Source organism: Ziziphus jujuba, chromosome 12 (assembly GCF_031755915.1).
Source record: "Ziziphus jujuba cultivar Dongzao chromosome 12, ASM3175591v1".
NCBI lineage: Eukaryota > Viridiplantae > Streptophyta > Magnoliopsida > Rosales > Rhamnaceae > Ziziphus > Ziziphus jujuba.
The window spans coordinates 8,491,557-8,548,486 of NC_083390.1; the positions used below are offsets into that span (position 1 = coordinate 8,491,557).

The 56,930-nt window shown below is 31.6% G+C and overlaps 1 protein-coding gene and 1 pseudogene across 1 annotated transcript; one reads left to right on the forward strand and one right to left on the reverse strand.

Moving 5' to 3' along the window:
• Nucleotides 1–20,790: 20,790 nt before the first annotated feature.
• On the reverse strand, nt 20,791–21,330 carry LOC107428747 (PRA1 family protein D-like; annotated as a pseudogene).
• A 29,106-nt stretch (nt 21,331–50,436) lies between these two features.
• Nucleotides 50,437–52,876, forward strand: LOC107428770 (probable inactive receptor kinase At1g27190). The gene is given in 2 exon segments (XM_016039360.4): nt 50,437–52,489; nt 52,491–52,876. Coding segments are annotated over 2 exon segments (1,821 nt in total). The 5' UTR covers nt 50,437–50,693; the 3' UTR covers nt 52,516–52,876.
• The last annotated feature ends 4,054 nt before the right edge of the window (nt 52,877–56,930 follow it).

Here is a 56,930-nt window from a genome sequence, read left to right on the forward strand (position 1 = left end):
TTTTATTTTTACACAGGGATTGGGGTAAAATATATATATTTATTTTTTTCCTTACTAACAATAAAAGCAATGGAAATGGATATGTTATTTTTATTGGTTTGATCTTAATTCAATATGATTTAAAGTTTAATGTGCCCTTTTAAATATGAAATTAAGCAGATGTTTCATTTGCTAATTGATAATTCAATTAGATTTAAAAATCTAAAACTGTAAACAACTAAAAATTTTTATTTAACAACTAGTGCAAATTAAAAAATAAATTGATGGGCTAATATTAATTCGATTGGATATGATAATTTTATATAGTTTTGGTTGATTATATATTTTAATACAAAGGAAAAGATTAAATATGAACATCAATTTGGCACATTTTTACATTGTCCAGCGCTAAGCAAAAATGGTCTAAAGATAAAATTTCCTTCTTTATCATTTGGATATGATGATACTCTAGGTTTTATTATTTGGGTTAATTTTTTTTCCTTTTTCTTTTTGAGTTAAAAAAAAAAATATATATATATATATATATCATAATCTGCCTATTGGGAGCCCAAAATTGTTCCCCGGCACCACGAAAGAACATGAATTTTGCAAAAGTTCTCTATGTTATCATAATGGCAATAGATCAACGTTAGACTCGCGAAAATTAATGTCAACCTTTTTTCCAAAAAAGTAAAAGCAAAGTTATACTAAACATTTAATGTTTTAAATACAAACCTTTTAATTTGATGTTTTGCTGATGGATTAGATAATTGAAATTCGTTTTCTTTTATTTCTTTTCTCCAATTTAAAAGAAATTTATTCATAATTTATGAAAGCATGCATATTTTAGTCTGCTTTTCGTTTCACCTTTTTAAAACAGAGTTTATCTCTTTTTCTTTCTTTTTTTAATTTCTTTCTAAATAAAGTAATTGTGAGTATTAATTTTAATATCCATTTTTTCTTTTTGACTTTAAGTAAGAAAGCGAATGGGAGATGAACAAATGCATAATAAATGGAAGACTCAAGGGGCAGTTTACTCGTTTGTCTGTTTGTTGTTATTATAGTTTTTTGTTTTTTTCTTTGTTCTTTCGTCTATTTTTTTTTTAATTTTTAATTTTTTATTTTTTAAGTAAAGCTTAATAGATATACGCGATTCTTGTTATAACTAATAATAGTGGATCAATTAATTATTATTTGATAAACTATTTTACATCCCACTAATTAATTATTTTAGAACTAAAATATCATTTACAAATCTAAAATGATACTTATTACCTATTTTATTACCACCAAATATCTTTTACATAAAAATTCCAACACTAAATACACCATACAAGGTGCACTAAATACAATAAACTTAAACATGTAACATTTTGTATTAAGTGTGATTGATTTGATTTTAATGTGCATTGATTAGTTGCCTTTCAAGTTTTCAAAACGTTTGTTTTGGCAAAAATGAGTTTTTAACTAAAAAGAAATATAGTGCACAAAAGACTGACACACTCATGTTGGTTTTTTAGAAAAAAGAGAGGAAATTGTTTCTGCATTTTGGCATAATAGTGTAGTAAAGTGAATGTGCATATAGGTTCAAGGGAAAATCTTGGTGGTGCCATGCCCGAGATTTGAGAATCTGTTGTATCCTGAAATACGACCATCAAAAAACACCCGCACCGATGGGACGGAAATAATCTTAAGGAGACTATGGTAACACACAGGCCTATGACAAATCGTTTAACTAGCAGATCATCAAATCGAAAGCACGCAGGTTTCATTTCTAATTTATATTATTTATTTCCCGTATTTTTGTTTGACTTATCATTCCACATTTAAGTACATATATTATCCATACTTTTTTAATAGTCTTATGACTATTTCCGAAATATATGTTTATATATGGCGAGATGTGATTTTGTATATTTTTTAATTTTAGATCTGTGTGTTTTAGGTGGAAAGAAAGATTTTAAGGATTTTATTTTTTTTTTTATTTTTTTTACTTTACTTCACACCTATTTGTAAGAATTTGTAATGGGCATTTGTTTATTTTGTTGATCAAAATTGTTTTCAACAAATTTACTAGCCCATGATATAATTTATATGTATGTTTGAGTTAAAAAAAAAATTCAAATTTATTTTTTGAAGAACTAGTGTATAATATTGTGGGTGAGTTTCTATTTATTTTTTGTTTTATCATAAATATTTTCATAAAAATGCTTGCTCATGATATTATGAATTTTTTGTTGATTTTTCAGTATTTTTTGGTGGCCAGAACAGTGAAAAAATGATGAAAAAATTCAAACCGGGTTGGTAGACTCATTTATCAATTAAACGAGTCGAGAAAACTCAGCTGGAGGTTGAAGATGGGTCAAAAAATGGGTTAACGGGTAAAAAAAAATGGATATGGGCAGGTTCTGGGTTATTGGAATTGAATTTTAAATTCTGATGGACTTGGCGAAGTTCCAAAGCCCAGCCTAAGGTTAGAACATGTTACTGTTCAGTTCAAAACCCAAGCCTAATCGTGATGCCACATGTCCCCTAATCGTGATGCCACATGTCCCCTAACCATGATGCCACATGTCATGCACGGAAGGGTGACATGTGTCTACCTGTGACAGATTACATGTGTTCAATTCTAAACAGTGCCACGTGACGTGCTAAGGAGATGCCACGTGTCGACCTGATATAAGTGGCACGTGCTGGCCTCTGCGAGTAACACGTGTCTGTCAAAGAGCACGCCATGTGTTGGACGACAGCTGATACGTCGGGAGCCACATCAGCAACAGTGCCATGTGGGAGGCACCACGTTAGTATGGTGTGACATGTGGTAGGTGCCACATCAGCATGTGGTGCCATGTGGCAGTGCCAGAACAATGACATGCAGTGATGATGTAATCGTTGTGCAATTGATGATGTTAGTCTGGTGAGTGTGCAAAGTAATTTTGTGAGTGTATATAGCAATTTTATGGGTGTATACAGAAAATTTTGTGGTGTATATAGAAACCTTAAAAAATTACATTTTTTGTGTTTTTCTATTTGAAATTGGTTGTAATTAGTTAGTTAAGATAGAAAAGAACAACTAATTGATTTTCAGTTTTTGTGATTTTACAGAAATGGCAAGTGGAGATAATGAGACTGTGTGTGTTGCACAAGTGCCCACTTAGACTCCTGTGCTTCAAGTGCCGCCTTCTGCAAATCATGCAGAGAGACCAGAAAAGTTCGATGGAGCCAATTTTAAGAGCTGGCAATAAAAAATGCTGTTCTACTTGACTACATTAGGCCCTTACGAGGTTCTTAACTGAAGATGCACCACCAAGTAATGAAGAGAGTGATTAAGAGACACTTATGGTGGTGGACGCGTAGAAGAATTTCGATTATTTATGTCAGAGTTAATATTATCATTTTTAACAATTATTATTATTATTATTATTAGACTCACTGTCATTAATATTGTTATTGTTTTTATTGTCATTATTATTGTTGTTGTGTTTGTTACTATTATTTTTTGTGATTATTTTTATTATTATTTTCATTATTTTTATTATTATTATTATAATTATTTTCAATATCATTATTATAATTGTTATTGTTACTATTTTTATTATCAATGGTATTTACCAATAAAATTTATTTCTATTATTATTGTGGTTGTTATTATTAATTGTTGGGATTTTTATAATCATTATCATTTGTTATTATTATAATAATTATTATTTATTTATTCATTATTGTTACTTATTATTATCATCATCATTAATATTATTTTTATTGTTATCATTATTGATTATTATTATGATTATCATTATTATTACATGTGAAAGCCTTCGGGCAAGTGTAAGCTTACGAGCAAGTGTGGAAGCCTACAGGCAAGTTATAGTGTTATTGTTATCAATATTATTATTTTTGTTGTGTTATTACCCTCTTTCCTCCATTATGTATTGGTACATTTGTTAAACAGTATTGAAATGTAATATAACACTAAGTGGGTGGTGTGGGCGGACATGACTAATAAAAGGTATTTCGTGTTTATTAAATTATTTTTTTATATGCGCATCTATATCTATATCAGTTGTCGAAGTGCTGCAAATTATGAAATTTATTATAGTAAGATGGGAAGAATAAGATGGTATGATATAGGAGTGCGTTTTCGTGTAGATAATGTTTGGGGTATGCTCTATCTTTAAGGGAAATGCTATCGGATTTTTTATAGGATGGATGAGTAGGATTCTTCCTCTTAAGATTCCAAAAATTGATCCTGGATGGGTTCAGACAACATTTAAGAGTGCATAAACAAGCATCATAGAACCTAATAAGAAATATCCTTCATCAAATTCCAAAAAGATTACAGGAACTAAATGGGCAGCAGGCAAATTCAAAACGTTCCACCATGTGAAAATGAAAATTTTCATTTAAAAAAAAAAAAAAACTTTCTTTTTCTTTTTTTGCGCAAAACTGCAAAACTGCAAAAGCGCAAAACCATAATATTAATAGAAATTTAATATTCTATATGATATAATCTAATATAAAATTTTGACACTATTGTAAATATTTATATTATTTACGGAAGCAAACTTCCTATTATAAAATGAAATATTTGACTAATGCTTAAGGACTATATATATATATACAATTTTTTTTCTGGCAACATACAAATTTACTCTTTTTTTTTTTTTTCTTTTCTTTTGGACACCGTACAAATTTGTTCTTTTGAAAAATATATTTACTTTATAAATCATAAACCATAATATTTGCTATTTTGCTACATCAATATATTTTCCATTACAAAATAAGAGATGACTCTATTATAAAAAATGAAAAAAAATGCAAATCTTATTTTATCAAATTCATAAAATAATATCCATAATACCAATATATCTATATTTTTAATGTGTATGTTAAATCTAAACACGTATATACCCTTTAAGTTATCTATTTTATAATACCTATTTTATCTATATTTTTAGTTAATTTATATATATATATATATATATTTTTTTTTTTTGTATTTTCTGTATGTATATACAAACCAACTCTTACCTATAAAATTAAGTGCTACCCTTTTTAAATTGTAAAGTTATTTTTTAATTTTTTTAAATCAAATTGAAAAATAAATAAATGGTGCTCTCCAATCCAATTAAAAGTGGTATCAATATTTTTAACATTGATTAGTCATTATGTATTACCTTCACGTGTTTATCCTAGCTTTTAACAATAAGACCAATAAAATTTCTACCTTTAAATTTTATTATGGTAGTTTTTATTTTTATTTTTTTTGAAAAATCGAGTATGGGGATTTAATATCAAGCCTGATCGAATCGGAACCTAGAGCTTTCACTTGTAATCCTCGTCAAAGGAAAATTCATTACTGTATTTTTTTTTTCCTTTTTTCTTTTTAGAGATATTAGTACTATACACTTCAAACAATATTGTTGATTATGAAAAATTGAATATTTATAAATTTATTTTTCACCTATACCCTACAAGAATTTATTAAAAATTATGGTTTGACTTATTCAAGATTATATATTCTTTAATTACAATTTCTTAATATAAGTAAATCCCTTTAATTTCAATTATATTTTGAAATAATAGTTCGAAAATATTTTTGCAACTGCATTCAGTTGCAAATACTAAGCAGCCTATATACCCTTTTTAAAGGGATCAAGCTAGTTATAATTATTAGAAAAGTTTTGTTGTTTGTTGGAAAAAAAGTATAGAAGATTTGGATTTGATTTGAGAATTTGGAATTTGAAAAATTGGATGATTTATTTAGAAACTAGACTAAATTTTAGCATTAGACTAAACTGTCTGCTATTATTGGCGGAATCAAATCAGCAATAGTTCATTAAAAAAAATGATTTTGGAATTAATTGTTAGAAAATCATGGCATTGTTAGCTATGGACAAGACAAACTCGAGACCAATCAAGGTGCCTTGGCCAAAGGTCACTTTTATATTTTGTTTTGTACTTTGTAAAGCCATTTTGTGTAATCTAGGCTTGTTAAATTGGTGCACAAAAACACCAAAATGTGTTAATGAAAGTGTATTAGCCAAATTAGGGTTTTAGGAAGTTTAGGAAATTTAAGCACCTTAGTGACAAGGATGGTGACATGGAGCCTTACTATTCGGCCAACCTATCCTCCAGTACATGTAAAGATATGTGGAATCATGCATGAGGACTACTTCACCATGAAGTACCCAATGAGACAGCAACACTTGTCAATAACCTAAGATGCATGTCATGAAGTTACTTTACACATGTGTTTTGCTTCACCATGAAGGACTTGTTTAACATTGGAGCATAGAACCGACCATAGTGTGCTTTCACACCTCTTTTGTATGCTATAAGTATGTATGACATTTCAATGAATAATGAGTTCATTTGTCGGAGAAAAATACCTTAGTTTCCTTTTGAAACCAAGAGAAAATAGAACCGGCTTTGTGGAAAATTTTCCAGCAGCTTATTCAAACAAAGCCGAGTACAATACCATCCATAAATCAATTTCCACCAACTTATAAAACTTGTTCTCTTTAGTTTAACCTTGCCCTCAACCTTTCATTAATTAACTTTAAAACATAAAAATGCTTGTTTAGATGATTGGATTTGGGAAATTTTTGAAGAAATAATTTCTTTAATATTTAGGCTAAAAGATTTATTTATCACAATAACAAATAGACTTCCTAATTGCTTTGGTACCCATTACAATATCAATCATATGCAAACATGCCTTAGTATTTATTTAACCATTATTGATTTCATGAAAACAGTTAAATAATTTTAATTTCCAAAATTTATTATCTAACAACTCTTAATTTGGTTTTTTTTTTTTTGGCTAAATAATAAACTCGTAGTTATTTATTTTACAACAAGAATTGCTATTTTATTATTTAAGTAATATTTATTTGATATGATTATTAATTTTTAAAAGCTTGAATTGTTATTATATTTAATAATCTTTTAGTTTTATTGGACTATTAAAATATTTAATAATTAGTAATCATATAAATTTAATTAGATATTTTTATTTGATATTTGATTTGGTTGTATGCTAAATTAGCTAACCTTTTATGATGGGTTGAAAGCCAAATAATTTTTAAATGAAAAGTCCATGAAACTTATTTAGAACAATCTATTCATAAAATGCATTTTAATTAATTATATAAAATTAAATTAGGCATTTAGATCGTGGTCTATTAAACTAATTAGATTTTTAATTTATTAATGGCTCAGTATTTGTTTGGGCTACCAACAAAATTCTAGACCTCCAAATGATTAATGATTTTTTAGATAACAAGCCAACTAATTAGGCCCAATTAAAATTGAATTGGTTTAAAAGGACCAATTTTAGGGTTTTTTTGAAAAGTAGCCACTTGTCTGATTCACAATTGAAAAATAGCAAAAAATTTTTTTTTTTTTTAAAATAACCAACTTTTAACACATTTGGACCAAAATATCCTTTATTATATTTTTTTCTTGGTTTCCCTTTCCCTTTCCCTTTCAAAACTTAGCTAGGGCTTTCTCTTTCTAATTTTCCTTTCAAAAAACACCATTGCAGTCACCACCAAGAGTCAGTCATCACCGCAGCCACATCATTGCCATAGCCATCAAGAGCTAGTCATCACTGCAGTTGCACCATTATTGTCGCCACCAAGAGCCAGTCGTCGCAGCACCAACACCATTGCCATCGCCGCATCTGCACCATTGCTGTCACCACCAAAAGCTAGTTATCGCCATAACTGCAGGTTGCGTCTGTGTTGATGCCGCCACAACCACCTATTCCTTCTTTCTCTACTTTTTTTTTTTTTTTTTTTTGGCTAGTGGTTGATTATTTATGAACTGTTGTAATATTGGAATTTTGCTATAGCAGGGTAATTAATCCAAGAAAATTTTATATATGAAACTCATTGAAAAAAAAAAAAAAAGGATTTAGACATGGCCATTGAAGATTTGGAAGTAGAAGAGGAGGACCCATTTCTTAGATTCATCGAATATGCCAGATCCATAATATCCCCTGAAGAAAAAAAAGAAGAAGACCAAGATATAGATCCCAAAATTGGAAATGGAAAAGAGACCAAATGACCCAGTTGAAATTGGATTGCTTCTCGAATCCTCAAGACTTGTACTGCTTATTCCAGTGATGCTACCCCAGCAATTCTTCTCTTTGATATCACTCAGGAGGTACAGAGCTTTTTTTTTTTTTTTTTACACTTAATTTCATATTTTTTCAATGTATTCTCTGGTGTTTGGTTAATGAGAAAATTGAGGGAAAAGAAAAAAAAAACCAAAGTTTGAACCTTTGTTTTGGGTTTTTGGTTATGGAAATGGGTAAAGGTAAAGATTTTAGATTGGCCAAGTTTTATTTCTACTAATGGGGAATTGGGGATGTGTGGAATGTTGTAGGCATGGAGTGAGCAACATAGAGATGGGACTACTAAGAAGAGGCCTGAATATATCAACCAGTTGAGGAAGAAATATAGAAGAGCAAAGCTTCCAAACACTATTATGATTGACTTCATTTATGAAAAAAATTTCTTGTCTTTGAGTAGTGTTTTGGAAGGTATTATTGTCAATGCTTATTTGCTCCCAGGTACTCTTTGCAAATCTAAAAATCCTCATGTTGTTTTACTTCAATGGAGGCTTCGTGTGGCTAAATAATAAAGCGAAGTGGAATAAATCTATTATGCAAAAAACTTTCATTTAAAAGGAAAAAGATATATAAAAGTATACATTTAGATTCTTCTTCTTCATTGCTCCAATTGATTTCCTTTTTCCCTTTAGGTTTTTTCATCTGTACTTCTTTTTCTTCTTCCATGAGTGATCTGGAAAGTGAGTTCTGTAAACTAGATAGTTGACTCATAATCATGCCATTGATAAATTTGGTTCCTCATGTTAAATTTGGTTCCTACTTTAGAAACTTATTTCAAACTGAAAAAGGAAATTTCCTATGGTTGAATGTGGATATCCTATTGAAGAAAAAGAGTAAAACTTACAACAAAAAATTAAGCATATGAACTGGGTGGTGATACTTTTTTTTTTTTTTTTTACTTTTGTCATGTTTATAGATGCATATTCTTTATTATATTAGATTTTTAATTGTAAAGATAATGGTGGCTTATAATGTTCATTTAACTAAGATAACGATGTGTTATTGATGTAAGGATAACTAATTGACCTTAAAGAAAATGTACCACGTTTATTTATTAGAATTCCATTATGCACAAACATATTACGAGCTCAATTGCAGATTCTGAAAAATTTTCCACTTGTTGGAAAAATTTTCCTCCTGGAGGAAAAATTTTCCTCTAGTCGGAAATCCCATATGGAATCAATTGAAGCTTCTGGATAATTTTCCGCCAAGCAGAAATCGTTTTCCTCCTGTTGGAAAATTTTTCTTTCTGTTGGAAAATTTTTCTTCCAAGCAAAAATTGTTGAATAATATTTACTTCTATCGGAGACTAATTTCCTCCACTTGGAAAACCAATTTTTAATAGATTATTTAAGTTAATAGTGGGGTAAAAAAATTGAAAGTGGAGACAAATATTATATAAGATGAAGATGGATTTAACAAAAAATATATTGATATTTAAAATCAATAACCATTTTAAAGAAAAAAAAATGATATATATTTGTTTTTCTTTTCAAAATCATTTGGACATTTCATAAAATGAGATGTAAACTAAAGATTTAAAATCAACTCCAAAAAGCCTCTTTTCATTTGGGATTAAATTCTAAAAAAAAAATTGCTAATAAATCTTCCACCGTCGAGTAGAAAATATAATATCCAAAATATGAAATAATTATCAAAATATATTAAACCATAACACTAAATTAAAACTTCCTAATTCGAAGCATAAGACAATAGATTCGTACATTTTTGCCTATAATGTCCAACATCACCGCATCGGCTACATCTACGTCCAATAACATCTTCACCTTCGGATGGTATGCGTTGCATCCTTGACCTAGCGGCTGGCCTACGTGCCCTTCTCGGTGGAAGAACAATACGACTTGCCACGTCATCTGGAGCATGCCACTATTTTTCATCTAACACAGGGTAAATGGACTCAACATAAGCTGCACGATATGCATCCGCAGTGTAATAATAAGAACACATTCTATAAGGAGCAATTGTTATTATCGTCTGTTTTGACACGTGTAAGAGTCTCAGGGTTCTGCGATACTAACTCATAACCATAGGCAGGTAACTTAGCAAAATTCTCCTCTGGAGATCCCCTAACACTGTTAAGTGTATACTCTTTACCTCTCCATGCTTTGTTGTAGCTTATATTCACCCCATATTTCTGTAAAAAATCATGTTGAATTTCTTTGGGTTTGTAAACACGTGCAATCCTTTCATATTTAGATTTGATACATTGCCCGATAATCTAGCTACTAGCCTGCTTATGTTCTCGATGCACGATATCTAACGAGCAACTACGTACATTATCAAAACTTCTCATAACAAATATTTCTCCATTTTTAAATGTGGTTGCACGTAATCGCCATTTACAAGTATTTTCCAAGCATACAACCTCATACCGTTGTGTAGTTGACCGTGTCACCTTGAACTCCTTATTTTCTTGCATGCAATAGATACTCAGTTTATTCTGTAAGTCACATTTTTTGTGAAATAATTGTCCAACTACTATGCTTTCACAGCCAGTGAACTTTGACGAGAATATGACCATAGAACCACTTCTGTTGCTCGATGATATGTGGTTACTTGTAGCACGATGAACCCTAACATCATCAACTCCTTCATTGTTCGGCAACTCATGATCAAAATCTACATCATTATGATCAACTTAATCCCCTGCTGCATTGTAATTCTCATCATGCTCAATATTATGCAACTGTTCATACTCCTCATCGTTAGGAAACTGTTCAGCATAGTCACCTCCAACATCAACTCCTTCGTGGATGTTAAATGATGTCCAGGCCCCACGAATATCAACTTAATCTCTAAATTGAGTTTCTTGAACCATAATTTCCTGAGATGTAGCCTGAATAAGTTCAGTACCGGAAACTTGTGGTAGACGAACGCCAATTGAAAGACAAGAAAAAGAATGAAGATTACTCCCACTATCCGAAGCAAAGGCTGTTTGATGAACATTTCTACATACATGTTCAACTTTCAAAATCACCTCAACATACAATGGAGGCCGCATCATTGTCATCCCTCCATTCCTCACTTTTTGAAGAAAGCATTTCACATCCCTACCACAGCGTATTTCTATAGGATCCAACTTTTCTGCACATCGTCCATATATCCATTTTAGCTTTAGCAAATATTTATTTTGATCTATCTCAATAGAATTGAAAATCTCATTTTCTAACTCTGATTTTATGCATCTCTTGCTGATGGAAAGCATTATATTTTTACCATTTCGATATTCCCAATCACCACCATCATTTTGTAACAATGTTCCATTGTATAAAACTGCAATTACAATATCATCATCTTCCATTTTACTACAAAATTAAATAAATAACGTTAAACTAAATCAATAAATATATAAAATTTTGAATAATACTAAACAACCATATTAACTGTATTAAAAAAGTTGATTCTATTTTTTCTTTTTTCGGCTAAATATAGCTTTTTCCTACTGGCGGAAAAATGGCAGAAACTTGGCAGAAAATTGGCAAAAAATTAGTGGAAAACTTGCAAAATCTGACAAACTGGAGGAAAATGGCAGAAGTTCATCTTTTTCACCAAATTTCCTCCGTTTTTACTGTTTTTCGCAATTTTTCAGTTTTACACAAATTTTCCCACATTTTCAAACCATATGCCACCTAAGTATCTTTAAAATCACATATAACAGCTCATAAATTAATTTCTTGCATACCCATATTGAATAAAAAGCTTAAAAATTCCAAAACTAACAAAAAATACAAGAAAAAAGAGAAAAAGAAAAAAAAAACACATATTTCCTTACTTTCATCTAATAAGATAAAAGATAAAAAAATTTCCTGAGTTTAGTTTCAGATATGAGAAAATACAAAAAAATGAGAGTGAGAGGAGATGAGATGCAAAGAATGGCCTGTTAGAGAAACCCTTACATGAACGGCTATGTAGAGGAAGAAGGAAAAGGTAAAAAAAAACCTTTTGCGTAATTTTCAATTTTATCAAGGGTATTTTTGTCCCAAGATGGCTAGTTTTTTTTTAAAAAAAATTTTGCTATTCTTAAAAAATCATGTTACGGGGTGGCTATTTTTCGAAATAACCCCCAATTTTAAATTTGATTGGATTAAAGTAAGTGAAATTTGGCTCAATGCCCTTTTTGATAGGCTACCCTAAGGAAATTTACCATCTCTTTTTAATCTTTTTTGTTTTACCCCTTTTATACATATTTTAACCCTAATAAAAATTGTAAATGATGTGCATATCTTTTTATTTTTCCCTTCATCTAGCATACCACTAAAGAACTGTTTCTTGCAAAGCTTTCCATTCAAAACAAAAACCCTACTTTCTTCCTTTTATTTTTACTCTCAACTTTTATAGTATCAAGATTGCCAAAGAGCCATCAGTATTACGATAGAAGTCATCGGTTATTTTTTCAAAATTTGAGAGGCTTATTGGAAAAATTACTGACAGCACCTATTGATAATATCGATGGTCCTTCGGTAAATTTTTATACTATTTTTTAATATAAATTACCAAAATTCATTCCAACTGCTTGTATATTATGTATTGCATCATGTTCCATGTTGAGTACCACCCTCTTTTATGATAAAAAACATAAAAAATAAAATAAAATACAATAAAATGTTAAGAAACGAACAAAAAATTTTTAGTATTGAGATCACGGAATGGCTATTGGTATTACTGATGGGTGTTGTCAGTAATTTTTTCAAAATTTGACAAGGTTGCTGGAAAATTATTGACGGCTCCCATCAGTAATATCGATGGCCCATCGGTAATTTTTCATTTTAATTTTTTTTTAATATAAATCATCAAAATTCATTATAGTAATTTTTATATTATGTGTTGCACCACAAAATATGTTGAGTGCCACTTTCTTTAATGATAAAAAACATAAGTAAGAAAAGAAAACACAATAATACACTACCAAAGAGCAAAAAAATTCAAAATATCTTAATTATTGAAGGACCATCGGTATCACCGATGGGAGCCATTGGTAATCTTTCCAAAATTTGTCAAGCTTATTGGAAAAATTACCAATGGCCCATTGATAATTTTACGTTTTAAATTTTTTTTTTTAATACAAAGCATCAAAATTCATGATATATTGCCCCATAGAACATATTAGCAGCCTTTTGGCTAAGATCAAGTTATGGCATCGTTTCTTATCAGTTTAATATGATATTATTATTATTATTATTATATTTTTGAACTGGGAATTTCGTATATAACTTGTTCTACATCCTCTGGCATTTATATCAAGCTCCTTGCTTTTGATAGTTAAGATCATTGCATTTCTTGGTAGATGTTATGATAGAGAAAATAGAGCAACCTTTATTGCATCAAATAATTGAAAAAAAAAAAAAAACAACAACAAAAGGATATAACTGAAGATCATTGTCATGTTTTCTTTTCTCATTTTTGGAGGTTGAATTTGTTTTGCCACTGTTAGGAAATTGAAGTATAAAACTCACAATTGTAGATGAAGTAGAAATGAGAAAATGAGAAATTGTTGCATAAAATTTACAAATAAAATACACATAAACTAACTTGCAATTGTAGAAAGATTTTATTATAGCAAAAGAATATAACAATTTCTCTATAAAATAAGGAGAGTACAATTAGCAATAAAATCTCTCTTATAATAGGAGAAAAACACAAATATTTAGGAGAAAATCCCTTGTATAATTCTCTCTCTAATACTCTCCTCTTTCTCTTTGTTTTCCATATTTTTCTCTTACCAAAATGGAATCCATTTGCTTCAAAATGGGATGGATGTATATATAGATGTTGGAGGCGATAATGCTAGTGAAATCAAAATTGAACTCCTCTTGTTACAAGCTATCAACAGTTGCTACTTTTCATTGATTGTCCCTCTTTTTTTTTTTTTTTTTAATAGTAAGTCTCCACCCCCTTAAAAGAAGAATGAAGAAAAAAGAAGAAGCTTGCTGTAATAGCAGCTATAATTATAGCACCTCCTTTGACGGAGTCAATTTACTTAATTGATAAGCAAAGGTGGCTTTACCTGCCGCCACATATCTCCCACTTAAAATCACTTTTGCTATAACCATCCTATCTTTTCTACTTGCCATTTCATTTTCATGCTTGCTTATGTTTCTACTAGGCCAATAGAGGAGCTACTCCACACAAACTTGTCAATATTAATTGGCTTTGTTAGAAAATCTATCAGGTTGTCTCTAGTATGGATTTTCTGTAGATCCACACTACCTTCTTCCACCTTCTCAGGGGCCAAGTGAAATGGAACTCATATGTGTTTTGTCTTAAAGTGATATGCTGGATTCTTTGCTAAATGCAAAGCGCTTTGACTATCACAAAACAAAGTTATCTTCTTTTGTTTGTGTCCAAGCTCCTCCTGTACCATTTGCAACCAAATTACTTTTTTGCTAGCTTGCAAAGTTGCAATATATTCTGCCTTTGTTGTAAAGGTAGCTACGACGGACTGTAGTTTCGAAACCTAGCTTACAGCTCCTCCAGCAAGAGTAAACAAGTATCCCATGGTGGACTTGCTTTTGTTAAGATCACCTACATAATCTGAATCAACATAGCCTCTGACAGTAAAGCCTGATCCTCCATAACATAATGCAGCATTTGAGGTACCCTTCACATATCTTAGGATCCTCTTCACAACATTACATGCTTTCTACAAAGATTCGCCATGGACCGACTAACAGCTCTCACTGCTTGTGCAATGTCTTATCTCGTGCATACCATAGTGAACATTAAACGACCCACTACTGATGCATACAGTACTCGAGGCATTTCCATCCTCTCTTTTTCATTGCTAGGACTCAATACTTGAGGATAAATTAAAATTAATAGGAAGAGGGATAAGAATTGGCTTACAATTTTGCATGTTGAAACGCTGCAAAATTTTCTTCACGTAAGTTTTTCTAAGAAAGACATATCTTCCTATTATTTCTATCTCGGTAAATTTGCATCCCTAGAATCTTGTTTTCCGGTCTCAAGTCCTTCATTTCAAACTCCCTAGCAAACTATGCCTTCTTTAGTGAGATCTTTGTTGGGGCCTGCTACCAATATGTCGTCAACATACAACAGTAAAATAATAAAATCACCATCACCAAATCTCTTGTAGTAAGCACAAGAATCTGAACTAAGTCTGTTGTATCCATGGCTCATGATGAATGAATCAAATCTCTTATAACAACATCTCGATGCCTATTTGAGACCATATAGAGATTTGTTCAACCTGCAAACTAAGTTCTCATTTTCCTTTTCTTCAAAACCTCCTAGTTGGAGCATATAAATCTCTTCTTCAAGTTGTCCATGAAAAAATACAGTTTTCACATCCAACTGTTCTAAATACAAGTCAAATGTAGCACACATCGCCAAGACCACACGAGCTGTTGTAAGTCAAACAACAGGAGTAAATATCTCATTGAAATCCTTCTTTCTAAGCAAATCCTTTCACTACCAATCTAGCACGATACCTCTCCATTTGGTCATTGCTATCTCGTTTGATCTTATAAAACCATTTGTTATCGATAGCCTTCCTTCTTGTGGTAGGGGAACAAGATTCTATGTCTTGTTTTTGTGGAGCGCTTCAACTTCTTCTCGCATTCCTGTCATCCATAGAGAAGCTTCTGGGCTCTTGGTAGCCTATTGGAAGGTTGATGACTCTCCATCTTCTGTTAGAAGGCAGTATGCAACATTATCCTCCATAACGTATTTTGAGTGCCAAGCTGGTTCTCTTCTCTCCCTGGTTGACCATCAAACCTGTGGAGTTGCAAACTTAGCTTGCTCTTGTTCTTCGTACTCTGGTGCTGCTTCAGAAGAATGCAGAAAATTTGTTCTTATCTTTCTTTGACTTAAACGATAGTAGTCTCTCATTTCTCTTTCGAAGTGCTATCATTTTCATTTTCTTGTATTTTGTCATCTTTAAATATCACATCTCTACTGATTATCACCTTGTGGGCAGTGAGATCCCACAGGTGGTACCCTTTAACTCCATCAGCATACCCTATGAAAATACATTTTCTGAATTTTGGATCCAGCTTTTATGTTTCTTGGGTGTTGTACATAACATAAACAAGACTTCCAAATATATGTAAGTGAGAATAATTAGCCGGCTTACCAGTCCATATCTCCATTGGCATTTTCAGATCAATTTCAGTTAATGGTGACCGATTGATCACATAGTAAGTGGTCTTAACAGCTTCTTGCCCAAAATGACTTGGCAATTCCTGACATCGCTCTTATCCGTTCCAATAAGGTTCTATTCATCTGTTCTGCTACTCCATTTTGTTGTGGAGTGTACGCCACCATGAACTACTTCTTGATACCTTCTTGTTGACAGAAGCTATCAAATTTTACACTAGCATATTCTCCTCCATTGTCCATCCTCAAACACTTGATCTTCTCCTCAAATTCAAGTTCCACCCGCGCTTTGAATATTTTGAAAACTAGAAATACATGTGCTTTCTTTTTGATTGGATACACCTAACATCGCCTAGAGTAATTATCAATAAAAGAAACAAAGTATCTTGCACCTCCTAAGGACAGAACTGGTGCTTGCCAAACATTGGAGTGGATCAACTCTAAAATAGCTTTGCTTCTAACGTTAGAACTGCTAAACTTTAATTTATGCTGCTTACTAATAACACAATGCTCACAAAATGGTAATGAAACCTTTTTGAGCCCTGGAAGATGCTTTTATTCAGCAAGAATCTTCAACCCTCGTTCTGACATGTGGCCAAGCTTATGGTGCCACATCATCGTTGATTCTTAAGGAGAGCTTGCCGACACTATAGATGCTTATCCTTCTTGTTATGTTTCTCCTTTAAGCATGTACAGATTTACAGCTATCTTTTCCACTTTCATCACCACAAGCGCGCCTTTAATAATTTTCATGATTCCATCTTGAATATGGGTTTTACACCCACTCCTATCTAATTGTCCCAAAGACAATAGATTTTTCTTTAGGCCTTTTACATGTCGTACCTTCTAGATAGTGTGAATCATACCATCATACATCTTCAATTTGACGGTACCAATATCAGCAATCTCCAAGGCATGATCATCTCCTATGAATATAGATCTTCCTGAGATAGGTTCATATAGGTGGAACCATTCTCTACAGGGGATCATATGCCATGTTGCTCCTCAATCTATAAGCCAGACATCGGCGAATTTTCTTCTGCCTTCAGTAACTATTGTTGCTTTGCTGTATAAAATATCACCATCATCTGAGGTACTTGCCACACAACCATGAACTTTTGATGACTTAGTACCTTTTCTTTTGGCTTCTTCATTCTTCTTAAGATGCCAACACTCTGTTTTGTAGTGCCCTTTCTTGCCACAGTAATGACACTTGACATTCTTCTTACTTCTGGATTTTGATCTACTCTAATTTTGACTCTCACTGGGACCACGTTCCATTGATCTCCCTCTCGTCATCGTCAAAGCTTCAACTTGTTGTGAGCTTCCTGATCTGTCTTCTTTGCTTTTGTGCTGAATTTCTTTCTCAAGAACCATAGATGCAATATCATCGAAGACTAAAATTTCTACGTTGTTGGTTATGTTGACAATGAGTTGATCATACGAATCAGGTAGACTTTGAAGCAGATTTCCAACACGTTCACCCGTATTGATGTTATGCCCCATTGCTGTGAGCTGTGAAAATAAAGTATTGAGAGTGTTGATATGGTTAGTCACAATAGTTGATTCCAATATCCAAAGAGTGTAAAGCCTTTTCTTTAAGAAAATTTTGTTGTGTAGTGATTTAGCCTCGTACAATTTGGTGAGAGTGTCCCAAATTTCTTTTTCCGTCTTTTTCTCCACCATGCTTGACAATACTTCATCGGCTAGCACTAGATGCAGATTAGCAATCGCATTGTCATCCATCTCGTTCCACTTATCATCGTCAAAGAACTCCACGGGCCTTTCGCCAATTGCTGCCAATCAGTTATCTTTTCTTAAAACTGCTTTTATTCTCATTTTCCACAATGAAAAATTATTCCCATTGAATTTTTCTATTTCATACTTCGCCGCCATTGTTACAAATACCTATGAACCGGGCTCTGATACCACGGTTAGGAAATTGAGGTATAAAACTCACAATTGCAGCTGAAGTAGAAATGACGAAATGAGAAATTTGTGTATAAAATATACAAATAAAATACACACAAACTAATTGGCAATTGTAGAAGGATTTTATTATAGCAAAAGAATATACTAATTTCTCTCTAAAATGAGGAAAGCACAATTAACAATATCCTCTCTCTTGTAATAGGAGAAAAACACATACTTTCTCTTACAAAGGAAAAATACAAATATTTAGGAGAAAGTCCCTTGTATAATTCTCTCTTTAATACTCTCCTTTTCTTTTTGATTTATATATTTTTCTCTTACCAAAATGGAATCCATTTGCTTCCAAATGGGATGGATGTATATATGGATGTTGGAGGCAGTGGCGCTGGTGAAATTAAAATTGAACTCCTCTTGTTACAAGCTATCAACAGTTGCTGCTTTTCATTAATTGTCCCCCTCCCCCCCCCCCCCCCCCCTCCTTTTTTTTTTTTTATTTAGTAAGTCTCCACCGCCTTAGAAGAAGAATGAAGAAGAAAGAAGAAGCTTGGAAGCTGTAATAACAGCTATAATTATAGCACCTCCTTTGACTGAGTCAATTTACCTAATTGATAAGCAAAGGTGGCTTTACCTGCTGCTACAGCCATGACATGAGAGTTTTCCAAATTTTTCCATCACTTTGGAGAATAATTGTAGTGTTGATTGTAATAACACATAGAGTTGTGAAAAAGCTCATCTTATTGAGTAAAAACCAATGCATTTATACAAAGCCAATATACACGATAAACATAGAAATAACAACCAATACAAGGTAATAAAAGAGTACAACATCACAACAGATAAATACAACAAAGATTGCTTTTTAGCCTTTTGATTACCTTACTTTCTGAAATAGTATTGTTATATTTGTGATAATTTATCTACTAAGAATTCGATGCTTCTTATTTGGAAATAGAATTCATCTTGGCAGAACGATCTGGCGTTTCCGGTCAAACACTCTAGTATGGCCTTCCTGCTTTGCCATGCCAGTGAAAACTGTGATGGCTAACATACAAGCCGAAGTGATCCAAACATAGGCAACAAAGTAATAATTGAAAGCAACTATCTCGCAAGCAATATTGCTAGTGGGCTCAAATATTCATTTGGTCTGGGGTCCGTTGATGCATGATGGATGAGGAATATGTATATGTTTGGGCACGTACATGGATATATATATATATATATATATATGGACTAAAAGATAATTGCATAGTACAAGACAAAGTCTATGCTTCACAAGAAAACGGCTGTTGGATCTGAATTCATCCACCATATCAACAAATAAAATAAATTTTCAAAAGCTGTGAAAGTAACTCAATTGTCCTTGTCTTCATTGGAAGCTTTGCCTTTGAAAAAGAGAGGGAGGGGGGGGAACTATGTTAAACTAGATGTAATCACAAGTAATTTTTTATATTAAACACCATGCGAACCTATATGACACTTTAAACACATATTTACATAAAATGCCTGGTATATGAAATCTAAATGGTAATGAGCACCATGCAGGACTAACTTACTAAGAATATAATGGATGGAGAATTTCGAAATTACAGTACAAGCAAGAAATCAATAGTTCAGGGAACTCAACATGAGTTGATATCGAAATAAAGAAAAAGAGCCAAATAGTAGACAAATCAATCTCCAAATATAAGGTGTAAGCGAAGAAGAAACAGAACGATTTGAAATTTCAAGTAGTAAAATCAACAATCAGCTAGTTTCTGCAAGTGACTTAACAAATATCATCTCAAGAATTTAAACCATTGAATATGGGAAAAACATACACACACACACACACAGATTCAACAACCATGTGCACAGTTAGCAAGCAATGTCAGCCAAATCAACTTAGCAACAAGCACACTCTTTTGAAACAAGTTTAACTTTGATAACTATAACATTTAACTTAGTTAAACTAACATCCTCCAAATTAGATACAGAAAAAACTGAATTCCATGTTTAAGCTGATTTGGTGTGATCACAAAACTATCAAATCAAGTGAAGATAGATGATTGGGATAATGTCATCAACTTATCTCCACACTATAACAATTTACAAGCCATTGGCACAAATAAAGGAACTGCAAATCTATGCTAAAAATCGTCATGCCAAACGGGCAGTGCAATAGAAAACAATCATATTTTCCTTTGCCTAAGCAAAGTAGTAATAGTACAAATCCTAGAAACCTTAATTCGATCATTTCTATTTGCTTTCTACAACTCCAGAAATGTAAACCAAACCTCCTTAAAATAGGGCTTCTCTAGAAATTATATACTTTGACAATAATGATAAAAATCAATCTATCTTAAATGCCCATATCTAGACTTTATACAATTCGTATCAATTTGAACAAATGTACACCCAGTTGGCTTGCAGTTTCACTTTCACCAACACATGATACTTAGCTTAAAATCTAGCTAAAGCAAACCAAAAACTACCGGCATTACAAACAAAAACCAGTTTTCATAAACAAACAAAAGTACGATTTTTCCAAAATTCCAATAAAGCTAAGAAAACGTTAAGACCAACCCACCTTCTTAAACATTAGGGATATCGCAGAACCGCTACTGTCATATAATGGTATAATTACCCTGAGGATCATCTGAGAGTAGAGCACCAAAAGGTGATTCTCGGTCCTCCATTACAAGATCCTCGATGCCCCTTAACACCGCATGCAAGCAAACCAACACGACCACAATCGTAATCGAAACAATGACCTTATCCCACACTCCCGTCAGCAAAAGAGTTGCGACCGTGACCACCTACAGCCCCACCACGACGATCCCGTCGTCAATGGAGAAACCAAGCAGAATGAGAGCGTAGTCATGAAAAAAGTAGAGGAAGAGCCAGGCAACGAAGACGAGCAAGAAGACGATCATGGAGATTGGGTGGAAGATGAGGCTAAGGTAGAAAGCAAGCAAGAGGACCAGAGTCTAGTTTAAGCGAAAATGGGTCAAGTTCTAGGTGAGTCGGGTCATGGCATCGGAGAGACTAGAAGGGATGCTCAGTGCAATGGGGTCCAGGTGTTCACCCCACGGCCGACGCATGGCGAACACTGATTGGCTCACTTCCATGAAACGGGACATCAATCCGGTGGTGTGGCTGGGCATTGGTTCACTGATCTTCGGTAGCTCAAATTGGATGATAACAAAAACCATAGGGAAATTGAAGGTGAAATGTGGAAGGTGGTATATTAGTAAAAGAGAGAGAGAAATTGTACATGATGGATAGATAAAAAAAAATTTTGAAACAAGAAGGGTAATTTTTATTAACGCCTTCAAAACAGAGGTATTCGGCCAAATTCCCTTTAAAGTACGTTTGATTTGGGTTTTGGGCTTATAGGTTTTATTGGATTTTTGAGTGCTGCGAGGAATAACATTTCCCGCAACAAATTTATTTAAATTACAAAAAGGTCCTTTAATTCTCTTTTTTGTGGTTTTTTCTTTTTTCAACCCGATTTTTTGAGGTTTTTATGGTAGCTTTTTCTTCGTTGCATGGCCAACAGATTCCTGCCCTTTGCTGATCTGGCCATGATCCAACACCTTCAAAAGCTCGACATATTTCTTTTAATGGATCTCTTCTACAGGAGCTCTTCAACGCTTCACGACTTCAGTTTCTTGATTGATAAACAATTGGATCTCTGACGACATGTCCGAGGATGTGACATTAAATTTTGGCTTCTCTTCCACTAAAACTCCCATCATTAAAAGTATGTTTTTATTTTTATTTTTATTTTTATTTTTTTATGAACCGATTGAAAAGATATGCACAAAATTTTTGCATTGATAACATGTCGCTCTTTCTTGTCAACTTGAACAAGATCAATCGATGATAACAGGGCTCGATTAAGGCATAGGCCACTAGGCCAATGCCTAAGGCCCCCATTTTATTGGGGCTCCAAAAAAATAATTTATATATATAATATATACATATATTTATTAAATAGAATATAATTATTAGTTTATTTTGAAAATATAAAAATTTTGATTTAAAAAGAATTCTAAATTATCTTTTAATTGATTATTTAATTTTTTGAATGAATTCTAATTGACTATTTATTGTAATAATTATCTTTAATTATTTTTATTTTTGGAAAATAACATTAATTGAGTTCAATTAAACATTTTATATTCCATAATTAATTAAATTTTAATAATAAAAAAATATTAAATATTCTTCTTGTTTGTACACTTTTTCTCATTTCTTTATGTATTTTTTCTCATCTAACTCACTTATTTTCATTAATTATCATTCGCTCGTCTTTTATATTTGTCTACTTTTTGTATGTGATCCAAATGGCTCTAAAATAAAAGGTAAACTTATAAGTTAATATTTATTTTAAATTTCAAATATATCTTATTTTTTCATATAAAAGATTTAATTTGATTAGATAAAGAATTTGATTTAAATTAAATAATTGTATTCTCACAAATCTCTTCCACTATCTAATATACTTTTTTTAAAAAAAGTTAGGTATTTTTCTTGTTATATAGAAAGATCACTTTCATTATTAATTAACATATATTAATTTTATTATTGGCCAATCAAATTACATTTATTACATATCCATATATAAATATGTATTAGTGTATAGAGATTTTGTGTAAAATATCGTTAATAATAAAAATATATTTTATTACATACATGGTTCTTTATCTTATCTTTGAAAATTTTCAAAAAAAAAAAAAAAAGAAGGAAAAAAAAATCTCCTCTTACCGAGTTTCGTTCCACACCAACAATAAAATCTTCGTACCCACATATGATGGAAATTTTCAAAAATGAAAATTAATTTTTTCTTCCGAGCTTTATGAAGATTGTAGAATTTTTATTTGTGGAAATATTATTTATGTAATTTATTTGTGGAGATATTATTTATATAAATTATGTTAAAACCATCATATATTATTATAAAGATTGATAGTCAAATCTTGATAATACCCACACATTATGAAAATTTTCAAAAATCAAGATCAAATTATTTTTTTCAAGTCTTGTTAAGAATATAAAATTTTCCAAACAATTTTATTTCTAAAAGGAAATAAAATAAATATAAGGATGATATATGACAATGATTTTAAGATAGTGAAATTTTTAAGAAAATTTTTTTTTAATTTTTTTTTTTTTTTTTTTGGTAATGCTTTTGTAGAAAAAAGAATGAATATTATATAGATTATTATTATTATTATACTTGGAGATTAATATTTTGAGATCCTTCACAATTATAAGGTAATTTAGGAAAAAATAAATAAATATTTTTGGAGGTTGAATTCAGTTTATTTTTCAATTACACAGGCACCCATATAACCCTAAGGTCTAAGTCATTGAGTTTCATAGAAATACTCTAGAATTAAGATACTAACAATGAAAAATATATAGTTTTAAAAAATTAAATTAAATTCACCAGCATCCACGTAGGACTAATTAAAGTAATTTCTAGGTCATTAATTCTCCAGATTTTTTTAAGGCAAAAACAAATATAACCATTGTTGAGATGATATCATAGATGTGAAAATGGATGGTGCTGCTTTGGCATGGCATGGTTAAAGGTTGGCCCGTTCGTACTCGTTCCAATCCATTTATTTATTGTGTTGTGTGCTTGTGTCGACCCATTTAGTCATCATGTCATACTCATTTCGGCACATTCGTGTTTCAAACCAATCGATTTTATATTGATGCCAATTCAAATATGAATACGAATAGAAATTCCTTTTAAATGAAGTGAAATTAGAGGAATTTCAATCCATATCATTTTTTATTAGTATAAGATCATTATTTCACAACTAATTAATGTGTCAAATGGCTATTTAATTAGTAATATGAAGTCATTTAATTTGCTTTAATTAGTTATTTAATTATTCAAGGTACATTGATAGGTGAAGCCAAAATTTTATTTAATTAATAGAAGTTATCAAATCAAAATTGAAAGTGTTAGAATGTGCAATCGCTTGATTAGCGTAAATTACTCTAACTAATAAAATAGAATTTAAATATTTAAAAGGAATAAAAACAAATAACATATATATATGACATAATTGTTCTTGGGGTTCTTCTTGAACACCAAAAACGATCATGTCTAGGGATAATCTCACCGAACATTTTATTAAAAATTCAACAGAATGTTTCTATAAATTTAATATAATCCTATTTGTACTTTTGGATAAGAATATTTCTAATAGTACTCAACAGCAAATCACAGCCATAATGGCTACACAACTCCAACTATATACGTACACATATTTTTCAAATATTATAAGCAAGAAATCTTAGACAAGATCATCCCAAAAAAGGGAAAAATAAGAAATTTATAATTGTATACATCATAGATAGTTCACTAGAGAGTTCAAGTGTCTACACAAAGAAAGAGAATATATATACAAGTATATGTTCATTAGAGTAGCAAAAGAAATAAAACATATACCATCAGTAGTAGAAGAATGGATGTGATGGATGTAACACTCCGTCTCAAAATATATCGGAAATTTTCTCATGTTAACCGAGTTTGACCGTCTTTCACCAAATATGGTCATTTTGACTTTTTGCTCGGATGGAATTTTATGTTAATCGAGGCACCATTGTGGAGTACACATTGAACCGAGTTCTTAGACTAGTGTAGCATGTTGAAAACAGAACTATGGTTTGAAAGTTATGAACGGAACAAGTTGCAGTCCAAACTGTCCGAGGCTGTCGAGTTTGACTTTTTATTGTTGTGAAATTTTGCTTTGACTCATGTATGGTGGTAAAGTACTCATCGAGACGAGTCTGTAGACTTATGGCACACTTAATTTGGATCTACTGTTGAAAAGTTATAGATCTGTAAAGTTGTATCCATTTTTTTTTTAGATCAAGTTCAAAGGGGACTTTAAAGTGCGTCATGTGTTGCATTTATAAAGCACCATGTGTCATTCCAAATATAATATAATTTTATTATTATTTATTTTTCTTTTTTTCCTCTTTTTCTTTTCTTTTTCTTTTTCCCCCATTTGGGGAAAACACCCCAGCCACCTCCCCCATTTTACTTCCTTCTTCTTCTTCCTCTCCCTCTCTCCCTCTCTTTCCTTCTCCCTCCCTCTCCCTCTCAAGTCCTTCCCCTTTTTGTTTTCTCCAACCACCAAACTGCCACACGCACTGGCCAATGTGAAAGCCCACGACTAGGTGATGCTGGTGGCCAAATTCCCTTTTGGCCACTGGACACACCGAGATTGACCATCCAAAGCTGATAGTCGATGAGCCTCCGATTGCCATTTGACCAGTCCTTCTCCCCAGTTTTCAACACTCTGACCTCAAAAATGACCTTCATTTGTCCAAATTCCAAGCCATTCATGAGATACATAGAGGGGAGGTTTGGCCGAAACGTTCCGATCATTTTTCGACCAATCCCGAGTGCTTTGAGTTCAACTAAGGTTGGTTTCGTGTTCCTTGTTCTCCTAGCTTTTTATTAGTACCTTGTTTGTGAATTATGGTGGACTATTTAGAATGATGCCATTTTTGAATAAAATACTATTTTAAAGGTGGAAATTTGACAAAATGTACATGTTTAATATTTAAATTTATAATGCCAAATTTATGTTGAATTAAATAAGTATGACATTGAATTATTATTTTCAAAATTTAGGAAGCTGTAGTTTAAATGACTGCTAAATTATTGTTAAATTTGACTATTGAAATTATGGTACATAAAAAAATATTTTTATATTTTGTTAGATGTGAAATGGCATGTGATCTTAAATGATATTTTGGTATAAATTATTTTGGAGGTTATAAAATAATTATATTAAATTACTGTGACAAAAAAATATATCCATGCAATTAATTTTTTATTTATTTATGAATTTGGTTTTATGTTGGTGAAAATTGAAATATTTAAATTGATGGATTTATGATGTTTTGTATACATACATTTTATGAAGTAAGAAAAATATTTGTATTAGATTATGGAGTCCAAAATGTATTTAGGTAAGTTTAAATGCTTGTGTATATATCTGTATGTGTATATATTTATATATACACATAATTGTTAAAAGGTTGTAAATACGTGTTTGTGCGTATGAAAGCATATTGTGTTATTTAGAATTTTGGAAAGCATTATGTATTTTTGAAGATTAAGAAAATTATGATTTAATTTTATTATGCAATTTGTGTGATTTAAGCATATTTGTTATATAATATGTATTCTATAGTTTGGAGAAATTGATTATATTTATTGAATATTGAATATATTGTTATATTTATTTTGTATGATAAAATGTAATCATGTGAAAATTAAATTATATGTGAATTTATGTTTTTGATATAATTTTTACATAAAAAAATTTTAATGATTTAAGAAGAATACTAAGTATGAGTGTATAAAATATATGGTGTATTTGGATAATCGTGAAATTGAATTCTTATGAAAGAAATTAATTTTATGAGATTGATCGATTTATTTTGATGATAAGAGAAATATGGAATTTGACGGATTTAGTAATAGTATATAAATTTGAATGTATTTTATCTAATTTCGGTAACTATAATATTATAAAATTTTATAAAATTATACTAGTTTTTAAGATGCATCATGCAGTACTGGTGTTCTATACTGTATTATTATTAAGCGCACAAGTTTGTATGATCGTCTTGTGGGATGCCATGGATCTTAGGGTTAGCAAGTATTATAAAATGAGTATAAGCCACTCCCTCTATGGTCAGGATGATTTTTCATTATATTTTGATCATTTTGTGGTTGCCATAGACCTGAAGGTTGATAAATATATCTATACAGTGAGCATCAGCCACCTCTCTCCTTGGCCGTAGGATGGATGTTTATTAAGAGTGCAAGTTATATTCATAGTCATTCCTGTGAAGATAGGCAAGTATAATATAGAGTGAGCACCAACCGTCTCCCAGTTGGCCACGGGATGACTGTCATTACGAATCAGTATGCATATATGTATGGCCATTATGTGGGAGCTTTGGGTTCGAGGTATGGCAAGTTTAGTGCACAGTAAGCATAAATCGCCCTCACAATCGATTGTTTAGCCATGGCAGATTGTAAGCAATCAGTGCTGCATGACGCTAAGGTATCGATTGCAAGTTTTTCTCTTTAACCTTCCCGTCAGGTGGTGCTTGGAACGCTAGGTACCGTTAGACACAAGTGGCATACAGTATGATGCATCAAGTATCTTTTCATATACACATGTATCTATATACATATATATATATATATACATATATATATTTACTATGTTATGTTTGTATGTTCCACACCACAAGGGCAACGAGCTGACGTAGTCCATGAAGAGCTAGCCACGCAACTATGTTGCCTATGAGTCCAGAAGAATCAGATAGCCAATATGGGCAACCACCCCCAGTCTGTATTGGTAGCCAAGTGTCATCGACAGCTGAAATCATAGATCGCCCAGTATGCTAGTTGGTATCATATGCACCTCCGATACGAGTGTGCATATTTCCTAATATGTTTTAAATTTAAAATATTATTTTATTTTATTTATTTTATTTTATGTTATGTTACCTTTTTTATTCATAAATTAACTTTTTTTAATATTATTCTTATTTGTCTTTCTTGTTATTGCTATTATTATATTAACATTATTGTTGTTATTAACATTGTCATTATTATTATCTTTATTATTGTTTATTTACTTATCTATTAATTAGTATCATCATTATTAGTAGTCATTATTGTTAGTATTCATTTTTTTAACAATTATTATTATTATTATTATTATTATTTTATCATCCTCACTATTTATTATTATTTTCATCATTTATTATTATCATTATAATTATTTTCATTATCATTATTATAATTATTGTTATTACTATATTTATTATCAATGGTATTTACCAATAAAATTGCTGTCAATTATTATTAGGGTTGTTATTATTAATTGTTGGGATTTTTATAATCATTATTATTTGTTATTATTATAATTATTATTATTTATTTATTCATTATTATTACTTGTTATTATTATCATCATCATCATCATCATCGCTAATATTATTTTTATTGTTATTGTTATTATTATTGATTATTATTATTATTATTATTATTATTATTATTATTAGTATTATCATTATTATTATATGTGAAAGTCTTCGAGCAAGTGTGAAAGCCTTCGGGCAAATGTGTAAGCCTTCGAGCAAGCATGTAAGCTTACGAGCAAGTGTGGAAGCCTATGGCAAGTTATGGTGTTATTGTCATCAATATTATCATTATTTTTATTGTGTTGTAAAACAGTATTAGAATGTAGCATGCTACTAAGAGGGTAGTGTGGACGGACATGGTTAATTAAAGGTATTTCTTGTTTCAAAATTATTTCTATTATATGTATCTATATTGATATTTTGTTATCAAAGTGCTGCAAAATTTGGAATTTATTGAAGTAAGGTGGGAGGGATAAGGTGGTACCATATAAGAGTGCATTTTCATGCTAGAAATTTTTGGGGCATGCTCTACCCTTATGAGAGATGCTGATGAATTTTCCATAAGACAGTCCAGTAGAATTTCCCCTAGGATCAGAGCTTATTTAGGGTTTCGAGAAGGGATCCTGGATGGGTCTTGACAATAGAGATGCTTGGATGTGTGGTGAGGACCTAGCAACAATATTTTGAGGTAATAGTTGAAAAGATACAAAATGTGAGACAATAGTATATAGAAATATATATACATACATATATATATATATATATATGTTCAAAAATCTATCTCTCCAAGCCTTACTCCCTCTCTTTTTAAAGATTCCCCAATTTTGAAAAATAATTTTAGAAGACCTATAGAACATGTTCCCAAAATAAAAGAAATTTCAAAGCTCACCGAACATCATCAAATCTATAGAAAAGTTTCAAAGGTCATAATACACTATCGAAATTCATGGAAACATTTTAAAATACAAAGAATATCATAAAACTTCAAAGAGAATCAAATATATAATTATAAGGATCCTATCCAAGATCACTTATCAGAATCCTAGATAAGCTCTAATCTTAGGGAAACCTTACCAAACCTTCTAATGGAAAGGCTGATAGCATCTCCCTTAAGGGTTGGACATGCCATAAAATTTTCTGTAAAGAAAATACATTTCTAAATGACACCCCCTTATTACTCTCATCTTACTATAAAGATTTCCACAACAACAGCACTTTAAAATAATACAATACATGGAACAAGCATAATAATAATCCAACACAGTATATAGAGTATCATAGAGTTTACAAATGAATACAGAGTTTAATACAACATAAAGGAATAAAGAAGAAATATTACAAGAAAGCAAGAAAAAGAAAAAGGACTTCTTAGGATTCTACACGAACAAAAAATGTTGAACTTGTCTTCGAACGGTCAACGCCTACTAACCTGAGCCTAGGGGAACGAAATAAAAAATATGAAATGCTAATCATCCTAATGAGTTATCCAAACCACTACATAAATTATAATAATGTAGATAAATAAAAGTAAAGGAGATTAATAATAAATAAATAAATAAATAATGAGTAGTTAAAAATAATGAATGAGTGCAATAAGAGTTTTCTCTCAAAACACTTACAGTTTCACTCAGTTGGTAAAATTCTCCTTTTTAAAACTATTTTCGCAAAACCATCATTTTATACGCCAAATATCAAGGAAATAAATAAACAAGTTAAATACAAATAATTTAAAATCAAAATCGACATTGAAAATAATTTGATAAGAAATTATTAAATTTAACGTAAAACATCATAAAGTAAAATAAAATCATAAATAACATTTATATTTGAAAATTTTTATAACAAAGCAAAATTAGCCTCAATATATAATTTATAAAATCTTAATGAAATGATTTAGTTAAATAATAAAAGAAATATTTTAATTTAAAACATCAATTAGAAATGAATAATTAAAAAAAATGATAAAATTCATTTAAAACGTCAAATTGAAATAAATAATAAAAATATGATAAAATGCATTTTAAAATATCAGTTTAAAATAAATAACAAAATTTTGATAAAATACATTTTAAAACATCAATTTAAAATAAATGATAAAAACATGATAAAATACATTTTAAAACATTTTATTTTGAAAAACGTGTCAAGAAAACAACTTGATGTACCACATTACATATCAAGTGGTGCCAACCTGTACCCAACATTCCAAAAACCATTCTGATGGGGAGGTTAAATAGAAAACTTGCAAACAGTCACGTTAGCGTCCTAGTAATGCCAATGTTTATAACAATCAACCTGGCCATGGAAGGATACAGCTGATGCTCACTATGCATTATATTTGCTAACTCTTAGGTTGATGACTCTTAGAAGAAGACAATATATACTTCTGCGCTAATCAACAGAAATAATACAAAACACACCAGTATTATATGATACATCTAAAATCATAAAATTATAAACCTCATGAGTATTGAAAATCTCATAAAATGCCTTCGAGTTTAGTACATCTTTTTAAGCCCATAAAATTCCACATTTCCTTTTAAACCATCATGATACATTCATCAATTTAAATACACCAATATTTACCACCATAAAAACAAATCCATAAATATTAAAATGCACAAACATACTTTTGAGTACAATAATTTAATACTAATATTTTTTGTAAATCCTTAAAATTAATTTATCAGAAAATAACATTAAAATCACATTAAATTCACATAGATACATTTCATTATACATAATAAATTCAACAATAAAATTTAACAATAATTTAAAACCATAATTTCTTTAAAACCAAAATACAAATTTGATGCAATACATATATTTAAATCAATATAAATTGGCATCATAAATTTAAATAGCAATTTTTCTTAAATATTAAACCTATAATATTTTTCAGAAATTCAGATAATACAATATACATATATATAACACAATATATATATATATATATATATATATATATATATATATATATATATATATATATATATATTACAACCCCAAAATAGTTTTTTGAAAGAGGATCACTGATCTCACATGTATGGATCACTCAAGATCCTCTACGGAATCGGTTCCATGATTCACACGTGTGCCTAAAATATCAACAACACACATCACCGATTACAATAATATTTTAATCGAATATTATATACGTAGGTTACTAGGTGAAGCTAACACGAATATTGTCCAAAATATATAAATTATAAACCAAAACGAAGCTTGTAATATGAGGATTATGGATTAGGTCTTACCTTTCGAAGATCGGAATAATGGTCGACAGGATCTGACCATGAAGGTCGGGAACCAACTATCCCGAATCTCCCCATCTGTTGAGATTTGGATGAAACAAACGTTGGATTTGAATTTAGGAAAGTCAAAATAGGGGGGATATATCTGTGGTCTCGTTGGAAACTCTCCGGAACCAAGGATTGTGGCATCGCCATGATTGTCGGTGAACGTCATCAGTGACGGGGCATCCGATGATCATTGGTCTTGAAATTTGGTAGAAAGGTAGATCGGAGTGTGGGCTTCAAAGTGATGTGGGCGGTATAAAAAATGGATGGCTGGATTGTGAGAAATCGACAGTGGAGCCGATGATGCTGCCCCTTAAAATCTCCCCGATCTTGGAACGTCACCGGCATACTAGTCATGAAGCTTAGCCAGCCGATCGGTCTCAAGGCTGACCTAGTGGTCTGGTGCATGCACTCCAATAGTGGCCGGAGCATGGTGGATCACAGCTGGCCTATTTCTCTCTTCTCTCTCATCTTTCTCCCTCCTCTCTCTCCTACTTCTTTACCCAACACATGCCCATTAGCCAATAAAAACACCATGCATGGGTGTCACTGTGCACTCATAAGATTGGTCAAAATCTTGACACATGGCACAATATCATTGGGCACTGTACACATGTTTTCATACACATAGATTGGTACATGGTAATGCAGTCTTCAAAAAATTTCTCAGATCCATAACTTTTTAATCAAATATCCAAATTAAGTGTGCTCTTAGTCTATGAACTAATATTGATGAGTACTTACAACAATATATAAGTCAAAACCAAACTTTAGAAGAATAAAAAGCCAAACACGATACTATTTAGACAATTCATATCGCAATTTGTTTTGCTTATAACTTTCGAATCGTAACCTTGTTTTTAACATGCTTCTAGTATAGGAACTCGGATCGATATGCATTTTGCAGTGATGACTCGGTCAATGCAAAACTCTATTTGGAGTAAAAAGTAAACTTAGACCCACTCGGTCAACATCAATCAACTCAGTCAACATACAAAGAATTTTGATATATTTCGGAATGGGACGTTGCATAATCATACCAATCTCATATATAACCATATAATATCTATAATATTCATAAAACCCATGCGCTGTCAAGTGGCCTTCTCTTTTCTTGATGCAAATACTCAAATCCGTAACTAAGAGACTAGAGGAGAGGTGTTTAGGGCTGACAACTAAATTGGTCTCATCATCGATGGCTTCCTTATTTTTATAGGCTCTTTAATTAATAAGATTTCCTTTTCCTTCTGTTTTTTGGACAACGGCTAGCTGGTTCAACAAGCAAGGATCTTTGAAGACACGTTGTTTACCGTTAAAATTAAAAGCTACTAATCATTCCCTCATAGCCCTGTTCACTTCTACTACAAAGAGTCGTTCTATTCAGCTGCATGCCTGCACTTACAATATTTAACATGGGAAAAAAAAACTATCAAAAGGGTTAAAAAAATTATAAACAACAAATTCAAATATTAAATTTCATTTATTTTTCCTTAAAAATTCAGTCGCAACTAATACTTAATATCATATAATATTAAGAAAATTATAAATTTATTTTTTAAAAAAATTTTAATTTTTTAAATTTAGATTTTAAATTTTAGATTTTAAAAATTGAATGATTTAATATATTATACGTTTTTAGGCATATATAGTTGGGACACAATAGAAAATAAAATAAGTGTTTATTTATTTTTCTTTTACCTCTTCATGAATAATGATAAATTGTCAAAAAAATAAAATAAAAAAATAAAAATGGGATTGAAGAGTTAAGAAGTGGGGGCTAAATAGAAAAAAACTCTTTACACGAATAAACATCAATTCATTGATTTGATTACAAATTCTCCTCTGACAGGATTGGCAAAAGAAACCCGCCTGATCAAGTATATAGGGTATACTTGGTTTGGGTCCAGGCATAAACTTTCATACCCATGCCATGTCAAGTTTGGGATAAGATCGGGTATCTGCTAAACTTTCACAAATGTATTTTATTTATTTATTTATTTTCTTTTTCCTCTTCAATCTCGTATTTTGCTAGGCAAAAACTTAAATGGTTAACAGTATTTTAGTATTCTCTAATTTCATGGTTTTGAAATTTGAGTTCTTTTGTTTTAAAATCCCACATCTTAGTATTTTAATATTTTATGCACGTTGATCCAATTGGATTTAATCTCAAACATAACTTTTAGGCTTTAAAATACAAAATTTAATGAATATAATTTAATACTTCATGTTAGAGCTTAATTCATGCCAAATATATTATTGGCATCGTGTAAATTGGCTTCATTTACGCTTTAATATGGTAAGTTTTGAAACACATGAGGTGAGTTGCAACTCGTTAAAACTAAAAGGTACCAATTTAACCTAGACTTAAATATAACCATTATGCAGGTGAATTGGAGATTTCAAATGGGCCGTGCCATGTTACCACTTGGCAGGGTCCGATTAAAGGTTGGTCTCTTCATGCTTATTGTGTCGTGCTTGCTAGCCCATTTGTTTTTTTATGTGTCGTGCTTGTCTGGCACATTCATCCATTTGTTTTTTATTTGCCGTTGTCTAGTTCTCCAGATGAATTTCTCCCACAGACATATATATATCATACAAATAAAACCGAAGCAACTACAACAACATTGTGCTCAGGTGGTTAACCAATTTGACTGTTCACTACTAAGCTAAACAAGTTTTTAGTAGATTAAAACTTGATACTACTTTTTATTATATTAATCTTATTAATATAGATATATATATATATATTAGTCTTATTCTAATTTTCCAACATGTTGGGTATTAGTGAACCAATTACATAGATTATCTAAACAAGTTACAAAACACAGTTTTATTCCAATCCTCATGGTGGTTAAACAATTTGAGCAACATTGTGCTCCCTGAACTATCACATATTTAGTGCTTTACCTTTCAAACTATATATAAAGAAACCGTCACTTTAAACGTATGAAACTCTATAATTTCACACACACACACACACACACATATCGTTACAAGCATCTAACACCAAATTAACAAATTAACAAGTTAACTAGTATCTAGAAAATAAACTTGATGGTTCTATATGTAAATTAAAAAATTTATTTAATTATAACTTTGATATATAAAAATCCAATATACTGAAGCTAGTCAATAAAATATTACAAACATTAAATAAAAGATTATCTTAAGATGGTTAGATAATTTCTCCACTATAATACTCAAACTAGTAAATAAATGATTCCAAACAGCTCGGTAAATACAAAATTATCAAAAGATGGTTACGTAATTTCTTTGATGGTGATATCGATGTTGAAGGGTAAAGATCCATCAGTATTTGGGAGATACGGAAGTTGAAGCAAATGCGCTTCAACCTCATTATCATCATCTTTGTTCACTCTCAACAGGTCAAACTTCATGGGGACCCATCTAGGATGAAGACGTGCTAGTAGATCTCTCGCCTCCTCATCCCCATTATTTGCAAGATTTGTCATAAACTCTATGATCTTCTCATCACTTGAGGCAACATCTTTAAACAATTCTCTGTTCTGGTCATTAATCTCCCAGCCCGGAGGGAAAAGAATAGATGCCTCAATATCAACATTCATATAGGTGTTGTCGATACGATTAAATGATATCCAAGAATGATAAGAACGCTTGGTGAGGACAGATCGGACCCCGTGCTTGTGTTCATGAAGAATAAGGGTCTTGTCCTCATCGGGATCTAAGGTAATCTGAAAGGACTCATTTAACACAAACAACAGATGCTCCTGCTCCGCTGTTGAATCATTGTTATGTTGAAACGCAAAGTCACCATCACCACCAACGCGGGACACAATAACGAAGCAGTCTGGGTATTAACATGTGAAATAGAAAAGCGGGTTGAACTTTTCCTTAAGCAAAGGATTTATTTCATTGCAGCTATACCCTCTATAGGGTACCACGGAACCTGTTGGGGAAGAGCAGAAAACACATGGGGTATTCATCGTTGCTTTCACACTGATCGAATAATTACCTAACCCAAAAATTATAAAAAATAAAAAAAAAAGTAATCAGTAAACAATAATTAGACTTCCGAATGTTGATTCTTGCAGTTAATGGAGATTAAAGGTATTTATATTACTAAACCCTATAATGCAAGAGCCGTATTACTAAACCCCGCCATATTACGAAAACTTAAAAGAAAGAATAAATTCAAAAAAAGTCAAAATTAACAAATAAACCTGAAAGACAATCAAAGCAACTATAGTACACTGGATTTCTTCTTCTTTTTTCAACTCTGAAATTCTAGATGCGTACACTCAAATCCGTGACCCAAAAAGTAGAGGAGAGGTGTTTAGTGTTGACAACCTAATTGGTTTTATTACCGTTCGGTTGCTTAGTTTTATAGGCTATTTAATTTCCTTGCTCAACAAGCTAAAAATATTATCATTAAAAGAAAACAAAAAATTAAGGATAGCCCTTCTCAATATCCCAACTTAAATACGCGTATTCATTACCAAACATTTAAAAAACTCAAATACACTTCTTTCTGTTAAATGAAGGAATAAAATCCTCCTTCACTTTCAATCCCTATATTTATTATTTAATTTTTTTATTATTTCCGAACATAATGTGTCAAATATTTATTTAATTAATTGAAGTTATTTAATTAGCTTTAATTAGTTATTTAATTAATATGAAGTTATTTTCATTTTTGATCGTAATTAAAACTTATTTAACACATTATAGATGTAGGAATATATACCATTTGAATTAATTAAAAGCTAGGTTAAAATTGAAAGCTATTAATCATTCTACTACGTGGACCAAACTGTTACTTGGGACTTTAGGGCAAGTGAGAAACAAAAGCCGACATTTACACGACTTTAACTAAAGGTTATTGTCTTATCGTGACTCATTCCTCTCGATCCAAATTTTGTGTTGTCTGCTCTACATAGGATTGTTCTTCTCTTAACTTGATGCCTAGTGCCTCTAGCACATGCAATAGATCAATGATGTACTTACGCAGCATGGAAACATGGAACACGTTGCGCACTCGTGACAGCTAATCTAATAAGGCCAATTTGCATGCCACTGGGCGAACTCTCTTAGCCATTGCGTTCGAGCTTATGTATCGAGGGGTTAGTTTCCCTCGTTGCCAAATCACATAACTCCTTTTGATAATTTTCAAATTTTGAGAATCGCTTCCAAAGATCACAAAGCCAAACTTTCTCTCTCTAAAACCTAGAGTTTCTATCTGTACAATCTACCTTGATTCTTATGTCTCCTTCTACCTAGTATTTCAGGACCCTTTCAGAAGTCTCTATTAGAACTTTAGAAATAGCCCTGACTAGGGGAAACTATACCTAAAATTCTATAGAAAATCCAGCAGTGTCTCCTCCATAAAATGGACTTTTTCAAATTTTTCGTGCACAAAAAACACACTCCTCACATACATTTACCTTATTCCTCCCCTATTTACTATAAAATTTCTATAAGATTACAACACTTCCAAAATACCAACACACAACACAATAATAATTAATAAGCATAAATAATCTTATACAAATTTTCAGGTCCATTATTTAGCATCAAAGCATTATAAGAGTATTCAAAGAAAATAAAAATATTACAAATATAGAAGAAATAATAATAATAATAAAGAAGCAAATAAATAGGAAATAATTCAACTTGATATGGTAATGGAAGTTTGCGGCTGAAGGGGATGCATAGCTTGGACATCAATCCGCTATCCACTTGGACCTAGGAGAATAGTTTGTAAAATAAAATATATAAAAAATAATGAGATGCTAATCATCTTAATGAATGATATTTTTCTAATATTTACAGTAATAATAATAATAATGATGATAATAATAATAATTAAAAAATTAAAAGAATCAATATCACATTAATATTGATGATAACAATAATAGGGATAATTTAAGAGATTAAAGTAAATGTTTAGAAAAATGAGTTTCTCTCAAAACTTTCACTAATATACTCAATTTGAAAGGTTGTTAAAATCATTTTTAAAAAAACCCATAATTTTGTATACCCAAATATTTAAATATTATTGTAGAAAATAAAATAAGATGATATTATTTAAATAAATATCCACAAAAATAATTTTTTTAAATAAATAAGTAAAATTAAATTGGAAATAGTATAATATAATAAATATTATATTTAGGAAAATTAAATAAATTAATAAATGATTAGTTAAATAATTAAAACCATAAATCAAATAAATACATTGAAAACATTCTAAAGCACATGAAATATCAGATATATACCTGATACCAAGATTTAAAATTTCAATATCGGTGAAAATATTGGAGGTTTAGAATATGAAAATTTCTATAGAAATATCATAAAGTATCGAATATGGATAAAAATTTACAAAAAATGATGAAAATTTATTTTAAAAAAATAAAAATTTTTGTTGAAACTTTAGCACTAGCTTATTTAATTAATCAATTATCAAAGTAACAATAAAAATTGTAAAATATTGAATATATATTATATTTCTCTTAATCAATTTAATTTATAGTATACAATAATGATTATAAATAAAATATTATTAATAAAAATATATAATAATAAAAAGTATATATTTGATCACATTATTTATTAATTAAGATAAAATCATTATCACAATTATATTATATCTAATAAATATTATCGCAATACTCATTAAACTTTTAATTAATTGAAAATTATTAATCTCTTCCTCATTCTCGTTTTGAGATGTGAAATATATATAATAATTATTAAAATATGTATATCTTTAATAATATTTTATGTAATTATTAACATGTCAACTATAAAGATCTTGTGTTAAATATAGTTGTCCTTGATGTTTAGTATAATATATTCTATCAGTTTTTATTTTTATTTGCTTAATGTTACTAATTTAAATGTTATCAATACAAATTCTATATATTATTGAATTTCCATGTTCTTATTTTATATTATTAGTTTCCATTTTTATATATTCAATTATTAACTTGTAATTATGGAATTTTGATGAATCTATCTTCTAAAAAATATATAGTAAGTATATATATATAGATATATATATATATATATATATATATGTATGTATATATATTTTATCAATGAATATAACCTATTAAGGTTATTGAATTTAATTCATTCTGTTTATTTATATAATTAAATATTTAAAACACAATGAAAACGTAAAAAATAAAAATAAAAAAAATAAAAAAACTATCACTAAAGTTAATTTGGTAAAATAATATACTAAACATCAATAATATTGTTGAATTTTTTTATAAAAATTTTTAAAAGTTTCATAGATATTTCTAAAATTTCCATAGAAATTTTGGAAATTTCCATATTGTTAAGGATTTCACCAAATTGTTAAAGATTTGATGTGGATATTTTGATAAAACTTTCCGTGGAAATTTTGACAAAATTTCAAAAATTTCTATAGATATTATAAAAATTTTATCCGTTTATATTTGAAACCTAAATTTCTTTTTTACCCCTTATAAAAACTAAAATTTTGATATTTAAAACCTTGCTTGATGCAGCACCCTATACTGAGTAATATCAGATGGCACTTGGTGTCCCAAACACCACCTGACAAAAAGAGTGGGGAAGAGATATCTGCAATCGACCTCGGCATCCCAACAGTGCCAATGCCATCAACCTGTCATCTTATGGCTAAGGGAAGACGGATGATGCTCATATAAAAAAATACCTGTCTATCCTCTCTCTTTAGTTCCTATAGGATGGCTAATTATTACCTGTGACTACTCAATGACAACAACATTACAGATCACTAATATTGCATGATGCATCTAAATAATAATAACAAAACATTATTTTTAACCAAACAATTTAAATAAATTGTACTAAAATTGATAAAATGAACCATCCTTCACAGTATCAAAATCTAAAACCATAGACCAACTTTTAAAATGATTGAATATGCAATTAAAATATTTACTAAATATGGTTAATATCAACAAATGATCTTACAAAATTATTCATAAAAATTTGTAAATACATACGCAATAACAATTTTATTAAACCAAATAAAATAATAATAAATCCAATTTAATAATGATTATCTAATTAAACCCAAAAAATAAAATATACCACTAACGTAAAAATGGAGATCACTCTAAATCCTTTATGGGATCCATTCATCAGTTCACACAAGTGTCTCTTGGAAATTTGACTGCAGATGGTTGGAATCTCATTGGAATCTCACTGGAAAAACTTAGCCAACTTTAGGCTCTTAGATCTTTTAATCTAGCTTGACTTGAGCCAAAAGAATTTTGGATTCAAGCTTAAAGGGGTCAAAAATGATGGAAAATGGGTGGTGGTTTAATCTGAAACTCATCAGAAAAGTGAGAAACGGCAGGCCATGGCCATCATAAGCAAATGGTCTAACCCCAGTGCATCTCTGACGATCTGGCCGTGAAAATTAGGCAGCCAACCGATCCCAAGGTGAGTGTCATAAGGGTGGTGACAATGAGAGAGGTGGGTGGTTGAAGAGGGGTATGTTTGAGGGGAAATGTGGCTACCATCGTCATTGTGAAACACTCCGATCCTATCTTGCCTTGATTTTTTGCCAATTGGTCAAGTTCAGAGTGGGCTTCGTGGCAGTGCTGGCAGTGAGAAAGGGAGATGGCCTGAGGTGGGTCAATTCTAGCTCTCTCCCACAGATTCTCTCTTCTCTCTTTCTCCTCTCCATTAGGTTCATGTGGACCAATAAAAAGACAACTTGGTGTCACTGTTCATCCATGTGCCACTCAAATGCTAACATGTGGCACATCTCAGCCGATATTTTAATTCCCCACTTCGCATATTTTCAGGAAATATCAATAAAACGAGTTCTAAAAAAAATAATTATAAGTTCATAAATTCATAACATTTCAACCGTAATTCCAAATTAACCATGCTGCAGTCTACGGACTAGTATAGATGAACACCATACAGTGGCACACATGTCAAAACCTTTACTTGTACAAGTAAAAAGTTAACATCGAGCCTTATTTGATCAGTTCGGACCATACCTTATTTTTATCATAACTTTCAAATCTCAACTCCAAATCTAGTATAGTGCTAATCTATGAACTTATGATTATGTGTATTTTAAGATGGTGTCCTGGTTAAAACACAATTTTAGCTATAATAAAAATTCAACTGTGGAACCCGCTCAATCAACCCTAATAAATTTTAGTCAAACTTGGTTAAAATATAAAAAAATTCATGTACAATTTGGTACGCTGTCTTACAGAGTATACTTTTTGTAACACCCCGACCCAAATCACATTGAAATTCGTGCACGTTGACCGAGGTTAACCGTTGACAGAGTGGGTCAAAAGTTGACTTTTTGTTCCAGTTGAAATTTCTAGTTGACCATGGTACCGTGGCGAAGTGCATGATGCCCCGAGTTCGTAGACTAGTAGAACGTCAAAAACGGAGCTACGGTTTGAAAGTTATGGGCAAAACAAGTCCAGGTGCAAAGAGTCCAAAAGGTGCCAGAGTTGACTTTTTGTGTTGTGTAATTTTGTTTTGACTCTTGTATGGTTGTAAAGTACTCGTCGATATGAGTTCATAGACTAGCAGCACGCTTAAATTGGACATCTGGTTAAAAAGTTATGGACATTTGAAGTTCGCCGGATACTGTAATATTTTATTATATCTGGCTTAAGTGCATAGTAATGCCACATGTCGCCACCTGATTGGTCCACGTGGATTAACAGTGTCACCCACGGTGGCTTTTATTTGGCAAAAACGCCTGGGAGGAGAGAGAAAGAGAGAGAGGAGAGAGAGAGAAAGAGAAAGAGACGACCAGCTGCCGGAATCGTCCAATTTTCCCGCCGACCCTTGCTACACGCGCCGACCAGACGGGAGTGCCTTCCCATTTTCGGCCGAACCCTGAAATTTCACGACCGCCGGTCGCCGGACATGCCCAGATCGAGCCGGCGAAGCTTGACGGCGATTTTCCCCTCCACCGCCGGCCACCGCCGTTTGACCCCTTTCCGGCCATTTTCAGGCCACACGCGCCAGCCACCCCTCACCACCTCCTCATTTCCGGCCAGCCCACCAAATTTCACGGCAACCGGACCTCCGACGTGCGGGGATCGGAGCGTTTTCCGGCGAGGTGCCGAAAATCTTCAAATCCCGATCTCTCAGCCGTCCGGCCTCCGTTTGCCTCACCGCCGGTTCCATTGGAATCCTCTCTCCTCGATCTACAAAATCGCCAAAAATCTCAGCCAACGGCCACCGCACGCGCCTCTCCCGGCGACGGTTTCCGGTGACCGCAGCAGCTCGCCGGAAGTCACTGTTCCGATGAGTACCCAGTTGCACCGCCGGTCCCTGTCCATTGATTCCGACCTCTTGAATCCAAATCTGGCATCCTTTTCCTCCAATTCACGACAGTTTGGGAGAATTGAGAAGTCGAACCCTGAAAGCTTTCCGGCGAGATTCCATCCACCTCGGGTCCGATCTCCGGGAAGTAAGACCGAATCCGTGATCCTCATCACTCAAGCTTCGATTCAATATATCACTTGTAATTTTTAGTTGTTGTTTGTGTTCGCTCCCGGGGTACCCATTTGGGAGTTACCCGATTAAAATATTAATATATTTGGTTGGTGTACTGTGGATGTTTTAGGTGCGCGTGTGAGTAGTGGAGTTGATCTTGCGGAGGATCTTAGCTGATATACGCGCTTAAGGTGAGTGACCCACCTTTAAAAATATTTTGGGGCAATTAATTATATTTAATTGGTGTTTATTTGATATTTGAATTATGCTCATGTGGTGCAATTTAATTATCATTTTATTGTGATTTAATTTTAATTATTATGCATGAGCAAGGTATTTTCAGTAATAAATCGTATGTGGTTTTAAATATTATTTTTGGGCATAATTGGTTTAAATATTTTATGAAAATATTTGTTTAAATTGGTGGTTTAATTTTATAATTATGCCCACGGTATTTTATTTGTTGAACCTCGTATTACGAGAAAAATTATTGTTTTATTGGTTATCGATGTTTTCGTACCGGGTTTGTTAAATGGAAATATGTGGGATGGTAAATGTGAAAATTGGTATATTTCCCACGGTAATTTTGGAAAGAACGGTACGGTTGATTTAATAATTATTTTAGACGCATTCATACAGTATTGGTGTTCTGGTGTATGTATATGTGGTTTAGCACGCAAGTATTATGTCTCCCGTGAGTTGCCATTGGACCATGAGCAAGCAAGTTTGATATTGGCCACAGCCGCCCCCCTCCTTGGCCGGGATGACGGTTTCAGCAGCAGTACTGTCGGGAGGCCGAAGTGCCATTTGCAAGTTTCTCTCTTTAATCTCCCCGCCAGTCGGTGCTCAGGACGCTGGGTATCGGAGGGCATCACTGGTATATGGTGTGGTGCGTCAAGTGTAAATTTTCAAATAAAATTTCAAACCCCAAAGGTGTTCAAAAATTTATTTATTATAATTTATTACATTTTAATTATATTTGGGGTATTTATTTATTTATTGTTTATTAAATTGTTTGATCCCTTGGTTTTCGGGAAATACGAATATCGGGTTTTGTGAAAATGTTTTAAAAAGAGAACATTTCCAACGGAGTGATTAGTGAGAGTTTTTAGGGAAATTATTATTTCCAACTGCTATTATTTATTTACCTATTTAATTGCCGGTATTACTTAAGTTCCCTTATTTGTTATATTATTATTGTTAATATTAAAGGTATTCAGTAACTAGGGTCGCTCACTGAGATGATTAGCATCTCACGTTTTTAAATTCCGTTCCCTTAGGTGCAAGGGGTGGTAGACGTTCTTCCGGAGCGAACCAATTCTCCGCCGCTATCGTGTCTCGAGAAGTACTTTTGTACTCGTCCATTTCAGTTGTAATATTTCTTTCATCTTTGTTGTATTTTCTATTGAATAGCACTTCATGAAGCTCTGTATACTATTCTGGACACTTATGTTTTAATTATGCACTGGATTGCTGTTATTGTTGCGAAGTGCTGTAAATTTGTGGTATCAATTTGTAATTTTGTGGGAGGAATAAGGGGATGATTATAGAAGTGCGTTTTCAGTGCAGGAAGTTTTTGGTAAGTCCCACCCTTAGGGGAGATGCTGCCGGATTTTCCGTTGGAAGGTTCGGTGGTATTTCCTTGGGATCAGGGCTTATCTAGGGTTCCGGGAAAGGAATTCTGGACGGGTCCTGACACTTTTTTCCTCTTTGACTAATAATCATCCTCCTCACTTGAGAACATGCTAAAATTAACCTTCCAAGAAAGGTCAATCTAGCCATAAAAAAATTGATTTAAAGGCAAGGATTAGCTTCTTAGAGATCAATCATTAAACATTTGGCAAGAGTGCGCAATATAAGGGTGTGGACATGCCAAAGGTACTAAATAAGGGAGCAAAGGCTAGAAAAATAGAGTCTGGAGTTGAGTTGGGCAAGCCATAGCTATTATTTGGAAGCTATAACTGAAATTCTAGGTAGCATGGCACGCTAGGGCACGCCTCATGGTGCTTGGGCACAATAGCTGCTGCATGACACGGCTAATTGATATTTTAAACAACTCTCCATGTTTTAAGGCACGTCAGATGTGCAATAGAAGGCACCCACACGCCAAAGGTGCTGTATTTTGCTCTTTGAAAGCTCCTTTGAGTGAGTTTAAGCTTCTCCATATTCCCTTGAGCTCCCATAAAGCCTTCAAATTGTAGAGCTTTTTTTTATGGCTTCAAAAGTCATCCATTTTGCAACAAAATCTCAATTTAAAGGTTTCACACAAAACCAAACAAAACAACTTCTCAAAATAGCATGAAAGCTTGAGTTCTTACAAATAATTAAGTTTTAGAAAAATGACCAATAAATAAGTAAAATCCTCAACAGCATTGATTTTTATGGAATTTAATACATACATTACTAACTTTAGTCATTTATTATTCCATTGAACTAAAAATAAATAAATAAATAAAATAAAAAAGATGCTACATTATACACATGTAAAAGGTATAAGCAAATCAATGTTGACAGTTTCCAAGAGGTATTGAGAGGAAACTACCGAAATAAAATAATAAAGAGGGGAGAACAAAAAATTCAAAGAAAGACGCCTCCAAGTTTGTGATCATTTGCTGCCTAAAAGCATCTTCCGGATGAATCTGTTGTAGAACCATCAAATATAAAGTGTACGAAAGATCATATTTCCTCGTGCAAAACAACTTGAAATTTTGCAATAACAAACAAAGGAAGCAAGGGAATCACAGTTAAACCTGTAGACACAGAATCGTACAATGAAATATAATAACAGGAAGAAATTGCTGAAAATACTTTTGATGCCCAGCCAACTACATCATAGATTGAATCTGGATCCAATTATAACAAAATGCATTCTGCAACTATAAAAGTTGACAGGCTGATAAAAATATTAGAGGTAAGAAAATCATTACTCCTTCAAGAGTGCAATACTTGTGAATTTAAATCCGAAAACAACACCATAACCAAAGATACAAAATAAAAAATATAAATAAATAATAAATAAAATGCAACATATATACTGGGATTGATCATATTAGACTAGCATATGTGTTTGGTTAAATATAAGAAAAACTGTTCATATATATTACTTAAAAAAGAAATCTTCTACACCTTATTACTGAGCCCAAATCTAAAATTCTTTCATTTTTCTGGAGTCATAAAATTTAGAAGGAAAAGAATATCATTTACATTGTAGCTACGGTATTCAACTTTCCCATCAATGTTTATGTACTAGATTTCAAGTTATAAGATTGGAGTAGCAATGTTACAAGCACATTTAGTGCAACTTAATATTATAACCCCTCTTTTTCTCTTTTTGTTTTTTTTCTTTTTTTTCGCTAGTCAATTGAGAAAGATCACAAGAGAAAGCGAAGTACAATTCAGAATCTAAATGACTATATAAGAGCTACCATGAAATCAAAAATTTTATCTAGAAAAGCTTATTGAAGCCAGAGAAAAAAGAGTACAGGAATGTAGAATGTTTTCTACAAAATATCGATTGAAAGGGTTTTCCTTGGAGGTGATCAATAGGAACAGGAAAGACTCCAGAATACCAACTTCAAAACAAAATGATGCTAGACTCATTTGTTATGCAAAATAAGTGCTTATTATCCATTTGTTTTGTTTTGCTTTTGTTTTTGGATAATAAGAATGGGAATTAATTTTTGATCATACCCTTTATATGTGATATATATATATATATATATATTTTATATCATGGATTACAATACATAGATCTCAGTTATATTTTTATTTTAATTATTAAGAATTCTAATATATTCTAAACAAAGAGTTTGGATTTAAATATATAAATCTTAGTGTTAATAGCATTAAACTGGTTTTAATTTTCTTTTATAGTTGTTAAATGTATTCTAATTCAAAAATATGGAAAATATAATTTTCCTTTAATCTTTAATATTACTTTTTCAAAGTATACTTCAACAAAAACTTGAGATCTAATAATAAAATTTGAAATGAAATAATTTATTTACTAAATACAAAACCAAAAGAATAATACTAGATACCAAATAAATATATCAAAATGTATAACAATACTAAATAAATATGCCCAGATGCATATAAAATATAATGTGTTAATATTTGATTAATTTATATCTAATTACATTTATCTCTTTAAATGTTTAGTTTTTCATAATTGTGTTATAATAGTATGTTAATCAATAAAATATTGATATATAGCACTTAATACACATCTTGGCACATTTTTTTGGTACCCTAGCATTAAATTTCTAAATATTTATTTTTTTCTACCCAAATATTAGATTTAAATTTATAAATTTTATATAAAATTTGTCATAAAATTATTAAATATTATTAGATCATGAATTCTGTTGAAGTACGTTTATTAAATTGAAATAATAAATGGCTAAGAAAAATCAAAGATAAAAAAAAAATTTATTTGGCACAATAATTCCATTTAAAATATCATATATATGATTATTTGGTGCAAGTATGCATAAAAGTAAATTAACACCATTTTAATACTATTAAAATATTTTCTGATTTAAAAACCATAATTGTCATATATGTTAACCTTTTTTGTTTTTGTTTTTTTTTTTTTTTTTTTTTGCCAAATTATTTATAACTATTTTAGTTTATTGTATTGATATGACATAAAACAATGAAGGCTAATCGAGACATTCCCCTACTTATATTCAAGTTATGGCCAAATCCTCCATTTAATGAAGGGCATCTCGTTAGTAAATTCATTAATAATATACGTAATATATTTTTGAAAAAAAAATTATATTTTTTTTGTATTGATTTCAAATGCAAGCAAAAATTATTTTGCGAAAAGTTTAAAACATGTATTAAATTTATTGTCATATTATACACGTGAAAAAAACGTATTTTTATAAAAATGAATAATTCTAATTATTTTTTTCTTTTCCAACAACATAAAAAATATTTTTATTTTATTTTTATTCTTTTAATTATTTTCAATTTGAGTTTGTTTTAATATATTCAATCATTATTATTTTATTACTAGTTATATTTTTGTCATGTATATTAAAAATAATCAATTTTAATATATATTTAATAACTGTACATATTTGTTCTGTATTTTTTTAATTTATAATTTATTATACACATACATATTGAATTTATAATAAACTCTTTCGTTTACATATTTTTTGACAAATTTTTTCTTCATATTTTTTCAAATAAATAAAATAATTTATAACATACATACTATTTATATATTTTTATAATCTCGTATTTAACTAATTATGGGTGGGTTTTTCGATTTCAGAGGCATTTGCTTTCCACCACTCAGTGAAAATGTCTTGACTTGACTTAAATTCTTACCAAAATCCGGGTCAAAGTGTCTTTAATTACTTCGTTTCACCAGAAATATATATTTATACTTTCAATTGCTGGATGCATATCAAGGGTAGATAAATTTATTAATAAAAAAAATAAAAAATAAAAAATAAAAAAGGTATATATGAACATTTACATGCATTAAAGGAAACTGGAAATGCAAAAAAATAAAAAAGAAGAAAAAAGAAATTGGGAATGCACTGATTACTAGATAGGCCACCAATCTGAATCGTTACTATCAAATCTATTTACTAGGAAGGAAAAACCTGACTTGTTATCAAGACATATAACTGCAAGACATAAACTTAGAGATATACAAGAAAAAGATGGCGATATATTTACATGTCCAAAGTAATTAGAGACATGTAACTGCAAGACATATATAGACTTATGAAGTTCTTGTTTATATGCATAAATAGTCAAATGCCATTTTATTTGGACGGTGAAACCCACTTGCAACAATATTAAATCTGCGGCGGTTGATCATCATATTTGGAGACATTTTGGTTCTTCTCTTGCTTCCAACGAATAAAATCTGTGGCTCTGACATCAATATCCTCAGGTGCTGAATATGGCCTAGAGCCAGTTTGTTCAGGTACTTCTTGCTGCAACTGTGGCCTTGGCCTTCTAGGACGCTGGGATGCTAATAAAGCCTTGGTTGTAGCCAGTTTAGCACCCGCCGGGACACCCGGTTTTTCATTGTCGCCCGCCATCGGTAAGCTATAGACCGATGTTCCAAAACTGAAGCTAGCAAGAGATGCAGAAGATAGCTTAATGATATTTGCCACTAACAACATGGATTTCTCACATAGAGATTTCTTCTTCTTGTATACTTTAGCCTTGTGTTTCATTTCTCTCTGCGGGGAAATTTTTGAGTTTCAAGTACGTTCTACTTTCTAAGAAGAAGAAAAAAGGATTTGAATTTGTATAATAATGAGATAGAAACAAAAAAAATGATGCTTAATGACTTATCTGATAATTGCTTTTTCAAAAAGGGAAGTTGAATTAAAGTCAAAATTGTTCCATGGGGCTCATAATAGTCCATGTAAGGAGTACTTGATTCCTGCCATAAAGGAGCAAACTTTTTGGTGGGGTCCTAAGAACCCATATTATTTAAAGCATTTTGTAATAAAGCCATAGAAATAGAGATTATTATTGGAGGAAAATAAAGAGTAACATAGAAAATCTTGCTCCAAGCAAAAGAAAGCCTTGGCACTTGGCACACGAAGGGTTGTATATATTTTAAGCTTCACCACAAATTTGAGTTTGCTCGGCATGAAAAATGTGTGTAAAGGGGAGTGTCAAAAAAACCCAAAGAATTTGACAACTCATTCCAACTATATCTTGACATGACTTTAGTGTACTATATAGGGAACTGAGATAAGTAATTAAACATATGTACCAGATTTCTAGTTTTCAATATTATATCTTATACAAGATTTTAGTTTAAATTCAGCGAACATACTTCGTCTTTAATCCAAAATTCTGAATTAAATTCTCATTATGTATATATATATATATATATATATATATACTGGAAGAAACTACTTCAATGACCAAGATGATTTATCAAAAAAACTCCTAAAGTACCCAAAAAGCTAAAAAAATTCTAACTTAAACTTTGAATGGTTGAATTAAAGAAGATACTTTTTTGTTTTGATAGAAAGAGGAGATGAGTGATGTTTGATCAACATCAACTTTAATAATTACGTATTGAATATCCCACTAAAAAGTTAGCAATTAGATCAACAGAGAACTGATTCTAACTTTGGTGAAAGTTTCTTGACCTGTCTTGCTCTTGTCTGTTGCCACACCCGTTGCTCCATTTAAAAAATTCTAATACACTGCATTTTGGGTTTAGCAGATACGACAAGTTATTAAAAAGAAAAAGGCTTATCATAAAAGATTCTTCATCAGGTTATTATTGCTGCTTTTCTTTTTTCATTTTTTTCCATTTTCACGGGCACAGAATCATTGAATTACGTATCCATATATATATATATATATATATATATAAATTCGATGCCAACTATATGAAGTTGGAGTCCTATGAACGATAGGTTCCAATCAGAATCTCTGTAACCTTCATTGCGAATCCAAACATGATTTATGTGATAAGTCACTGCTGCGAGTATAGCTGCCTCACTTATTTCCTCATTGTTTTGTCACCTAACTATAGTACTGCTCATGCTTCATCTATAAAATAAATAAATGAACAACTACAGTACTACTCTTTTTCTCTTTGTATACTTTTTTATTTCTTTTTTTCTATTTCTTTTTAAATGGCATGCTTATTTTTGACAAAGTTTGGCCCTTGATCAATTTTTTTCTTTAATTGATATATATATATATATATTGGTTACGACATTTGAAAATTAATAGAAATATATATATGTATATTACCTCTATTTTTTTTCAATCAAATCATAAATCTCTTATCATATATATTTTTTTTTATTATCCTTTATAAATGAATAAGGTAATATTATATCAATGGTTAAAAAAGAGTTAAAAAAAAAAGGGACAGAATATCTATATTTATACTTTTCAGTTCTTTTTTTCAGAAGTAGAGTTCCTAAACTGTTAAAAAGTAGTGGAAGAAGAAAAAAAATCGGTGAACATTTTTATGTTAAAAAAGTTAAATAAATAAAAACTGAGCTCATGGGCTGACATATACACCATGAGTTGGGCTCCTTGTTATTTAAGCCCACCTAAGCCCAACTTGATGAAAATAGGCACTAAAATAACAGTCCAATAAAAGAAGACAAAAATAAATTAAAAATAAATAAATAAAAGTCTGAAAAAGCAGAAGCAGTTTACGTGCTGATTTGGGAAAATGAAAAACAAAGATTCCCCAGAAAAGAGTGATTAGGTGGAATTTCAGTTAAACTCAGCCAATAGTTTTTACATTTTAATTAAAAAAAAATGTTATTTACATATTATTTGTCTCACTCTCAGCCTCTCGGCCTCACAAAACCTTAACAACAATTAATTAATTTCTGAAAGTACCATCTTTATCTCAAATTACTAATCTGATTAATACGACGTCGTAATCTTGCATCCAGATATGGAAACCGAAAACAAAGAGGGAAAATAAAATTAAAAAAAAAAATTTAAATCAACAGGCAGTCAAAAGTGGAAACACCACCAATCTCATTTCCCTGTCATTTGAAAGAGTCTAAAACACAGTCAAAATGGCAGCTTATATTCTGTGACCCTTCACCATCTTCTTCTTCCCCACACCGCCACCACCACAACCTGAAACCCAAAAAAAAAAAGAAAAAAAAAATCAAAAATTTCCCATAAATGACAACGCTCATTACCCAAGACCCAAAACCCAAAACCCTAAATCCCAAAACCTAAAAAAAATTTTAAAAAAAAAAAAAAAATTACCCATGAAGATTTTCTTCCTTTTTTGCCTCTTTTCAATCTTGATCTTCCACTCCTTCTTCCTCAGTTTCTCCATTGAAGACGATGTCAAATGCTTGGAAGGCGTAAGGGATTCACTCTCTGACCCACTTCACAAGCTCAGTTCATGGACCTTCACTAACACTTCCGTCGCATCAATCTGCAAGCTTGTGGGTGTGAATTGCTGGAACGAGAAGGAGAACCGCCTTTTCAGCCTTCAGCTACGTTCCATGGAGCTTGCCGGAGAGCTACCGGAATCTCTCAAGTACTGCCAGAGTCTCCAAAACTTGGATCTTTCCGATAATGCCCTCACCGGTTCGATCCCTCCCCAAATCTGTACCTGGTTGCCTTATCTTGTCAACCTAGATCTCTCAAATAACCGTCTCTCCGGTTCGATCCCTCCAGAGATTGTCAACTGTAAGTTCTTGAACACTTTGATTCTGAATGATAACGAGTTGTCCGGTTCGATTCCTTATGAGCTGGGCCGGCTCGAGAGGTTGAAGAAGCTTTCCTTGGCGAACAATGATCTGGCGGGTTTGATACCGTCAGATTTGTCGAAATATGAGAAAGATGTGTTTGATGGGAACGGTGGGCTTTGCGGTGAACCGTTTGGGTCTAAATGTGGCGGATTAAGCAGCAAAAGCCTCGGCATTATCATCGCCGCCGGTGCTACCGGTGCGGCGGGTTCTCTGATTCTGGGTTTGGCTCTCTGGTGGTGGTTCTACGTCAGGGCCAGTAGGAAGAAGGGTGATGGCTATGGCGGTGCTGCTGATGATAAGGTTGATGGTGGTTGGGTTGGGTTATTGAGGTCCCACAAGCTTGTTCAGGTGTCTCTGTTTCAGAAACCCATTGTCAAGGTCAGATTGGCAGATTTGTTGGTGGCCACCAACAATTTTGATTCCCAAAACATTGTGATTTCCACAAGAACTGGGGTTTCATATAGAGCTGTATTGCCAGATGGGTCTGCGCTTGGAATCAAGCGTATGAATGCGTGTAAACTTGGAGAGAAGCAATTCAGGTTGGAAATGAATAGGTTGGGGCAGCTTAGGCATCCCAATTTGGTGCCTTTATTGGGTTTATGTGTTGTTGAGGAAGAGAAGCTTTTGGTGTACAAGCACATGTATAATGGGACATTGTATTCTCAGTTGCATGGAAGTGGTAATGCAAATAGTCAGTATGCTTTCTTGGATTGGCCTACTCGGCTCAGGATTGGTGTTGGTGCAGCTAGAGGGCTTGCTTGGCTTCACCATTCCTGTCAACCACCTTATATGCATCAGAACATTAGTTCCAATGTCATACTTCTTGATTATGATTTCGAAGCTCGGATTACAGATTTCGGTCTGGCAAGGCTCATGCCCTCTCGAGATTCTAATGATAGCTCGTTTGTTAATGGGGATTTAGGGGAATTTGGTTATGTTGCTCCAGAGTACTCGAGCACGATGGTGGCATCGCTCAAAGGAGATGTTTATGGTTTTGGGGTTGTGCTTTTGGAATTAGTAACTGGGCAGAAGCCCCTGGAGATCAGTAATGCAGGAGAAGGATTCAAGGGCAATTTGGTGGATTGGGTCAGTCACTTATCGAATGCTGGTCGACTTGTAGATGCCATAGATAATGTTCTATCAGGGAAAGGTCATGATGATGAAATTATGCAATTTATGAGGGTTGCTTGTACTTGTGTGGTCTCTAGACCTAAAGATAGACCTTCCATGTACCAAGTCTATCAATCTTTAAAGAGCTTGGGTGAAAAACATAGTTTCTCTGAGCAGTATGATGAATTCCCTTTAACAGGATGTTGATTACAAGGAGTAGCCGAAGAGGAAGAGATTGATAAGTACACCAATTGTCAACACATTCAAGTAGGGCTTATATCAAGCATTTTCCATAAATTGTTATTGTTTCCACTTGAGCATGATTTGCTGTTCCACTGCTCCTGTATAATTCAAGAAGCATGGTGAATTACATAACCCTTATGTAGTCGAGGAAATTTCAGGTTTACCGCTTGGAAATAGGTTGTTTCCAAAACTCCGTTTGTAATGTGGCATTCTGTTCTTTCTAGATAGTTTACCAATATGCACTTGAAGTTATGCCAGTTGGTGTCACTGAAAGCAAGACCATTTTTCTGATTATGTTGCTTTCATCAGTACAAAAAAGATTTCCCTGTTGTGTTAAATTCTACATTGTCTTCTTCCATTTTAAGTTTTTCCAATTCTGATAAAAAACAAGCTGTAGTTTTCATAAGTTATTTCATTTTCAACCTGCATGGCTATTGTAAATTGGTTCAAAAGCATAGGTTTAATCTAAATAGTAACGTTTGGAATGGGCAAAAGGAAAGTTAAATGTTCTTCATATGGTGATCAAATTCATCACATTCTGATGTCTGTCTATGTTTAGATGTGTCAATCTGTGAAAACCAAATGTTGTTGTGGGGTTGTTCCCTTAAAGCTATGGGTTCCTAGAGCTTGATGTATATGGTGGAACTTCTGTTTGCCAACATGATTGTGCAAGATGTTATTTCAAGGTAGATTTCATGCTATATTCACTAGTGTCAATAGTTGGTAAGGTATTCTTAAACTTAAAAACCAAAAAAAAAAAAAAAAAACAAAATATCCCAACCTCTGAATCTCCCAGTTGACCATGGAATAATACATTCTTTAAAAGCAAATAAATTACTAATTTAAGTTAATGCACAAAGATGTAAAGTAAGAACTGAAAAAAGCAATATCTAGGTGCATCTCTCTTATCCAGTCATCTGCATATTTCATGATTGGGAGCATCCAACGCTATAAACTTTTTATATACACCTTTTCGGTTCTACCATTAATAATTGATCAGGATTCATTATAAAAAAAAAAAAAGGGTTGCACATGATAATCTTATATATCAATTGCTATGTTGTTAGCTACGCAACCACTTACTCCATTTTTTTACTATTAAAAAAAATAAAAATAAAAAGATAACCACTTTCTTCATTTTCCAGGAAAAAAAACGAAAAAGAAATCACTTCCTGTAGGCGCTGTTTAATAAAAAGTCAATACGCAAGTCTAATTCATTGTATTTTGCTGTATCAAGCAAACCAGAGACCAAAAAAAACAAAAAAAAGGAAAAAATGGTATATCATTTTCTCTCCCAATTCCTCATGTTATTTTATACAACATTTTCAATGGATATTGAGTTATAAATTTGTCATTGCAGGATAATCTGGTGGCAAAATCATTAGTTTTTTCATACAATCATTATTAGTTTGAATCCCCTCATACCATAATGCACAGCTGGGATTAAAGCTCTACGTGAATCTAACGAAGGTGCAAGGATGACCATCTTTTAGCACATCCATTCCATTTATTGGGCATAAAACAAAATCTGAACCGTCCTTTTCATGGAAACAGAACAAAAAGAGAGAAGGAATTCATGAAGATGGTGGTGGGAACACAAAACACACAATGCTCGTGAAAACATTTAACTGCTGTGCAGAAAAGATTAATTTAAAAACTATCGGTGAAAGTGGACCCGATGAGATAGATGGGAGATTTTGGACCCAACTTGGTCATGTGGGGCCTCGTGGACAATGTGCCCAAAAGTGTTGCGACAGATTAAGGGAATTTTTGGGTTAGGAAGCGAGGAGTGGCTAAGTTGATTAGTTGAAGTTGGGGGGCAGAGCTCGTGTTACAGGGATGCTTGCACACATGCTTTGTTTGTGGTCCTGTTTGTAGGTGTTTTGTTTTTTTTCAGAGATCTTCTTAAGTCTGAATTTTCAATCAAATGGGAATTGGTGAAGTTGCCTCTATTGGCTGTTCACAATGCGTGATTGCATTCAATATCTATTGCATGTGACACCTGGTCTTATTCTACACTCTCCACAAAGAAAAAAATTGTGATACGGTATAATTGACCATTTCAATTCGATTATATTGTACGTATATGCTTCTATAAGATTTGTATTGAAGTTTTTCTCCTCTACAGTCCCTTTAAGAGCCAAAATAATGTAACAATTTAGTGCAACAACTTAAAGTCTTAAGGAGGGATCTGAAATTGATTTGATGGGTCAATACGTATATAAATTTGAGGCTTGCATTTGCATTTTATACAACAAAATTTTCTCCTCCCACTTCAATTTCATCAGTTTTTTTATGTTTACAATTTTAACCCTATTTAAAAGTACTAAAAAGGATTTACCATATCAATTACTTGATACGCATCCCAACTATGAAATCAAAATGTTCCATCTCACGTCCAAAAATCATATGACTGTTCAACTTTTCATACAAACCATTTGCCTAACTTCATTTTGCAACTTTCATCTTCTTCTTTTTATTAGAGATTTTTTTTTTAATTTATTATTACATTTGAATTTAAAAAGAAGTTTTACATTTATTCGATTATTTAAAATAGAACAACCACAGAACGTTCAGTACACATCCGAACATATTTATGTGAAGTTCTGTAACATAAATTTAAACAATCCTATAATATTTGATTGAATGCAACCAAATATTGAAAGGATTGTTTGGATATTTATAACCAAACATTTTGTGGTTGTTCCATTTGAAATGAATTAACTTCTTAGCTATAACAGTAGAATGAAAATATTAGAAAACCATGACCAAATCACTTGTCCTCAGTGCAATAGTTATTGGAGAAAACCGAATAAACAAAAATAATAATTTAAAGAATCATACTAGTTTCAAACACAAAATAGCCTCTATTGAAGATAGTTCTTTTATGAGGCCCATTTCATATTATGCCAGGCCCAATCCATTCGGTTTTTTTTTTTTTTTTTTTTTTTTTGCTATGCCCCAGGCGCCCATATCCCACCAAGACTAGACCCAGCTCTCACAATCTGGGCTGCGGTGCTCACCCAACCGAGCTACCACGTGAGGCTCCAGTTCCATTAGATATTTTGCAGGCTATACACGGATCAAATATTATTTTTTGCTAAAAGGTTTGGAACTAATTAATATTACCATTTATTGGAATAATTTCATAACCTTCCCGTTTGAGACGTCGGAACTTAATATTTTTTTTTCTTTTTTTTTTTATGTAAAATTCTCTTTAAATTATAATTTTTTAAAATGATTGATCTATTATTAACATGCAATTGAACATTGAAATGAAATGAATTGAAAGATCCAATAACTTAGGAATAGAATTCACCGTTTAATATTTAAGAAGTTCAAGTTTTAAAATTTCGAGCCTCTTAGTTTGTTTTTTTTTTTTTTAATTTGCAATAGAATTTTATATTTTACTACTTAAGTCACTTTGTCTTTTCAATCATAAAAATAGAAAGAAAATGAAATTCAAAGGGGAAGATGAAAATGTAATACTGGTACACAAAGAAGTTTGTAAACGTATTCACTATTTATTCTATCATACTTTTTAAAGTGTCTTTTAAAACAAAATTTAAAGTGTGGAAAAGTTATGAGAGAGACAGAGGGAGAGAATAGGTTATGTGCTTTTAGTAAACATTAATATAAGATGTTTGTGCATTAACTTTTGTTGGTGATATATCATGTATAGAAAATCATCCTGTACCAATCATTTTCGGTAGAGTTTATTACCAAAACAAAACAAAAACAACAACAACAACAACAAACAATAATAATAATAATTAATTTTTGGTAGAGCTGATGTTAATTGTAAAATATCTTTTAAATGCGTGTTTATATCAGTCTCTCCATTTTGGTCTGCATGTTGATATCGATGGTAATAGATGCAGAAATATTTAAAATACAAGAAAAAGGAAATCCCTTTTCATTATTTGAGAACTAAAAATCAAAGAAACCACAATCTTCAATAAAAGGAAGAGTAAAGGTCAATAAAAGGAAGAGTAAAGGTTCGACCAACCCAACTTACCAAAAAAAAAAACATTAAAAGTCCAATTTTTTGTCTTTTTTTAAGAAGATCATGGTCAACAATTTTTATTATTATTATTATTATTATTATCTTGATCAAAATACTATTTTCGTCTGTCTAAAATCATAATATTAGTTTTAGGATAAAATACATTTTACCTTAAATTACTGTTTGGTTTGCACTTTGCACTCATATTATTATTTTTTTGATAATAGCAATCATATAATTATTATTATTATTAGTGCACTCATATTATTCTAGACTATTGTTTTTATTATCCTTATGATCTAATGAATAACAAACATTTTGAAATGGTAACAAAATGAATCATATGTTCATTTTTCAAAAAAAAAAAAAAATTTCATATTCATTTT